We start from the raw sequence: 66,674 nt of genomic DNA, 5'->3' as shown, positions 1-66,674 counted from the left end.
ATTTCTAGTGTTGTTGTGAAATCTAATAATATGGATCGTAGAATTGATTTTGGGACAGAAGTGATTTTTGTTGCCGTTTGATTTATTTGTGTTTTTCAGTTGTTGTTTTATTTGTTATTTTTTGTGTTAGTTTTATTTGTTATTTGTGATTTCATTTCGGATTTTGAAAATTTGCATCATTCAATAATAATATGATTTGGCAGATATTGAGTAATAATTTAAGTTCTATGAGTATTGTAATGTCACACTAAATTTGGCACCAATTCACATAGGCTAAAGGCATAAATAAAAGGTTAGAAAAGTGGAATTATTAAATAATGTGATATTTGTATTTTGATTGCTGCTTTGGTAGATATGCAATATTTGTATTTTGGTTGCTGCTTTGGCAGATATGCAATATTGATTACATGCTTATTGTTTTTGGTTATTGAAGCAACAAATATTTGTATTTTTGTAGGGTATTATTAATTTAATGGAAGCAGAATCTGAAACCCATGTTTCAACTAACCCACCACCACCATTAGCCCTTCCACCATTAGCCCCCTTCACAATCAGCCCCTAGCACTTTAGGAAAAAGAAAGCCTTGTAAGAATGCTTCGGGGGTTTGGGATCATTTCACAAAGATAAAGTATGAGGATGAAACTAGTGAGCCTAGATGCATATGCAAGTACTGTAAAAAGAACTAAGCATATGAGGGTAAAAGGAATGGTACATCCATTTTGTGGCACCATTTGAGAAGTCAATGTAAGAGTTCTCCATTGCGACATGAAAAAAGACAAAAAGTCCTTTCATTTAAGGGCCAAGCGAAAAGGGGTAACCTAGTAGCACATGCATTTAGTAAAGAGAGATGTAGAATTGCAAGTGTCAAAATGATTATTAGGGATGATCTTCCGTTTAGTCATGTGGAAGGTATTAGGTTTCGTGAATTTTTGAAGGAGGCACAACCTAGATTTGATTTGCCATCTCGTACAACAATTGTTAGAGATGTGTGGGATCTCTATCAAGAGGAGAAGGCTAAAATCAAGAGTGTCTTAACACATAATGCACAAAGAGTCTCTCTTACCACCGACACTTGGACGTCCATTCAAAATATCAATTACATGGTTCTCACGGCCCACTTCATTGATGATGATTGGGTCTTGCATAAGAGAATCCTTAATTTTTGTGTCATTCCTAATCATAAGGGGATACAATTGGTAGGCTTGTAGAGGCATGTTTTAATGGATGAGGGATAGACAAAGTCTTCACCATATCATTTGATAATGTTTCCTTCAATGATGGATGTATTAGCTACATGAAGAAGATGTTAGAAAAGTGGAATTCACTCATAGGTTATGGTAGTTTGTTGCATGTGAGGTGTTGTGCACATATTACAAACTTGATTGTAACCGATGGAATGAAAGAAATTCATCAATCTATTGAGATTATTCGCAATTGTGCTAAGTACATTAGGGGGTTATCCTAACGGTTAAAGAAGTTTATGGCTTGTTTGGAGATAGAGAAGGTTGATACTAGAACCATGGTTCCTTTAGATGTGTGCACAAGATGGAATTCAACTTACATGATGTTGGAGAGTGCTTTGAAGCTCCAAAAAGGTTTTGAGATGATGGAGGAGGATGACCCAAACTTTTTGGGGTACTTCGAGGAGTATGAAGCTCACGGTAAGGAAAAAAATAAAAAAGTTAGGCCTCCAACTTTGTTGGATTAGGATAATACAAAAGTATTTGTCAAATTTTTTAAGAAGTTTTATGATGCTACTTTGAGGTGTCGTGCATCAAAAATCGTGTCTTCTAATGCCCCACTCCCTGAGATATGTTCTTTTTTGGAGGAGATAGATACAATGATGAATGTTGATGATGTTATTATGTGCAAAATAGCAACAATGATAAAGAGAAAGTTTGATAAATATTGGGGAAATGTGAATAACATCAACAAGTTATTCTTTGTGGCTGTTATTCTAGATCCTCGATACAAGATGGAATATGTGGAATTTTGCTTGGGTTGGTGTCCGATGAAAATTGGGTTAATGACATGTCATTGGAGATCAAGACACTTTTACACAATTTGTATGATTACTATAGAAAGCAAAATCCAGCTGTTGCCCAAGTATTTCATGGTAATGTAGAGAGTGAAGGATCATTGCATGTGAACAATGATGTTACGTACTAAATCATCAAGGTTACAAAAGTTCTTGAAGTCAATGAGAGATAAGGATGTTGTTGAGATAAGAAATGAGATTGATAAAGACCTATTGGAACCTCCAGTGAATCTTACCAATGATGAGTTCAAATTGCTTGATTGGTGGAAGGAGAATGCGACAAAATTTCCAATACTTTCCAATGTTGCAAAAGATGTATTTGCTGTCCAAGCATCAACTGTGGCTTCGGAATGTTCTTTTAGCATTGGAAAGAGAGTTGTAGATTCCTTTAGGAGTTCATTAACTTCAAAAATCGTGGAGGCATTGACTTGTTGTAGTGATTGGTTAAGGACGGATGAGTTTAGCTAATACAAAGAACCCGCATTGGAGGAGTTAGATTTCTACCAAGCTTTGGAAAAAGTGGAAAAATGTTTTCTTCCTTTTCTACATTAATCATAATTTGTAGTTTCTTTGTGTTATTAATTCATATGTTTACTAACTGTTTTTTCTTTCTTTGTGCAGAGGTGCTAATTTGATTTGAATATGAAACAACTCATGGAATTGTATGTGTATATGTAATGGAAATTTATTTGTTTTTATTTGGATTTTCTTTTGAATTTTGCAAATATGCAAATTGTGATTGATATTACTCTCACAATTTGCTATGGACTGTAATAATAATTTTTGTATTTGGACATGTGTGGTGGATGATGATTTGCTATGGTTTTAAGATTTTTTGAAGTATTTGAATGATGAAAACTTTAGATATGCAGAGTTGGAGAAACTGGAAAAACTATACAGGAATTGTCAAAACTTGAATTGTTGAAATCTGACCAAAAAATAGAATGGGCTTGGAAAACTTTATAAAATAAAAAAAATAAAAAAACTTCAATTGTTGCTTTTGTTGGGCCTCGGCAAATACCCGAATCGAACCAACCCGACCCGCCTCATTCAGGTTTTGACCAAACTCGAAAATGGGCCTAAAAAATAGGTCCACGGTTTAGCATTTGGGCATGCCGACAAGGCCCTGTTCGGCGTGCGGTTTGGGCCCATAAATGAACTCCGACAAGGCCCGGTTCGGCGTCCGGTTTGCAGCCCTACTTGAATCTACAGCTTATGCACAAACTATTGCATGCAGTGGCGGATCCAGGATCGGAAAGCCAATTGGGCGGAACTCACATACTAAACTCGAAGGTACGAGTGAATTTCATTAATAATCAGAAAAAGATACACCTAGTCAGGAGGGACGTAATAAGCCTTACCTTCAAATACATCTATACATATAAAAGCTTAACAACAAAAATAAAAACCACAAGTAAATTTAATACAAAACATCACTAATTAAATCTAAAATTTTACCCTACGAGACTTAAGGCCAGTTTGGCATTGCTGTGCTGTGAAAATAATCGTAGTCAGATTTGCTGTGAGAGAAAGCAATTTGGTATTTGGTAAACTTTTTGTTAAAAGTGTTGTTGGTATTGATTTCCGCATAATCAGAAAATGATTGCCGCATAATTATAAACTCAGCACCTCTTCGAAACTGATTTATGCATAATCAGAAAATGAAAGCACCTCATTAGTTGATTTCTCTTATAGCTTCCTCTCATAGCAGTTTTTAACAATAAGTGATTTTTTCACAGTTTACCAAAAGTTGGGCCTCCCAAATTTTTTAAAAAATCACTTATCACCCCAAATAAACAATGCCAAACAGGTACTTAGAAGTCTTAAATTCCTCAATTATCGATGCATTAGTGATACTATTAGCAAACTCTCTTTCAATGTGAAGGGTCATGCAATCAGCAAGAAACTCATCAGCTATGGTGCTTCGAAGTCGATTCTTAATAATTCTCATACATGAAAAAGCTCATTCTGTTGTTGCTGTAGAAACGGGAAAAGTCAACACCAATCGAATCAACCTGTTGATCAAACTATAGTTATCTACCAAACTTGTTTCCACTAATTGTTGACATAAATGAGGAAGAGTGTTGGTTTCCTTAAAGCAAGGAAGGCGATGTACATCATTTTGAAAATACATCAACTCTATTTCCAAATCTTTCAACTCATTTGGAAGGAAATCAGCAGGATAGAATTTCTCAGCAAGTTTACATATATGCTCAATATTGAATGAACTGAATGAATTATGAGGATCCAATGTTGAGCTAAGAAAAAGAAGTTCAACTGTTTGCTCTAGAAATTTGTCATTTAACTCCCTTAACATGCAATCTATAACATCATTGAATACATCAATGCGATAGTAATGCTCAAATGTAATAAAATCTCTTTGTAGACAAGAACAATGTGTGCCCGTCATATAACGAGCACCCATATCAGGAACATCAATACCATGTAGTTCACAAAATGATACCACACTACAGAATAAATCATCCCATCCATGTACTCTCATATCTTGAAATTGCATTTTTGTGTTTTCAATAAAATTTAAAGCACTTACAATGTCTTGAGTTTTGGGTTTGAAATACTTGACAAAGAAAATTAGTCAATCTCATAAATTTATCCATCAAAACCAATGAGAACACAAATTCAAAAGACATCATAGCAATATAGTTACTCTCAGCATCGCCATGAAATTGTTGGTTAGGTCCATGATTACTGATTTCTTGAAGAAGTACTTTAGTCTCTTTAAATAAACACATCAAACTTGTAATAGAGGCATAATGAGAGCCCCAACGAGTGGCTCCAGCTCGTTTTAAACTACAAGCTTGATTAAGTCATCTACCTGTCTCAAGTTCTCTAGAATCCAACAACCCATTGAGTTCAACTTTTCGAATTAAGTTTAACTCACTACGGCGCTTAGCATAAGCACTAACAAAATTCACAATGTTAGTCAACATTAAAAAAAATCTCCATAAAACTTTCACATCTTTAGCTGCACCATTTAATGCCAATTGCAAACGATGAGCAAAGCAATGCACATAATATGCATATGGACAATCTTGAAGAAACAATGCTTGTAAGCCATTCCATAAACCACGCATATTACTAGCACCATCGCACCCTTGACCACGCATGTTTTCCACTAGAATGTCGTTATTACCAAGCACTTTGCATACCTCTTTTTTAAGAGTCAAGGTATTAGTGTCTACAACACTCACAATATCAAAGAAGCGCTCCCGAATAAATTCATCACAATCAAAAAATCTTAGAATAATAGCCATTTGTTCCTTACCAGATTCATCAAGTGATTCATCAACTAGAATACAAAATTTGTTCTTCCCAAGTTCCTTACAAATTGTCTTCCTCACCTTGTTAGCAAAAATATGTAAGATTTACTTTTGTATGTCATGCGCAATGTATTAAGCATTTTGAGGAGCCTTATCAAGGACAACTTTCTTAACTTCTATATTCATTCTTGCAAAAGACTTTATGATTTCAATGAAATTGCCCTGATTAGATGAGTCAACGGATTCATCGTGACCTCGAAAAGCCAATGCTTGATTTACTAGATACCTAATGCCCTCTATTGTGGTCATAAGTCGCAACCGATTTTCCATCACTTGTTGCTTTGATTGCTTCTTTACCACTTTTTCAATATGAAGAGATGGAGTTTTTAAGCTAATTCATTTTTTCAATGGAAGAGAATTGAGTCAATGAGTTGAATTTTATAATTCAATTGAATGTAATTTTTAAATGATAAATTAAGGTGAAAGATAAGTGTTATAATGTAGGATGGATATAAATTTTTTTAAATAAAAAAATTGGGACAAAATGGGACAAAATGGTCATGAAAAATGTGCATTTAATGTTAACTCATTTTTCCAAAGTTTCCCATGGGAAGGGAAAATGAAAGCCGAGGGGAGAGGAGGGTAACATTTTCCCTCTTATTTTTCTATACGCCAAGCAACTATTTCCCATAATTGAACTTACTAAATATGGGATGAGAAAACAATTGATTTCTATCCCTAAGCATGCCCTGCCATGATCCAAAAGCAAACTTCTTTGTGTTAGGTTTTCCCTCCCTTGCATTTTGCAAGGTTTTTGTCTTCTTCCTAATTGAGCGAAGGCTTTCTTGTCGGTGCTTTTTAGTCGAATCTTTATTCGACACTTGTTAATTTTTGAGCCAACAACTTTCAATTTTAGTGTTAGCATACCTATGACACCTACATTTTCAGATCCATTAATAAAGAGAAATTTGTTGTGAATTTGCATTTCATGTGGAAAATGGAATTGATTATGGTCAATTCCTAACTCTTGTTTTCTCCAAATCTTGCCAAACATTATCTTTCAGAAAATCAATTCTCGAATATTATCTCAATTCTGCCAAACATTACACTTTTTTTTCTTTTTTGTTGTTCAAAGAAATGCCTAAAATGTGCGTTGAAATTGTGTTTTTGCACAAATTTATTGAGGAAAATTCTGATAATTTTCCCCTTTGGCCCTTTCTTTGTTTTGGCTTTGCGTCCTTTTGGGTAAATACCATAGGTTCTGGTTGAAACGAATATTCTGGTTGAAACGAATATCTTACTCCCACCAACATCCCTTTCCCTCCTTAATTAAACCCTCGCAAACCCCCAACCAACCCTCTTTCTCTTCTCCACGCCAGACACACCCCGCATTTCACCACCACCACCATGCTCACCCTCACCTCTCTCCTCCTCCGCCCCACCCGCCACCAACTCCACCACCGCCACGTCATCAAACACCTCTCAACCACCGCCGGCCCCGCCGCCACCAATCCTTCCCCGCCTCTCACCGTCCCTCTCTCTCACCCCATCTACCTCATTTGGTCCTCCAATACGTCCCTCGGAAAAACCCTAGTCTCCGCCGGCCTCGCCGCCTCCTCTCTCCTCTCCCGCCACCGGCGCCGCTCCTTCCTCTACCTCAAGCCCGTCCAAACCGGCTACCCCGCCGACTCCGATTCCCATTTCGTCTTCTCCAAGCTCACCTCTCTTGTCCGCCGCTCCCCCCACCTCTCTCTCCTCGCCTCCAATCACGTCCTCAAGGCCTCGGCCTCGGCTGCCAGCTCCATCTCAGCCCCCCAAGCTCCAAAAAATTTCGACAAGGGCATGCGCGATTTGGACTGGTGTGAGGAGAGGAGGGTTGTTGGGGACAATTCTGAAACCGGTCCGATTTCGGAGCTGCTTTGTAAGACAATGTACGCGTGGGGAGACCCCGTGTCGCCGCACTTGGCGGCTGAGAGGGAAGGCGGGGAGGTGGAGGACTCGGCCTTGCTCAAAATGCTGCAGAGGTGTTTGCAGATTGGGGTTGGGAAGGAGAAAGCGGACTCTTTTTGTGTGGTTGAGACGGCTGGGGGGGTTGCCAGTCCAGGGCCTTCTGGGTCGCTTCAATGTGACTTGTACAGGTACTTCAAATTCGTAGTTTGGTTGTTTATAATACATTCTTCTCGTATCCCTGCTCTTGCTATTACTAGTCAAACAAATTTCTAAACGTGAGAAGTTAGTATATGTGAGCAGGCCTTTCCGTTTACCAGCTATTCTTGTCGGAGATGGACGGTTAGGTGGTATTTCTGGAACCATTTCAGCTTATGAAAGTTTGAAAATTCGAGGTTATGATGTTGTTGCTGTTGTATTTGAGGATCACGGCCTTGTAAATGAGGTGCCTTTAGCATCATATTTTCGAAACAGGTAATTTGGATTGCTCGTATTAATAGTGGTTATATACTATATGTAACTATATCTGGACAAATATGTGTAAACATTGCTCATGTATTTGGATTTCACTGTCTTTGACCTGATATGATAATTATGCTGTTGTTGTATGACGTGTTTAATATTTCCTTCTAGTCCTGCAAAATCTAATTATACTAACTGTTATCATTTGTTGTTTAGTGTTCCAGTGCTTGTACTGCCACCAATTCCACAAGACTTATCAGATGACCTTATGGAATGGTATGATGATGCTCATAATGTATTTGATTCATTGATGGAAATAATGCTGTCAGCTTACACCGAAAGAACCAAGAGATTGCATGACATGCCAAGGAGGGCCGTAGATGTCTTCTGGTGGCCATTTACTCAGCACACATTTGTATCAGAAGGAGATGTTACAGTGATTGATTCACGCTGCGGTGAAAATTTTTCAGTCTTCAAGGTTTGTGCCAGATAGCATATGTGGCTTCACTAATTAAATGACGCCCCCCGGACCTACCTCCAACCTAGAGTAGCTAGGTGGGGAAGTAAAATAAATCCTTGGATTGATCTCTGTTAATAGGTCAGATCGTACCAATCCATTCTATTCTATTTATTCCAAGGCAAGGAAACATTTGTTTCTTTCATATCTTGGACCTAAGGGAATCCTATGATATGTTGGGAATCTTTTATGATAATCAAGCATTCGGAAAATTACATGTAAGACCTGTTGCTCATGCAATTTGGGATGGGATCCTTGGGGTGGGGGGAGGGTACAGGGCGGATGATTTCAAAGCAGACTCCCCATTCATTAAATTGAGAAGATCACTGTTTTTATACCGCATACCCTACTATTTTTTTGATACGTTTTCCCGTTCACTAGTAGTATGGGGAAGAAGTGGACTCTAGAAATACTACATTTCGGTGATTAATTTTTTTTGCTTTCTCTTTTAAACAAATGCTTAATGAAAGAAAGGAATGCGTATTGGTTGCCTATACTGCATTTTTTTTTTGTAGTTCTAGTTGTATAAATAACTTATTTGCACTTCTTCCAAGTGATATGTATTCTGTTATTGACCGTTTCATAGAATGCCTAGTTAACTTTGTTTCATTTAATTTTAGGCTCAGAATGATGATGTCATAACTCAACAATTTGATGCATGTGCCAGTTGGTGGACTCAAGGACCTGATGCTACTTTACAGGTCATCTTTATAAATATCTTTCTGTTAAATGCTTGCTCTGATACTTGATTTCTATTTATTGATTGACGGTCAGATCGTGGCATATTGCAAAGCCATGATGCTGCTTTATAATCTTTATATTTTGCAATCTCCTTGGTCATGTCATTCCTGAATGGATGCCTATGGTCTTATGTATCCTGTATGTTATGTCTTATAATGTTGCCCGTTCGCATTGTTGTTTTATTAATGCACTCACTTTATGCTTAGACTATGCAAAATGTATGAGCATGCTTATAGAATTTTCAGTAGAGAGCATGGAGTTGAATCTTTTGAGCTGATCTGATACCCTCTCATTGAGAGCAAAGTTTGTGCTGTTAATTTTTGGCTTCGGTATGGACAGTCAAGACAAGGACTGTTCCCCTAGTTCACTGTTCAATTTTTCTTGGATTCTTTTAGTTTCTTTTTTAGTTTTGGAAGGTATCTTTTTTGCCTGCACAGGTTGTGCCCCCTTGGTCAATGATTTTATTTATTTGACATATAAAAGAATAATATGGAATGTCTAAAGTTTTTTAATGTGGTTTTTGTTTAGGTGGTTTCAGACTGAACTTGCAAGGGATATGGGTTATGCAACTGCAAGATTTGGGCATGTAATGTTTCCTGAGAATGTTTATGAGCCAGCCTTGGAATGTGCTGAACTTTTGCTTGAAGGTGTTGGAAAAGGTTGGTATTATGTAACTTGTATTCCTTTTATTTACTTTTCTTGTATGCTACTTTCTGTGGTTGAAAACACACTTATATTAGTTACAGTTTTTCAATGCTTTATCACATGGCTAATGAATCTTTTATTTGGGTATTCAACTAACTCTGTGATGCCATAGGCCAAAGGTGTTGCCTATGGTACATGTAGAATCCAAAGGGTAGTAATTTATTTCAAAATATCGTAAATTTGTCACATATATTCATATATTTTTCCTTGGTCTTTACCCATCTGCTTATATGTGGCTGATGTGAATTTACACAGGTTGGGCTTCTCGAACGTATTTTTCGGATAATGGATCTACAGCAATTGAGATTGCATTGAAGATGGCATTCCGTAAATTCTCTTATGATCATGGAATTCTTTTAGATCATCTCAAGGAAAATACAGCTGAGAGATATCCTGAGCTTGTGGTGGGCCTCATTAATTCTTTATCACCATCAGTGTAATGTCATATTGGTTTAATTAACAAGAGAAAAACTCTTTCACCTCCTTCTTTTGTACATAATCATTGTCATTATGAAATTCAACAAGTAATTTTCTCTGCTCCCTGAAACCAATAAAGAAAAAGTTCTGTTGGTTAAAAAATTCCTAAGCCTCCGGCTTTTGTGGATCAACTGAATTGTTATGAGTAAATGAAATTTTGTCGGAAAATATTCCTAAATAGTTGAGATGACAAATGATACTGAAAGCACACACTATTTGGGCATTTGTTCGTTAACTAAGTATCTTCAGCGTTGGAGCATGAGTATCTGGTTTTTTATTTGGCACCATATGGATTCAATTTTTAGAATTATGGTCTGAATTCAATTTTATTATCTCCCTTGTTTCACTTGTACATGTTTAGCCAGTACTGGAGTAGTTTATGTGAGGTGGATGGGGTAAGAATTATGGTCTAAGCTTTAGATAAGCTAACTTTTCTAGCTGCTGCTTTTTCTGTATTTATGATTGTTTAAGCTACTCTTTGCCCAGTTAGGAAAAATCATTGCCTTGTCTATTGTAACGATCCTCTAATGTGATGTAACTTTGGAAGTTATGGTCAGATTTTTCTTCAATTCTTTTGATGTAGGGGTTGTTTATTTCAGGTCCTGGCTCTTAAAGGATCTTATCATGGTGATACTTTGGGTGCTATGGAAGCACAAGCACCATCATCTTATACAGGCTTCCTCCAACAACCATGGTATGAATTTTCTGTCACAAGATACTTGAAATATTCCAAATCTATATACTTATATATCAACTTTTGGAGTTAGTCAGCATCCAATAGAGAATATATTGCTGGCTACTGATGACATAGATAGAAGATGCTAGATTATTTGCTTCAAAGTGGGGGTGTAGTAGTTCACGGGAGCCTTTTTTTTCCCTCCTTGAATATCAAGTATCGACAACTTTTCACTTAAGAAAGCTCCCTCTTATTTCACCTTTTATGTTTATGTTTGTTGTCTATTTTTCTACTACTTGTACTAAGCTGAAAGCATATAAAATTTACGCACACTGAAAATCACTTCTTTCAGTGGTCTTTAATCTCTCAATTGTTTGCTTGCAAGACTTATAAATATCATTTATACATTCGTATGTAAAGAATGAGGACATTAATGCAATTTAGAATTGCATGTAATTTCTTTACCTTGATCATTTGTATCTTGATTCCAGAATATTGTCTTGGAATAGAGCTAACTAGCAGCAATAGAGAACAAGCTATTTTGTCATTGAGCCTTGTCAAGATTTATAACTTTTACGTGCAGGTATAATGGAAGAGGTTTTTTTCTCGATCCTCCGATGGTTTTTTTGTCCAACAATATGTGGAACCTTTCCCTACCTGAAGGGTTGCATTCTCGGAGTTTGAATCTCAAAAATATGAGTAAGTGACCTCTTTTGTCACACCTATTCTATTTCGACCTGTTACTAAGGTACCATATTCTTACATTCATTGGCACTTCTACAGCCTTTGGTTCCCGTGATGATATTTTTGTCAAGAGCAGGGACAAGTCAGATCTTGCTGGTATTTATTCAACATATATATCAGAACAATTATCAAAGTTTCCTGAATCAAAAGGGTACATTGGAGCATTGATTATTGAACCAGGCAAGATTACTTATACCAGTAATTTTATTTTATATCTGGTTGGATCAGATTTTGTTTTTTATCAATCAGGTAATATATTTAATTAAGTTTCTTATATTGGACACTTCTTGAAAATTTACTTGACTCCTAACTTGAAAAATTGTTAATTATGAATTCCCAAGCCTGATCTTCATCTAGTGAATCTGCACCTGCTTGTGTGAGGTGTGATGCATCTATTCTGGGCCACCACTTGTTTTTCATACTTGAGATGTCTTATATTTGAAGTCATTTTGATGGGCTTTCTGCTACTCTATAGACTGTGCATGGGTGTGTTTGGCATTAGTCTTTCTGATTAGGCTGATATTTATAACCTAAGTTTTCTTTTGATAATTAAAGATTATATAACATCTGTTTGCTTTATATCTTTCCCTGTTATACTAAATACTAATGCAGCAATTTTTCCATTCTTCATTTGGAATTGTTCTGCAGTTATACAAGGTGCTGGAGGAATGCATATGGTTGATCCACTTTTCCAGCGGGTTCTGGTGAATGAGTGCCGGAAGAAAAATATTCCCACTATCTTTGATGAGGTTTTCACTGGTTTCTGGCGTCTAGGAACAGAGGTTGGAACCCTTGGTTTCATTTCATTCTCTTGTTCAAAAATTTTATCATACATTTTTATTTAATTGATTGGGAAGTTACTTTTGTTTTGCAGTCAGCCGCAGAACTACTATCTTGTTTTCCAGATATAGCCTGCTTTGGGAAGCTGATGACTGGTGGGACTGTACCCTTGGCTGCCACATTGGCTACCAATGCCGTATTTGACTCATTTATTGGAGACTCAAAGGTAATTTATTATGGTGTGTTGAGTTGTATGAGAAACACTTAAGTTTATTTTACAATTTGATTTGATTGCTTATTTGATTTTACATTTATTAAGATATGTTAAATTATTCACTCTAAGCTCAAATTTGAATACACAGATTGATGTGGTATAGCAATGTTTTTAAAGGGAATTGGGCTGGTATAGCATTTGTTTACATTTCTTGGTGTTGGTATTATGCGTGTATAGACTAAGAAGCACTTTCTGTTAATTTTATAGCTAAAGGCCCTTCTGCATGGACATTCATATTCTGCACATGCCATCGGGTGCACAGCAGCTGCTAAATCTATAAGATGGTTTAAGGATTCTCAGAGAAATCCTAATATCACTTCCAAAGGAAGCTTACTTAGCGAGGTATGTGTGTTATAATTGTCTTGTGTGTGTCTCATTTGTATAATACTACATACAAATCCAATACCTTCAATATATTTTCGGTCAGCATTTTTCTTGTATAATTTGAATAATATATGTGAGGGTGTAATTACCTGGCATAAATTGATTTCTATAATTTCAAGTTGATTAGAGAGAGAGAGAGAGAGAGAGAGAGAGAGAGAGAGAGAGAGAGAGAGAGAGAGAGAGAGCTGTTAAGAATTGCAAAAGGGGTAGCTTAATGTGTTTAGCCTGGGATTTAATTCATTATGAGACCCCAAAAAAAAAAAACAAGGCTTTACATCATTATGATGCTTAATTGGTTCCATATTTCAACATGGTATTGGAGCTTAAAATAGTTAAATTCTGAAACCTGTTCTTTTTAAATTTTGCTAGAACTTGCTGTCCTTTCAGTGTCATTGTGTGTGGTTTTTTGTTTTCCTTTCCTTTCCTTTCCTTTTTTTAATTTTACCACATGGTATCATTCCAAATGCTTGCAGTTATGGGATGACAAACTAGTGTACCAGATCTCTTCACATCCTGCAATTCAAAGAGTAGTTGTGTTGGGAACGCTTTGTGCTCTAGAGCTCCGAGTAGAAGGCTGCAATGCTGGGTATGGTCTTATTACTTTGTATGTTTGTGTGGTGCCCCCACATACACCAAATCATCCCGTACCCTTGGAAAATTATAAGTTGAAATATCATGTGCCTCTTTAGTAATACCATATCGTCCTATACGATATGTGCAGCATAATGATGCTAGCAATTGTTCCAAGGTTATGAGTTATAACAATTTAGACCACAAGTTGACTTTTAAAATCATTGGCCAGAAGTCACATGTTCAATCGGCTGGGCAACCCTTTGTATCATGACATCTTCTTCTGTCTTTTAATATTTAGTCTAAAAATTAATAGAATTTTTTATTTATAGATATATCTTTTTATCTCTATATATATGTGTGTGTGTGTGTGTGTGTGTGTGGGTGTATGTACATATGTATGTATGTGTGCATGAATGTTTCGCTTGTGGACAAGATGTAGAGGTGCTTGTATACTTCATAGATTAAGAATCCATGTATCGTAATGCTATGATTATACAGTGTTATCATCAACCGTAGCTTTTTGACGCAACATTGCAATAGCTGACAATTACCACGCTGCGCTGTGTCCTGTAATCTTTTTAACCCTTGTTTGAAATGTTTTGTTCTGTGAATTTTGAATAGGTATGGGTCACGGTATGCAAGCTCTCTTCTGAAGAAGCTTCGTGAAGACGGAGTTTACATGAGGCCTCTGGGACATGTCATATATCTCATGTGCGGACCCTGCACATCTCCTAAGGTCTGCAACGAAGCCCTCACTAAAGTTTACAGAAGGCTTGAAGAACTTAGCCAATCTCAAAACAATTAAAATATCTGCAACTATGAATTCAAGTAAATCTTTCCACAACTTGCAATTCTTATTTGTTAATTACATTTTGGTCTCATGCGTTGGCCTTGTGCCGATTTTGTCCGCATGCCAATGGCTTTTAGCCCTCATAATGCCTTCCCTCACCCTCTTGAGAATAAAAGATAAGGGAGTGTGTGTGACAGTTCATTTGCTTATACTCTCTATAATTTGATAGGAGGAGATAGGAAAAAATAAGGGGAGGACAGTTGTATTTTATCCATATTTTTTAATATTATTGATTTATTTCTTAAATGCAAGGGCAAATGAGTAAATTTACAATGGGATACTTATTTCTTTCCTATCTTAGGATTGGGTCTCTTTCGCCTTTTCTTGACTGTATGATGTATATCCCTCTTACGACACGAAAAGAAAAAGCCTTGATTGTCCAGTTTCCTTCTCCCCCTTTCTGTGTCCCTACGCCTTGAAATCCCACTAAATGCAGTCCAATGATTGGAGGGTGCTGATGTAATTTACCTATGCTGTTACACTGTTACACATACGAGAATACTAAGGTTCGTTGCTCATGCACCTGTCGGTGATTTCTGATCATTGATCAAATATAGGGGCAACATCGACCAACGGTCAGAATTGCCGGCTTTGCATATCTCTAATACCAACTTCAGCTATAACCTATAGGCTATATAAAGATGGTATCCACCACATTTGAGACTCATACTCTAGTGATGATGCTACCAAAGGATATCTCCTGTCAATTATCCTACAAAGGTTCTTTTTCTCTTTCATAGCTGATTTCTTTTTCTTCCATATCTCAAATTATCTGGTTGATTGCCAAAGAAAGGATTTCATGTTTCTCTTTCATAGTCTTTTAGGTTTGTTTAGGTAATAATCAAGTCCTACATGTGTAAAACTATTAAGAAAATGGACAAAAGGAGCCCGTCCAGTAACGTTTTTAGAGAAAGTTTTCATAGAATATTTTATGAGAATGAAAACAAGAAAACGAATTTGCATTTTCAGGAAATGAAAATGCGTCTAGTAGATTAATTAGAAAACATCTTCAGAAAACAAAAATAATGAAAACGTGTCTGGTGGTACAATTTGAAATAATAATATGTGAGTTATTTTTATGAAAACGTTTCCCATGAGAATGAAAACAACTTTTTTCTGTTTTCTACAAATACACATGAACTTGTTTTCATAAAATGAAAACATTCTCAGTGTTTTATGTTTTTGGGTCACCGAACGTGTTTTTACCTCATTTTTGTTCTCTAAAAATGAAAATAATCCCTTAAAACGTTACCGAACGGGCTCTTATATTTCGCATTGATGGCAAATATTTTAGAGAGACCCTTTCAAGTGTCATCACATGTGGTAGGCCCAAATTGTCACATCCAATTTTATTTTACCAAAGTGAAAAATGAGTCAACCTTTTTAATAAACACTGAAATGGCATATGATAAACATTATTTAAATGATTTTCAACTTGACTCATATTTTGTGTATGTAAATGATAATATTTAAAATAGATGGCACATATCATTACCCGACATTGTGGGTTGGGGGGAGGGCGGCCTAGTGTCACTTTTATGACTCATCACACACAATTGTCCATATCTCCACCAAGCTCGGTGTCAATATGCTGTGGTGGTAAGCAAGCTTCCTCATGACATGGTTGGAGTCACGAGGGTGGGCATGATCTGTGTCTTTGCGGGATAGGTGTCCCGAGAATAGTATATTCTATATTCAATCACAAGAATTAATTGGTTAACTTTTGTAAGTTCTATGAACCAATTAATGTGTAAGTTCTATGAACCAGTTAAAGTGCAAAAACATAAGCAAAGTTCATTTTTATGTAGTACTGCATCTACTATTGCTAAGAGAGGATCCTTTTGTCAACCCTTATAAAAGCATTTCTTTATGTCCATGTTTCATCATGCGTAAGTCCATAAACCATACTAATGGTAGTTGGCAGTTTGGTGCCACATGTAAGTTCTTATGGCTCGAGATTATGGATCTGTCCTGGCGCTAGTGGTGAAAATAATTAATCTCTTCATAAACTTAAAAAATAATAAAAATAGATATTAATAAATTAAACATGTAATTTAAATTTATTTTAATAAAATAATAAATAAAAGATCATTTTCACAATTGTTTCGGCACTTTATTATTCTACAATAATAACCACTACTTTTTTTTCATTTTTATTTCTCCCCTTACTTACATGCATGTAGTTCAAGTGATGAAGAGTAGTTATCCATACACCTGAGGTCACGTTTGAATCCCCTCTTTCCTCAGTATCGATTGTATAAAATAAAATAAAAAGTGCTGCTAAACGAACTCTAAAATTAACTAAGTACACCCTAATATTTTAATCAAAATATAAAATTAACTAAGTAAACCCTATTTAACTACTAAAAATACTCATGGTACACCTTAATACACTCTATCAGACAACACCTTAATACCAATCCTAAATAAGATTACTATTACTTTACAATCATTGGTTGCATCATGAATTCCAGCCACGCCATTATGCACATTATCATTTATATATGTTTTTATTGATTCCACAATTAGCTCTCTTATAAGTTTATATCCTCTCAGTGTGACAATGTTTGTAAGGTCATTCCAATTAACCATTTTGGACAAAATAGATCATTTGAACTTGCTACTTTATTTGTTAATGAATATATGTATTATATATTTACAGTCCTGATCTCTTGGACCACAAGAGTCCAAGAAATTGTGGTCACCCACCGTTGAATATTAATCCAATGGTTCAAAAAAGTTTCTTAAAATGAGTATAAGAGTGAGTGAACCGTTGAATTTACATCCAACGATGAGTGACCATAAATCTCTTGGACCCCTGTAGTCCAAGAGATCAGGACTGTATATATTTATATGAAATATATATAATATTAAAGTTAAACTTCCCGTTGCTGCTAAGGCCAAAATTTCTTGAAGAAAATAAAAAATATGGCAACAAGCAATCATCAATTGATAAGTGAATCTTCGTAGAAAGTTCTCGGAAAAGTAACTATCGAATTTTATAGATAAATCTTAATCAAGCAAATTGAATAAAATTCTAATAAAAATACAACAATAAAAACAAAAAATTATCAGAAAAAGTAATGGAAGAACATTTCGTCCTGCAATTGCGCCTCTGTCAGTGCTCGCTGCATTGTTCATCGTGTGGGCACCTAGTAATAAGAAAACTTCTCTACGTTTGATTAGGGTTGAATATGATGAGTATGATGTACTCATTAAAATCATATATTTTTTTCACAATTCAAATCCTTTTTGATAATTGAAAATTAAGATAAATTAGTAATTTAATAAATAGTTTGGTAGTAGGATGTACTAAATTAATTTTAGGGTTCATTTAGCAGCACTAAAAAAAAATTACTCATTAAATTAAGTGCAAATATTGTAACAAAATTAACGATTTAAAAATTTGATGTGGATCAACCTTCTCATTTCCTTAAACAATATATAATATTAGGTTAGAAAGGATCAATCTTCCTCATTTCGGACAAATCGGACAAACCCAAACTATATATTTCGTACAAAACTAGAAAGGAGTGAATAATGTCACTAAGAAAACCTACAAAATACCAAACTAATAAGAAAGGAAAAGTTAAAAACACAATAAAAAAAAACAGAAAAGAACAGAAAAAGAAAAAGTTTATTGAAAATAAAAGAGACAAAGAAAGGACGTAAGCCAACCTCCATAAAGTGACGTCATTTTAATGAATATCTCTTCGGCCGGTAATTTAACTAATTTTATATTTCATTTTTCGGCCGTCAAACGTACAGTCACGATTTAACACAATATTGCCTCCGGACAATCCTAAAGCATAGACCGAAAAGTGGACCCCAATTACACACATTGCCAGAAATATTATTATTTACCTACGCAACACTTTATATCATCCAATGGACGCATGCCACGTGCCATATCGTCCCAAAACATCTTGCCCTAACATAAAACGACATAACTAGAAAAAGCGAGTACCGTGGTCGAAGAAGCAGTGGATAACTGACACTTCTGCTGAAGAGTCGCCTGGGTAGACTTAATAGAGACTGCTCGCCCTTATTTCAGGTTCCCCATTTTCCCGTTCTCTCTCCAAACAGAAACCACTTTCTCTCACTTTCTCGAACGTTTTCTCGGCAAATTTTAGAAACTGACAGACAAATATAACCTCTCCGCACAGCTCAGTTCTATTATCACTCCAAATTTCAGCAGAAAACGAGGTATTAGGGTTTAAATTTGATGGTCCTATATTTTTGTTTGTTGAATTTCAGTTTAGTTTTGAAAAGTTTGTAGATAGTTATGTGTTTAGCTGTTATGCATTTCTTAATGTGAGTTTTGGTAGTGAAGTAGCTGTTTTTGATTTTCTGGTGTTCTGCAGATCTGGAAATCTAGGGTTCTGAAAATCGGTATAAAATGCAGAGGCAGACTAGACTCATGGAGAGGACCAACTCTATGAGAGGGAAGAGGCAAATGGAAGGGGGAGAGGAGGAGCAGCCGGAGCGAAAGCGGCCGGCTCTCGCTAGGTAACGGATTTCATCTTGTTTAATTTCAATTGATTATGTGAATTCTTTTTGTTGATTATATTATTTGCTTGCTAATTTGAATAATTAGTCGTATAATTTGAGAATTGTAGGAAAACCCCCTTTTAGTTTGAGCTGATATAGTTATATTTGGACCATCTAGTTGCTCCGATGTGCACTCGAGAACTAGAGCAATGTGCTTCTTTGACTAATTTAGTTGTTGATTAGAAGTGGTTTTTGAGTAAATGCTAAGTTACCACAAATTTCTTAATGACCTTCTTAGAAGAAGATAAGAGTGACATCTGATTTTAACTTTAGCGTATTTCATGACCATAGCACAGCACAATTACAGCCATGTTGTTCTCATCAGATTGTGATATTTTTGTATTTGGTACTATAACTCTTCATCGAGACACACCCAATGACTTGTTATTTTTGTGGTTCCTTTATAATTTCTCATTTCAGTTTCAAGATCATATGTTTGGTTCTTTTGTATGCTCCCTCATGTTCCTCTGTTTGTATTGGGCGTAAGTTTCTGTGTGTTGTTAGTATGGCTTTAAGTACTTTGCTATCACCCATTCCTAGAGAATTAGACCCTATGGATTTCTGTATGCATGAATTAGCCACTTAAATGAATTTTTGTCTAAAGGTTCAATATGTTTTCTATCATGTTCTTTATATTCCATTGAATATATATTTGCAGTGTAATTATAGAAGCTCTCAAGGTGGACAGTCTGCAGAAGCTATGCTCATCGTTGGAACCTATTCTTCGTAGAGTTGTAAGTGGGTTTCAAAATTTTATTTTCGGGTACCTTTTGTTTATGCATTCTCTTCATTGTAAGCCTGTGTGCTTATTTTGTCCTCTTTTCTTCTAACTACTATTCTTTATTGTTATCTCTGTGGTTTCCATACTCTATTCCAATCTCTAGTCACGTCTTTTTAGGTTTTTTTTTTCTTTTTTTTTTTTTCCACTCTACGAATGCCCCACATATACATCTATTATAGTGTCCTCATCTTTTTGGTGGTAGTGTTTTGATTTGTATTCAGAATGTCAACATTATTGGCACTGGTGCTATTTCTCTCTCTTTTGAGTGTGTATAGGGATCCATTATCATATTAGGTATGCTAGAAATTTTGCTTTTAATACATTTTGATTCTGTAGCCCAAAGAAGACTGATTGTGAGGAAGTTCCATAGTGGCCTATCCATACCTAAGAGATATTTATATGTACTCTTGCTTTCCATACTTGTGTTTGATACCTTTCATATGTGACGAGTTTATCCCTCCTTTTTTAAAGAATTAATAGTTACTAGTACTGGTTATCCAATGTACGTTTGGGCTGATAAAGCTGAACAATCACTGTTGAGCTTGAAACAGTGGTTAACATACTCAATGGAGACCTTTTTTTATTTTTTATTTTTTTTATAGTAAGAACATTGTTTTAAAACTCTTTACTTCTCAACCAAATTTTAAAGCTATAATTTTAAAGGTGACCAAGAATTTTGCGTAGTGTATGTAACTTAGTTTTGTTTATATTGAAACAGAGTGATGGAAGCTAAATTTATTTAGTGGTGGGTTAAAAGCTAAGTCCAAGCGTTCTTGACTCTTGGAATAGTGATTAAATCTTATGAACTGAAATTTTTTTTAGGCTGGGGTACATCATTAGTTATTTTAGTCAAAAATGATTTGTTCAAATGAAGAAACCTAAATCAAGGCACTAACTTTTTTTGTTCATTAACATAGTTTTAGTACTTCCAATTTGTCTTAGTTTGATGTTGGTATCATGTATAAAGAGAAGACAAACTGGAAGTATTTAAACAATTAAAGGTTCAGATGATTCTTTTGCATTTTTATGCAGGATAGTTGCTTTCTTATAAATGAACTGTTTGTTGGTTATGTAACACGATCTGTCTTAGTTATGGTCAAAACATAAGAGACCTATTGGGATTCTCTGTCTATGCTCTTGATCTGTAGCGCTTATTCTTTTACTGGTTTACAGGTAAGTGAAGAAGTGGAACGTGCGTTGGCTAAGTTAGGCCCTCCGAGAGTTAATGGAAGGTCAAAAAATTATTTATGAGAATTTTATTTATTTATTTTTATAATGAATGAAACAAATTTTAATCATTTTTATAATAGAGCAAAATATTTAACCCCTTTCAGAATTATAGATGAGCAATCCTGTTAAGTTATCAGGATAAGCAAGGATTGCCTATCCAGATTTCTAATCATTTATATGATATCTGAAAGGAAATGTTTGCAAAAAGGGAGAGTAATGCTAGATGCTTTTTAATGTAAGATATTTTGTTTCAATGCTCCTTGATGTCAGAGTCATCACAACCATGAATTATTTTAGCAAAATAAAAAAGTTATAAAAAAATGTCGCCATGAACTATATGTTCAATCATGTTGTGGTGAAACAGTTTCTGACATTTGACATTTCAGGTCTTCCCCAAAACGGATTGAAGGTCCCAATGGGCAAAACTTGCAGCTAGAGTTTAGGTCCAATTTGTCTCTTCCGATCTTCACGGGAGGGAAGGTTGAAGGCGAGCAGGGTGCTGCAATTCATGTTGTTTTGGTTGATAGAAACACACAGCGAGTTGTGACTTCGGGACCTGAATCCTCTGTAAAACTGGATGTTGTTGTGCTGGAAGGTGATTTCAACAATGAAGATGATGAAGGCTGGACTCAAGAAGAATTTGATAGCCATGTGGTTAAAGAGCGTGAAGGGAAGAGACCTCTGTTGACTGGGGAACTGCAAGTGACCCTCAAAGAAGGGGTAGGAACACTAGGGGATCTGACCTTTACAGATAACTCAAGTTGGATACGAAGCAGGAAGTTCAGGCTTGGAATGAAAGTTGCTTCGGGATTTTGTGAGGGCATGCGCATACGTGAAGCTAAGACAGAAGCTTTTACTGTTAAAGATCACAGAGGAGAATGTAGGTTCATGCTCTGGCGTATATTTTCTTTTTCTATCTGTTCTAGCACACTGTTTTTGATTTATTATTATTATTATTTTTCCATTGATCTTGACAGTGTACAAGAAACACTACCCACCAGCATTAAATGATGAAGTATGGAGATTGGAGAAGATTGGCAAGGATGGGGCATTCCATAAGAGGTTAAACAGTGCAGGAATATTCATGGTTGAAGAGTTTCTTCAGCTTGTGGTCCGAGATTCTCAGAAATTACGGAATGTAAGTGTAGGACTTGGTTTGAGTTGTAAAAGTGCATGCTAACACTTACACAATTTTGTACATTGTAGATGTTTTATATTTTGTTTGGACACTGTATATAGATTCTTGGAAGCGGTATGTCGAACAAGATGTGGGATGCTCTTATAGAACATGCAAAGACTTGTGTCTTGAGTGGGAAGCTTTATGTTTATTATCCTGAAGATACAAGAAATGTTGGTGTTGTTTTTAACAACATCTACGAGCTGAGTGGTCTCATTGCTGGGGAGCAGTTTCACTCTGCTGATGCTCTATCTGACAGCCAGAAGGTGAATATTAACCTCTTTCTTTTGGTTTATTTATTTATTTTTGGAATATGGTCTCCCATTTTTATTTTTTGGTCGGTCAATCTTTGTGTTCTTTTAGATTACATATTTCAAAATAAATTTTCCTTTTGCTGCAAGGGTTTATATTTGACACATAATGGAAGAGTTGAAACAGAAACCATCACCAAGGAGAATTAATGTAGGGAGATGAAATTTTTTTATTTTCTGATAATTTCATGTTAGGAGGATGTGCTCTTTTTGTGTTAAATCTTTGTTCCTGCTGTAGTCTTCTCTTGTTCCTAGTAAATGTATGGAAGTTACGTTATTAGGTTGAAAACACCCGGTAACTACAAGGCTTATAAACTAATTATGTACTTTGTGTTTCTAACTGAACAGTTTGGTGTTATGATACTATATTATTCTTTATCTTCTATGCTAAATAATTGACAGGGGGAAGGTCAAATACATGAAATTTGTATAATGCTTTTGTTTTTGCAGGTCTATGTAGATACGCTGGTGAAGAAAGCATATGAAAATTGGGATCAAGTTATTCAGTACGATGGCAAGTCACTTCTAAACTTTAAGCAGAATAAGAGGTCAACCCGAACTGAATTTCAGACTGGCCCAATCAGTTACTCCGATGCTTCAGATCATCAACTGCAAGTACCTCGCCTGACAAATTCAGTTCCCTCAGAGCAACCTCCATTGGATCCAGCCCTACCAATCGGAGGTAAACATTGCTGCCTGCATGAGTATTCACTGTTTCATATTTGGCCTCATAAACTTTATTTTTAACTAATCAATGAAGATAAGCTGAAAGAGTGAAAGGGTTCTTTGCTTGTGTGGAATATAACTTGAAGCGAAATATAGAGTGTAGGATTTCTAAGTAGTGCTACATTTACTTGGGTCTACAGAACACAACCCGGAAAATCCTGAAGCTATGAGATGTAAAATCCTCCAAAAATGAACATAAAATTCATTGTGACTTGCTTGACTGCTCATCAGCATAGTTATACCGGCAAAGTTTTAGTATTTATCTTTACAGAACCAAGCCTAAGGTTGTAATCAATAATGCCATTGGATTGTAAGTGAACTTTTTTGGTCACACACTACACAATCTGTTCTATACACTCATGAAATTTTTATGCCTTGCATGCTATATTTAGATTCTTAAGAGTTTAACACTCTCTGTCTCTCTCTGTCTCTCTCACACACACACAACACACAATCATGTATGCACACACATGAATGCATGTGATGATGTTTCCTGTCATCCAGTGAGGATGTTAGCTAGACAGGTTGCTAATTATGATTCTTGATTGTTTTTATTTATTTATTTCTGTAGGGTATAATGATAATCTATCAACAAGATACTTGACCCAGCCACTTGTGAATTCCAACTCTCGCACCCAGTTTGATGGCACTGGATTTGCACTAGATGACCAATTGATCAGCAATTCACATGAGGCACAAAGCACAAGAAGTGATGCCAATGCTGTTGGGCTGGTCCTTGCTCCTCCACAATCATCTACATCAGGATTTCAGACCATCAATTCTTCTTCTCAGCCATCCACTCTTAATCCTTTAGATGACTGGACAACCAACCGAGATTTCTTTTCAGAGGAAGATATTCGCATTAGAAGTCATGAGATGCTCGAAAATGAGGATATGCAGCACTTGCTCAGAATCTTCAGTATGGGAGGCCATGGCTCCATTGATGTGCCTGATGATGGGTATTCATTCCCCCCATTCATGCCATCACCAATGCCCAGCTATGACGAAGATCGCAACCGTCCTGGCAAAGCTGTTGTGGGGTGGCTGAAAATTAAAGCAGCAATGAGGTGGGGTTTCTTTGTTAGGAAGAAAGCTGCTGAGAGACGGGCACAGCTTGTGGAGATAGAGGATGAATAGAAGCCCCTCTGAAGGTGATACAAGGTTCTTGCTATGCCGTCTTTTGTGGTGATTATTGTTCCATGGATTTTGGGTGTTATCAAGTCTTTTTTGCTGTGCAATATTCTAACTTTTAATCAGTGCCAGCCACAACTTGAGGTATTAGGGCTGATTGAAGACGTTGGTTTCAAAAGTCTTGAATGACTGACATTTGTGGAGATCCGTGATAGATGGCAAGGAATCTATTCTTGTACAGCTGCCTGTACAGTAAGTTATTTCTGTTTATTTTTCTCAGTTGTGAAGATTTCTCTCTCATCACTCTTCGAATGACATATGGTCTTGGCATCCAAAGGGGTAAATTTCTTATTGCCTCGTTTGCTGTTGACATATAGGGGACTACTTCCAGTATTTTTAGGATGACTATAATCTGTTGTTCGGCTAAATATTGCACAAGGACCGCTGGCTAGTATTTTTATATTTATTGTGCTAGTTGCTTTTGTACTTTGAATTGACTGTAATGCCACGAATATATTTTACTTCAGACCTTCATTATCTTGTATTCAGATGGCCTTGAAAATTTAGAGTTTTCTTGTTTTAAGTAACTGAAACCAGCCTCTAACTGAGTGAGGTCTGGTAAACCGATGTTGAGTTTTCAATTTTTTGTAAATGGGACGTGAACACACATACGGAACATGGAATTCGTAAGGTCGATTTGAACAATTGGGTCCCGTAATTTCTTGGATACATACAACCCATGTAAATGAGTAGGATCCTAACACAATGTTACACATTATGTTTTCTTCTTTAAAGGAACCACACCATGATCTGTTACTCTTAGATCTATGTATGGTCCATGTAATTGCATCTACAATGTTTACCACTCCAAGCCTTCATAAAATGTGTGCACAAGCTTACGAAGGTTTACTTTGGAAATTAATTTGGCCAGTTTCCCTATAAATAGAAAGATGAGTATGTCACCAGACACCAGCAGCCTGAAATTGAGGGGCCGAAACCGAAAAAGTTGAGCCTCACGCAAATTGCGCAACTGTGAGCCGTACACATACGGTAAAGCCAAACATACACATTACGCATACCCAATAAAGGAAAATAAAGAGAAGGCTGTTTGAATGTAGCAAGAGCCAAGAGGCAAGGCTACATCTTTCAAACCGGATTCCCTTTAATGGGAACACATTTTTATATCCTAATAACCTAATAGAAAGGCGTGAGCTAATTGATCTAAACGGCTACAAATGTGTTTCCACGAAATGTAAATCACTATTGCCAAAAGTCTGACCCCAAGATGCATTTTTGTCTAGACTCACTATATATATATATATAATTTAAGTGCATCGGGATAAGATCAAATCCATTACGTATTTTAATTCAATGGTGCATCGGATTAGAACAAATTCATCATAAATTCAGCAAGCTGAATGTCTTGTCTAACTCTAATTGCGTCGGTTTTAGTTGTGTCGTAACTCTAATAATTTTTCTCTGCATTCAGATTTGATCTTATCTTATCATAAATTCAGCTTTTAAGCCACTTGAGTCCGGACTTCTCGTTGCACCATTTTGTTATCAATCGTACATCTTGTTTACGGGGTAAATTTAGAAACAAAAATGACCGTTAAGGAATTCATAATTTAAGTCAATTACTGGTAAATGAAGTCATGACATGATTTAAATTTTACTTCGCATTCACAGTAGCAGTGGATATGCAAGGATTAAGTCCATAACGGATAAACTAAGATCAACCAATCCCGTCCGAGTAGAATGGTCAAAACTTTCAACGTTCTTACCATCATGGCCGGGGTAAAATGGGAATAAATTTTACAGTTAAAGTAGCAAAAAGGGCGAAAAAATAAAAACTAAAATAGCCAATGGTCAAGTAAATCAATTACACAAGGCACAGCTGCCAAGTACGTGGCCATCATGATGCTCTGCCCCTGCGGGTTTCTTCACAAACCCCTAATCCCCTACCTATATAAACAGAGTGGATGCGGAGACTAGAACTTGGGGTCTTGGGGCATTTTCATCTTCCATTTCCATTTCCGAAATGATGGAATTTTGGAATTGAAAATCCCCAGGCCCTCCAAGGAGCTCCCACAAACCAGTCCAAAATATCCAAACTTTTTTTCTTTTCTTTTCTTTTATGATCTTCTCTCTCTCTCTCTCTCTCTCTCACAAATAACATGCGATGTGATTGTTCATGTGAAATGAAAGGGATGGGTCGATATAATATTGGAGCCATATGAAATCTGCCCATGATGTGAAAATGGTGGTTGGTTCATCTTTCTGGGATTTCTTAGCCATTTTTGTAGTGATTTTACTTTCTTCAATATATAGTGTTGTGGTTTATGATGTTTACCCAAACTTTTTCTTGGTGTTTTGATCAATAGCAGAACATTTTGATTTCCAGTGATTTACATGTTTATCTCTGATGACCTCTGTGATCTCTCCCTCTCTCTCTCTCCCGCTCTCTGATCATGCATGGTTTGGTGAGTAAATGACAAGGGAGGCTCCCTCTGGGTTGGGTTTGTGACAGATCTAATATATGCCAGCGCAAGCTGTTTGGAATAGAAGAGTCCATTGAATTTTCCTCCCTAATTAGGAAGCTCATAATTATAACGGCCTGGGTTAATTTGGCATGAATGGGCGATTGTCTTTGATGGTGACCATATATCAAAGCGTCTTTTGATATTAATTTTACTTTCTATTTAGTTGAAAATGGTCAGCTCAGAAACAAACAGATTACGAAATAAGGGCCGCAGAAAAAAACCAGACTATGAGCACAGCTAATTGGCATTTTCTCATGTTTGATGAGGGGCTCCAATATATAATGAAAGATATGCCGTTTCATTAATAGCTTAAAGTGCTACTTATTTATTTATTTGAAAATTAGCGATAATTGTATTTAATAATTGGGCACATTGACCAAATACTCATAAAAGGGTTAATACAAAGACGGATGCACATTAATTGCAAAGGGTTAATACAGGATATAAGAGAGGATCCACTGGCGATATCATACTATCTCTATTAATAACCCTAAAAGACCAAATACACACGCTCGAGCAAATCATACATGGAATACAATGCCCAAAATTTCAAATACACAAGAATCTCAAATCTACAAAAAGAAACAAACAAAACAACCAAGTGCAGACAACAAACCAACCGAAATAACAAAACATCAACAACGGGCCAAAGGGGAAAATGAGGAGGTAGAGAGGGGAAGGCTAAGAAAGGAGGGGGATAAGGGGATGAAGAAGTACAACCCTAAATAAAATAGGAAATAAATCCAAAGTACAATAGAAAATATAAATTATACTAGGAAATAAATCTCAATTAAAATAGGACTATAAAAATAGGTAAGTAACCAAAATCCTAAGTAAGTAAGGGCTCGCCAACACTCCCCCTCAAGTTGGGGTAAAGATATTTTGCATGCCCAACTTGACAAGCAAGTCATAGAACACCATACTCAACATTGACCAATTGAACAATTGTCGAGAAGACCTTGTCATAAACCACGAGTGAAACAACTGACAAACCCTAACAAATAGGGCACATAGAAGAACACATAAAATCAGAACACAGAAATCCTGTGAGCACGGCAGTAGGTAAGACAGAACACAGAAACTCTGTGAGCATGACAGTATGTAAGGCAGAACACAGAAACCCTGTGAGCACGACAGTAAAGAAGGCAGAACATAGAAACCTTGTGAGAACGATAGTAGGAAAGGCAAAGAACAGATTCAACAAACTAGATTCCATAGTGCGCATCATCCAACTTTTCACGGTAGCATCATCAATTTTTCACTTTCCAAATTATGGACATTTGGAATTTGGGGCATCAGAGTCACAAGTTAGGTAACCCAATTTTCCTTGTGAAGTAGCATAGAGTTCGATCATCGAAGCCCAAATTGCATAGTTGGATCCATTCAATTTGAATCCCAATGGTAGTTTGGTGGACAATTTAGTCTGAACTGTCACAATAGGGGTAGGAGAAGTAGTAGGTGAAGTAGATTCAGTCGTCACAATAGGAGTAGGAGAAGCAGTAGGTGAAGTAGAACTAGAAGAAGTGAAGAAATAAAGGTATTAACATTCGACATGGTGATGAATGGCGGGGTGGAGGTAGCGGCTGCAATAGCAAGGTAGGCAGCGGAGGTGGGCTAGGATTATAGGCTAGGTGTATAGTGCAGTAGAAATAGGTAATGTTTAGGGTTTTTAATATTGTAGAGACGGATCAAAACACGGCAACATCATCGACAATAACCACATAAATGGAAATTGAAAACGATGAAAAATTCTTCCATATCAACTTTAGCTGATTCACACAGACACAACTTCTCTTCACTCTCCCTCTCCCCTTGAAAGAAAAAGGGGTCATCGGAGTCAAGAAATAGGCAACATCTTCATAGGAATACGTCAAGGTAATGAGGATACATCAATAAACATATCCTTTTCACTCCCCTTCCCTCCCTTGAAGAGGAGGGGAGGAGAGCACTTAAATTACAAGGAGAATGCAAGCACAGGTCGTGAAAACTTGGCTCTTATACTATGTCAAACAAAGTAGGGAAAATATTCATATATGCTCATATTATTATTCTTCTCCAATATGGAGGTATTTATACCCTAAATAAAATAGGAAATAAATCCAAATTTCAATAGAAAATAAATATAAATTATAAAAGAAAATAAATCTCAATTATAATAGGACTAGAAAAATAAGCAAGTAACTAAAAAAATCCTAACTAAGTAAAGACTCGCCAACATATTGTTATGGAGAGTGTAGGCATTGTTGGGGGTTTATGTTTGATGTGGACGAAGGAGGTTAATGTTGGGCCAAAATCCTTCAGTCTCAACCATATTGATATGGTGGTTAAGGCCTTGAGAGTGCCAGGACGCTGATGCCTTATGGGGTTTTATGGTCACCCAGTTACTACTGATTGTCACCGCTTATGAGACCTCCTAGAGAGTCTGGGTACTTCTTTTTCTATGCCATGTGTGTGTTGTGGGGAGATTTTACGTGCTGATGAGAGGATTGGGGGAAAACTCAGTAGTGAGCAACATATGAAAGGTTTTCAACAGGCTCTTGATTCTTGCCAACTAAGGGACCTAGGTTTTACGGGTCCACAATGAAATTGGTGGCAGGATAACCCAGAGGAGATTCACATATGACATGATCGTGCTTTGGCTAATGAAGAGTGGTGTTCACGTTTTCTTGGGTCTTATGTTGTGCGTCTGAATCCAACAAAGTCCGAGCGTTTGCCTTTTAAAAGAAACAATATAGCTGCGCGGCTATACTCGGTTTTTATTTAAAAGGAATCGTATAGCTGCCCGGCTATACTTGGGTTTTTGAATTTGTTTTAAACAAATAATATAGCCAGGCGGCTATACTCATACTGAACATGTATATATGTATTTTTTATGTTTAATACACGTATTGTCTATAAAATTTTGATTAATACACCAAAAATTCCTGAATTATACACAAAATTCTTACATATTATTGAATACAAATAATATATATGAAAATTTTTAAATATATTATAATTAAAATATTATATAGTGGCCGAACATTTAAGTTGTTATTTACCGAATAAAATACGTACGTATTTTATTCTTATAGTTGTGCGGTTATACCAAATTAATATCTATAAAGTATGAACTAATGCAACTAGGAGGGCCCTATTTCTTAATTTTGTTATATTAAATAGTATAGCCGACCAGCTATACACATTTTTTCAATTGTTTTTTAAAGAAATAGTATAGCCACACGGCTATACGCTCATTTTCAATTTTTTTTTTAAAGAAATAGTATAGCCGCGACTATACTCCATACTTTTATTTTTTTTATAAACGAAATAGTATAGCCGCTCGTATTGAACATGTACGTGCATTTTTTTTAATGTTTAATACACGTATTTTTTATAAAATTTTCAATAATACACAAAAAATTCACAAATTATACACAAAATTCGCACATATTTTTGCATACAAATAATATATATGAAATTATTAAAATATATTATATTAAAATATTATATAGTGGCTTGACTCTTAAGTTGTAATTTACTGAATTTTATTACCAAATTGATATCTATAAAGTATAAACTAATGCATCTAGGAGGCCCGGCTATACTCATTTTCAATTGTTTTGAAAAGAAATATTATTGCCGCACGGCTATACTCGCCTTTTCAATTTTTTTTAAGAAATAGTATAGCCGACCGGCTATACTCATTTTTCCAGTTTTTTAAGACATAATATAGCTGCCCGGCTACACTAGTTTAGTTCAATTTTTTTTTTTTAAAGAAATAGTAAAGCCGCCCGGCTATACCCTTTTTTAAATTTTCTTTAGAGATATCGTATAGCCGCACGGCTATACTCCATTCTTCTATTTTTTTTTAAAATATAAAATAAATAGTATGAACTAATGCAACTAGGAGGGTCATATTTCTTAAATTTTATTTTATTAAATAGTATAGCCGGGCTATACGCATTGTTTCAATTGTTTTGAAATAAATAGTATAGCCGATCGGCTATACTCGCTTTTTAATTTTTTTTAAAACAAATAGTATAGCCGCCCGGCTATACTCCATTCTTCTAATTTTTTAATAAAAGTTTCAAAATAAACAGTATAGCCACAAAGCAACATGCGCTGCTTTTTTATTTATTTATTTTATGATTCCCAGTCTTGTTTCCCTAGCTGAGGCTAATCGAGACCTTGGATATTTTTATTAAAAGCAAGAGAAATATCTTTAGACATTGACATACAAGATATAATTTAAAAACCTAAAGGGAACATGAAAGCGGAAAAAAGGATCGATCAATGTCTCTCTTCTCAGTTTCTCAAGACAGTAGTGCGCATTCTTGAGGAAAGCCTTGGGGAAATCTCTTGGTGTCTTTGCAGTAATTGTAAATCATGTAGTTTCTTTGCACCGATTTCAGTTTCTCCTGACTTGCCAAATCAAACTCTTGCGAAAGCCATGTATTGCCAGCTGAGCTAGTTGAAGATGGAGACTTTGAAGTGCAAGAAGATGCCCCAGAGGACCATACGCAGGCATTAATGGCATTGAAGTTCCTGTAGGAGGCGGTGAAAGGAGCTTTGGTCCAGTCTGTCTTAACCAGACCACCCCTAGTAGCCCAATCATCTGCATTCCAAAGGCTGGAGTATAATCTCATTGGCTGGTTCTTGGGAAATGGAACACCAATTGACTCCAAGTTCTTGAACTCCCTTATTGGGGTACCATCCACTGAGAAGCTGACATAGAGAAGAAAAACACAACCATTTTAATACCCCTGGAAATTAAAAAAACATCATAATATTATAGTAGAGATATTACTGTTTATTTGTTTACAAAATATTGTGTCACTTTACATGTATATGGTAATAAATTTCGTAGGAATAGAGACATGTCCGAGCTTGTTGGGTGGCTTGACCTGGACTGAATTGGAATCGGATTCAAAATTAGTTATGAGTCTCACCCATTTAGATGAGATAAAAACACAATATAGACTATTGTTTAATAAAATACATTCCGCCCATCATTTATAACTTCACCAAACAACAGCCAGTACATTAGTCCAATATCATTCAAGCCACTAAATTATGGTGACAACTCTGGAGGACTATGAAAATACTCTTGAAGTAAATGATTTGAGTGCAGAATCATGTTGGCGGCTACTTACACAATGCGTTGAGGGTTCCAAAGGATTGAATATGTGTGGAAATCAGCAGTTGGGTCAAACCAGAGGTAGAACTGTTGCTCTCTGTTGCCCTTGCCTTGGCTATACACATTGGTGTGAAGGATGTAAGGATCACCACTTAGGTTCCCCAAGAACTCAAAATCAATCTCATCCCATGTTAATCCTTCTGAGGCCAACTGCAAATTCACAAACAAAAAGTAACTTTAATTTATTTTGATACAAGGAGTTAAATTTATTATTATTTTATTTTAACAAAGCAATATTTGAGGAGGGGAATTCGACCTTAACACCTCGAATACAGGATAAATACTCTTAACGACTTGAACTACAAGCCAATGCGAGACAAGCAGTAATATTAATTAGAGCTAGCACAAATTAAAACTTACATAGTAGGCAGTGACAGTGCCAGCAGAGTTTCCAGGGACAAGCTTAAGCTGCATATCAATCTTGCCAAACAGATACTCATTTGTGGATTGAAATCCTGAACCTGAGCCTTTATCAAGAGACAGCATTAGAAGCTCGTTGTTGTTTAAAATCTTACCTCTGCCATCACCCCATGTAATCTCAAAATCTTGATTGAAATTACTAGCAGAGGCAACAGCCACCAAAGAGCCAACAATAAAACAAAGCACCAAAACCACAAGGGAGAAGTATTTTGATGGTGGAGAAGAAGAAGCCATGACGGTTGTTTTGCAATCAAAGTTTGGATGTGACACAAGTGAGTTATCAAAATTAAGGGATTGAGGGTGGTGGTATTTATATAATACACTTGGTCAGGGCAATAAATACAATAGATAAATAAATTAGATAAAAACAGAGGTTTTGGCGGTTGTTGGAATGGGTTGTCAAAACGCACAACAAAGCTGTATGGCATAGTAGGAGACGACATTGCACAGCATTTTGTCATCCTTTTTTAAACGCTGTGCCATTATTTTATTTGAACCTCCATTCACCGCCAAAAGGCATTTTGATGATAAAAAAATAATACTAAAAATCGGTTATTTCATTTTACTCTAAAGTAATCTTCAAATATTTTGAGAGAATTAAATAATATTTTTCTGTTATGTGTTAACCTGAAGTTAAACACCTAAAAAACACCACAACAGTTGAGTTGTTTAAATATATATATTTCTTTCCAAATTAAAAAAACTGATTAATGTGTCACCCAAAACAAATAAAACATAATACACTATGAATTAAAATTAACAAGAAATAAGATAGTTGTATCCTAAATTTCAAAAAATTTGTCACTTAATAATAATAGAAATTTAGTAATATACCCAATTTTAGACATAGTTTTATAAAGAAATTCTACACAATTTAAAAACTATAAACACACCCAAAAAAAATTCAAAAATTGACAGCTGTCAATTTTTTTTAATTTAATAGTTATTTTTTAGTTTATTTGTGTGTATTAAATACCTATATTGTCCTTGTACTATGGATTTAAGAGAGGAAAATCAGATCTGCCACAAAACCAAATATTTCCAGATCTGCCAAAAAATTAAATTTGCCAAAAAAACCAAATCTGCCAAAAAACCAAATCAGATTTATTTTCTCCTTTCTCGCTGGTGTTTTCCTCTAGTGTTGGAGCAAGAGGAGCTTCCATTGAAGCTCAGTCTCAGGTCCAACTATATTCTTCATCTTTAATATACAATTTTCAATATTTACCATCGATTCTCTTATTCTAAAATCGTGCTTCTATTGATTTTTTGTTTTTTCGGATTGTTCAAAACCTTGAACAAACCTCAATCAGATGCTCTTAGCTGTACTCCTCATCTTCGAGCTCTACTCCTCTTTCGCCACATCGTCGTTGTTGTTATCGTCGTCATCGTCGTCGTCGTCGTTTGATTTGGACTTGAGATTTTTGATCTTTTGCTTCAATTATGTGTTTATCTTCGAATTTTAGTTGATTTTCGAAATGTATTTTAAGCTTTGATGATCGATTCAACTTTTGTTACTATTTCAGTTATGAATCTCATTTTTGTTTAACAATGTACTTCTGTGACAGGGTATTAACAATGTACTTCTATGACAGAGTATTAACAATATACTTCTATGACATAATAGTATTAACAATCTGGGCCTAGCTTGTTTTGAGTTGGTCTGGTTTGTTCTTTCTTCATCTTTTCTTTTGGTGGAATGTATTAGAAATAGCAACATGATAAACATTAATCAACATGACAGTAAACAAGCAGTATTATTACCCTAGACTGGAACATTACAAGGGTAAACATGCATTAGAAATAGGTTGTCATAGGAAATAGCAGTGTTATTACCCTAGACTAGAACATTACAGGGATAGATATGCATTAGAAATAGAATATCATAGAAAACTAGCAGTGTTATTACCATAGACTGGAACATTACAAGAGTAAACATACATTATAAATAGGATGTCATATGAAACTAGTATTGTTATTACTCTAAAATGGAACATTACAACCATTAATCAACATGACAATAAACTAGCAGTGTTATTACCCTAGATTGGAACATTACAGCCATTAATCAACATGACAGTAAACTAGCAATGTTATTACCTTAGACTGGAACATTACATGGGTAGACATGCATTAGAAATAGGATATCATAGGAAACTAGCAGTGTTATTACCATACACTGGAACATTACAGGGGTAAACATGCATTAGAAATAGGATGTTATAGGAAACTAGCAGTGTTATTATCCTAAACTGGAACATTACAACAATTAATCAACATGACAATAAAGGTGTAGAACATTACAATCATTAATTAACATGACACGTTAATGAAACTACGGTTTTCAAGACTTTTTGTTTGTAATGAATTGTTTGGGTTTTTTTATTATAAAATTGGGTTGGGCTTGTTTTGGGTACTATTTAAGTTTTTTGTGTTGGTCTTCTTTTTTAAATTGATCAATGACAGTCATGTAATTTATAAGAACTTAAACACTAATTTCTTATGTAGTAAATGAGTTTTGGGTGTGTTTCTAAAGTGCATTCCATGTGAGTTTTTTTTTATAATTTCAGCCCCTATTTTGGGTATATTAGTGAAGCTCCTTAATAATGATTCTAATTATATTAGAATCTGAAGGCTACTAGAGGAGGTTAATTTGAAAAAGGCTTATTTATGTACATGCCCTTCGTACTTTCAAAGTTGTCTTATATTACTGCTTGTGCTTTGAAACGTCTCAAAATACCCCTACACTTTTAAAAATTGTCTCATGTTACTTTTTCCGTCAGTATTAAAAGACGTTCCGTTACATGGTGTGGGCCCCACTTCTTTTAAATTGCTTAACAATGGAGAATAAGTATTCAGTTTCAGAAAAAGGGAAATTGGGTGAGAAGGGGAAATTGGGAGAAGAGGGTAGGGTTTATGAAAATCTGTCCAGCAGCCTTATGAAAATCTGTCTAGGATTTTTGGTGCACTATTCTACTCCACTGAGGTGCTGCCCTCCTACTCATCACCCCTATTTGAGCTTTTGCACAGTGGGGTTCAAAACCCTAGGGATTCCATTATGCCAGTGCTCCATCAATGGCGGGTTGAAGGGGGAGACGTGAAGTAGCCTGAGCTCCAAGGTTTCATCAAGTGGCTCCGAGGGCATTGTCACTACCCCCATGCTCTGCAGATTTCAGAATGGATGAGCGATGAACTAAATAAACCTAGCCCTCTTCTTAATCCTAGCCTTCTTCTCCCAATCTTCTCTTTTCTGAAACTGAATAACCCTTACTTTCCATTGTTAAGCGATTTAAAAGAAGTGGGGCCCACACCACATAACGGAACGTCTCTTAATACTGACGAAACGAGTAATGTGAGACAGTTTTTAAAAGTGTAGGGGGTATTTTGAGACGTTTCAAAGCACATGTGGTAATTTGAGACAACTTTGAAAGCACATGGGGCATGTACATAAAATAATACTTTGAGAAAACCCTAGTCCTTCTCTCCCAAAAAAAATTCCTATAGCCATTTTCACTTTGAGGGTTATCTATGTAGTTTTCACCTCCACTTTTGTGAGAGTTTTTCATATTTCCTTTGTGAGAGCTTTTCATCTCTCATTTTTGAGAGTATTATTTATATTGTTATGATTTGGTTTTTTTTAAGCTTTATCTCTTTTTGATTATTCTGAATTTGCAATTTTAGTTGGGATACCTATGCCAGAATTTCTTCAATCATGCATGATCGTTAGTGGAGGTGCACCAAATTGTCTTAATTTTAATGTTAGACCTCTTCATTATTGTAATGGCCCTTTATAGCTAGTGGTTTTTTTTCACTGAATTATAAATGCAATCCTAAAATTTTTAAATTTTTTAGGACTATTATTATTTTTTAATCCTGTAATATAAAATGTTAGTGCTTGAGAAAAATAAAATAAGAAACTTTCATTGGAGTTTTTGGGGAAATGGGAAGGTGAGGAATGTAATGTTTGCCTCAAAATCCCAGTGGGAAATGAACATATATATATTTATTTATTTTAGCAGAGTGGAAAATGAATTTGTGTGCTAAGATATGGACAAGTTTTTATTGATTTTTTACTTTTTAGTATTTGTCTAATCCGAAATGGACAAGTTATGGATATGGATATTGTTTTTTGGAACAGTTGGCATTGCTCAGACTGCCTTTGTGCGCATCTCCTACAGCTGTGGTTGCTGGTTTTGTTTTCAATTTATTTAAGTTCTTATATTGTTTTATAAATTAACGCGTGGCATCAATAGAGCATGACACAACCTCATTGTGTTTTATAGAGCTCGCACCTCCTGCGTTGCATTATAGCCAAATGTATCACGCATCCATGAGGCCATTTTACACATAAGAATTTTCCAATGTAACTACTGGCAAGCTAATCACGTTTCTTTAAAAGCGGTAAAGTTCATATCGAATGTAACAACTCCTAAAAATAGCACGTCTACCTATATTTTCACAACTATGATCTAAAAGTTCTCTTATTGCAATGTGAATACACTTCTTATAATCTGCATCAGAAAAGTCTCGAGTGCATTCAAATAATCTTGAATCTGAATATTTGAAGAAGCAACCTGCCATCCAGATTAGAGCTCCTCTACTGCGCGGGCAACTGTGGAATAATAGGAACCGTACCCACCCATGGGGAACCTAGTTTATGAATGGGCAGTCTAATGAGGAGAAATATTTTGTCAAACATTTCTCTCTTGCTTACTTTATTTTACAAATTTTACCAATACACTCATCTTGTATGTGAGCTCTTGATGCTCTCCTTTAAGAAAAAAAAAATGGGGAATAAATTTCTTATACCACAAAAGTAAATGAAGCTTATACTGTCACGAACCAAAAGTTCATTACCGTCTTGGCCATCATGGATCAACGATGTGTAGTATTATTACAAATTTGCATAGACCTCCTTTAAGAACTCAACATGCGCACACAAGAGCTGAACAGTTTAACTTAAAAGATCCCCTACGGGGAACTCGTGTGACAATGTGTTCTAGAATGTTTGAACCATAAATATGCAAAGAAATATAAAAAATAATTTCGCTTAATATGTGAAATCTTCTTCACAAAAATGGACCAACATTTCCCTTCACAACTTGGAGGGGAAAAAACACCTCAGCGAACTGTGACCCAACCGCGTGCCCAATAAAAACCTAAGATCCAAGCTAACCTACGTTGTAGCCTAGGTGAGTTTATTTTTTGTAGACTAAAATAATATCACAGTCCAGCCCAACGCAGCCCAGCCCACGTGACATCCCCAACCCAGCCAATTAAAATCTCATTAACAAACATATCTTACATGTCTGACCAATAAGTTAATAACAATACAAAAATTAAAACTAACGCAACACACAAATAAAATCCCATTAACAAACCTACACTACACCACGTCTGACAAATAAAAAATACAAAGTAACCCCACACGAGACCACTTATGCAAAAAACATTCATTCTCTCTTTGCTGAGTTACCTAAGCACTATTCTTCGGGGAAAAAAAAAAATTCATCCCTCCTGCGTGTAGTGCAAGCCAAAGCCATCACCCATGTCATTCTTCAAGACTTAATTAAAGGAGGTCATCTTCAATTCTTCATCTTCTTTAATTTTCTTCTTTAAATTTGTTGATGTTGAAATTTTGGAAATTTAGGGTTTATTAAGCATCAATTAGGGATTTACAGTTGAGACTTATAAATTATCAATCATACCGTCGAGTAGGTTTGTACATAAGGTAAATTTAGGCCACGCCATTTTGAAATCATGGGTTCGTCCCTGTATGGAGAGGGTAAGGGGAGGAGAAGAGGAAGGGAAGAGAGAGACCAACAAAAGCTCTAGGAAAGTGGAAAGAGCGGGAGAGAGGATGAGAGAAAGGGAAAAATATGGGAAAAGAAGAAGGGGAGAGGATGAGAGGAAGGGAGAAGAGGGGTGAAGGGGAGGAGGGGTAGTGGCCACCTCGCCCCTAACTGAGGAAGGGTTGGTTGTCAGCAAGGAGAAAAATGATCAAGTTTAGGGTTAGGAATTCTGACATGTCTAAGAAAGCACATTAGTTGTGGACTGTATACGTAGTTATTTTTCAGTTATAATACATGATTTTTAAAATAGAATATTGTAATAATGCACATTATTCGTGTATGTTATCCTTATTGTTTACATACTATTGAAAAAATAGAGATAAGTTGTTTACATATTATTGAAAAAATAGAGATAAGAAAATAAAATAAAATAAAATATTATTTTTATTTAATGGTTGAAGTTTTCACCCTATATTTGAAAGAAAATTTTCGAATAATACACGTACGTACGTATAATATATTAAGTAAATTTAAATTTTAATAACTATGCAGGGCCTCGATGGGCCCAATGGCAAGCCCATCAACCCTATAGAAAGTGCTTTAGATTGGCATCCTGTATAATCAGAGCCAGGCCTAAAGGAAGCCCTGTGACGGCCCAAAAGAAAACAATTTGAAAATAAAGTTAATTGAACCCTTGTATATATTATTAGAACGTGAAGTTATATTACAACAGAAAATACACTGAATAAGGTACGCATGGAAAAAGAACAAAAGAATTTTAGATTAAAGAATTAAAACATGGATTTAATTTAAGCCATTTATGACTTGCATTCTGTAGGGAGGCCCTGGGGAAATCGCTTAGCGTCAGTGCAGTAATTATAGATCATGTAGTTTTTCTGCACCCATCTCAGCCTCTCCTGCCTTGTTAAATCAAGCTCTTCTGAGAGCCATGCGTTGCTAGTTGATGCAGAAGAGGAAGAATTTTGAGATGACGATGAGCTGCATGAAGAAGCTCCATTTGATGAAACACAAGCATTGTTGGCATTGAAGTTCCTGTAGGAAGCAGTGAAAGGAGCTCTGCTCCAATCTGTTTTGATAAGCCCACCCCTTGTGGCCCAATCATCTGCATTCCATAGGCTTGAATAGATCCTCATTGGTTGGTTCTTTGGAAACGGAACACCGTTGGATTCTTGGTTCTTGAACTCTCTGATGGGAGTGCCATCTACAGAGAAGCTGAAACAGAGCAAACACAGAGTAAAGTTAGTGGAGAATGGACTATAGAAGGAAAAAATACATGTATTTAGACCGCAGACCACACGGTGGCATGAGGGATCGCAGAGTTGCGAACAGTTCTACCACTAAATCTAAGACCGCATTGGCATGTTGAAAGTTGAAAGTTGAAACTTGATTTGAACAAGATTTGGGTTATTGGGTTACTTACACAATGCGCTGTGGGTTCCAAAGAATTGAATAGGTGTGGAAATCAGCAGTTGGGTCAAACCAGAGATAGAATTGTTGCTCTCTGTTTCCTTTGCCTTGGCTGAAGACATTGGTGTGAAGAATGTAAGGATCACCACTCAAGTTCCCCAAGAACTCAAAATCTATCTCATCCCAGGTTGAACCCTTTGAGGATAACTGCAAAAATCAACAAAAAATTCAAATAAATCAGCCAGATACAAGAAAGCTTCAAGAAAATGGAAGTGTAATAAATATTCCAAAGATGAACTTACATAGTAGGCTGTGACAGTGCCAGCAGAATTTCCAGGGACAAGCTTGAGCTGCATATCAATCTTGCCAAACAAATACTCATTTTTGGATTGAAAGCCAGAGCCAGAGGCTTTGTCAAGTGAGAGAGTAAGAAGCTCGCCATTGTTGAGAATCTTAGCTCGACCGTCTCCCCATGTTATCTGAAAGTCCTGGTTGAAGTTACCAGCAGAGGCAACCACCAAAGAGCTAGCAGCAAGAAGAGCAATCAGTAGTATGAATGAAAAAGATGATTTGAGGGAAGCCATGGGTTTTCTTTGGAAATGAGTAAAAAGAAAGGAGAAATATTCAGATGGAGAGAATGACACAGAGATAGAGAGAGAGAGAGAGAGAGAGAGGGAGAGAGCTATATTGCTGTGATTATGAGAGTCTGGTGTGCATAGAAATATAGCATGGCTTGCGCTTTATATAGTAGTGGATGATGTGGTTCTGACTGAAGGGAAGGAGATTGGAAGGTTGAATTTGCTAGCTGTGCCCAGTTAGATTTCTCATAAATGCAAAGGGGAATTATTTACAGGACGCGGTTTTGAACAGATTTTTTAAGTGAGGAAAGTGTTTGCATGGGGAGGTGAGGCCCAGTTCACCTTTAGCCTTCCCTTTACCAAAACTTAGACCATTTGCTTGGTTCTATCCAAAACCAAACCACCCCACCACCGACAATAATATTATATATGTATATCTTTATATGTTGTGGACCAAAAGCCATATCCACACGTTTGAACAGGTGAGAGGAGAAAACAAAATCATCATAAGCATTAGGCAATACCTATTTGGGCCTAAAAATCGCATTGCATGACATGTTTGATGTTGCAAACTGTTACGATCACCAAACTCCTCCTTTTTATTTATAGTCAAATTTGTTCATTATAGTCTTTTATTTATTTTTCTCTCTTTTATCTGTTTGTGCTTTATATGTTTCATGTGTATATGCATGCCTTTGATAACACCTTAGTAGTACTAATGCGTGAGAAACTTTCATTGTCTCGTAATTTAGACTATTGTTTGTATTAAAACAAATATATACTTATTTATTAGTAGTTTTAATAAAAGAAACTTACATCTTTTTATAAATCGTTGTATGAAAATAAAAGATTTTAAATTTTAAACAACAATTAGTTTCCTCTCATTATCTCCTTTTTAAATCACTCTTTAATGTATTTTATCTTCAACATTATATATGTTTTCAAAACCCTACACATGGATTTGGGCGACTTATATTTCAAAGGTTGTCACCACCACGGTCAGAACGGGGTAGAAATAGCATTAATGTTCAAGGAATTAGTTCTTTAACTAGAAATGAATTGTTCAGAACACGCAAGTTATTCAAATGTGTTGTCATATAACCATTGGTCATGATAACAGTCCAAGACTCGCCTCCTACTGCATCGCATCTCAAAAATTGAAACCTACTTTCTGACTTTATTTGGGGAATTGATCCTCAAGAAAAGCTTCTTGCAAACTCAGAAAAGAACAAAATTCTTCTTGGTTCTACTCTAGTCATAAAGGACAATGGTAAATCAGTATTGTAACCGAAATCAGTAATACATATAATTGAAAACTAATGACAACTGCTATTAATAAGAATACACAATTCTAGATTAAGGTTGGTTTTTGAAATTACACTAATATCTTTGCAATTTCAAATTATTTTCACAAAACTCATTTCTTTCATTTTTCATCGAAAAAATTAACAGTAATTAGAGCTCATTTCTTTCATTTTCCATCGAAAAAATTGACATTAATTAGAGCTTACAGTGCACGTGCAATCTAATCTTCAAGATCAACATTGTCATTTGAAAAACAAAATTATGACATCAACAATTTTTAGGTGGAAAATTAATGGTATGGGTTTTTGTGAAAGTAATGTGAAATCACAGAGGTGTTAACGTAAATAATTCTTATTTTATTACATCCATCTAGAGTTTTATTCTACATTCAGGAGGGAGGCCTTGTGGGAAGCGCTTTATATCTATACAATAGTTATAGATCATGTAATTCTTTTGGACCCACTTGAGCCTCTCTTGCTTTGAGGTATCAAGAACTTCTTTGAGCCACGATTTACTGGTAGGTCTTGACGTCGAAGATGATGATGAGCTACAAGAAGATGCACCAGAAGACCATACGCAAGCATTGGCGTTGAAGTTTTGATAGGAGGCTGTGAATGGAGCTTGTGACCAATCTGTCTTGACCAGCCCTCCTCTTGTTGCCCAGTCATCAGCATTCCAGAGGCTAGAGAAAATCCTCATTGGTTGGCTCTTTGGGAAAGGAACTCCAATGGATGCCTCTAGGTTCTTGAACTCTCTAATGGGTGTGCCATCAACAGATAATCTAACAACGGAAAATTATAATTTAATTTAATTTAAATTCATCAAATAAATTTTCGTTTAATATGTGGGCAATTTTATATTACCATATTTTCAAATAAGAATAACGTGGTAAATAGAATTAGGGTTCGTAAGAGAAAGGTCCATGTAACTCCTATATTATAGACATTTTTCATTTCCCATGAAAAACCCAAATTTAGGGTTTATTTGACCCAAAAAAACCCCTTTACTCATAAAATTAAGAATATAACAACATAACTTGTGAAAGTGTTGATAAAATAACATTTGTTTTACACCCACGTACATAAATAAAATTCAACATTATAACATGTTAGACTGTTCGAAAAATAACACTTTGCTTACATGATGCGTTGGGGATTCCAGAGGATAGAGTAGGTATGAAAATTAGAGGTGGGGTCGAACCAGAGGTAGAATTGTTGCTCTCTATCGCCTTTGCCTTGGGTATATATATTGGTGTGAAGAATGTAAGGATCACCGCTCAGATTCCCCAAGAACTCCAAATCAATCTCATCCCATGTTGACCTTTTTGATGATAGCTGCAACAAAAAAGCATATATAATTAATTAATTTAAGACTCACCAGTCTCCAAAAATTAAAAAGTTTTATGCAAATATTAATATAAAATTAGAGGCACGTGACTCACATAGTAGGTAGTGACAGTGCCAGCAGAGTTTCCAGGGACAAGCTTGATCTGCATGTCAATTTTTCCAAAGAGATACTCGTGCTTGGATTGGAAGCCTGAGCCAGAGGCTCTGTCGAGTGACAAGGTTAGGAGCTGACCGTTGTTGAGTATTTTTCCACGGCCATCTCCCCATGTAATGTCGAAATCTCCGTTCAAGTTTCCAGCATAGCAAACCAAAATGGAACTAACCAATAGCAACATTAACAACATTGGAAAACAAAACGAAGCCACTGACTAATTTAGGGTTTAGTTATATTTCTAATTTGATTGGATATTGGTTTGGTTGGGAGGGAGCAGAAATCCTATAAATGCTTTGAATAATGGGTAAGAGAGCAAGAGAAGTAAGTATAGTGGCGGGGCAAGAAAGACTTACGAAGGTGTAAAATTTTGGTGAGTTGGTGAGATTTGGGAGGCATGGTTTTGCAGAGAGAGAGAGAGAGAGAGAGAGAGAGAGAGAGAGAGAGAGAGAGAGAGGTGGAGGAAGGAAGGAGATAATAATCCCAGGGTGCCAAGTAGTGAGGTAGAGAGGAATAGGTGGACACAGGTGGCAAGGAATGAGACTAGTCCTTGTTTTGATGTGTGAAAATGTGCATGTCACACAAGTGCACAAACCATGCAACCTTCACTAGATAACACGCTTTGAGAGCTTTTTGACCAGTTTTTATTTTTTATTTTTGTCTTTGGGGTTCAGATTTTTATTTGGCAAGCTGCCCAGCCTACTGATTTTGGTCGAATTACTCACCACACTACTAGCAGGTTCTTCCTCCCCTAGCACAAACCTAAATTAGTTCCTTGCAGATAAGTAAATGAATATATTATGCAAGTAGTTTTCAAATTAAAGAATATTAGAGAGGTTTAGCCTACAGGCACGCCGTCAGAGCCCAGGGCCCCTCCCACTGCTTGAGAGTTTACGGTTTAACGTTCTATTTCACTCTTTGATGGGGTTCTTTTCACCATTTTCTTACGGTACGTAGTATTTCACTATCGGTCACCCATAAGTATTTAGCCTTGCAAGGTGGTCCTTGTTAATTCATACGGAATTCCACGTGCCCCATTGGGAAACAATGGCCACCATTTAAATATAGTGGCTGGGAAAAAATGGCTTCTACTCAATTTTCTAGTAGTGCCCTATAGCATCTTGGTTGTGTATGAGAAACCCCTCTTTTCTGTAATTTAGACTATTATTTGTACTTAAAAAAAAAAAGAATATACTAAAGGGGTTAGAGACAATATGCATTGAAACCTGATCTAGTCTAATTAGAGTTGAACATAGAAAAAGGATAGTGAGGTAACTGATTTTGACATGAATTCTATTGAACTAAACTATAATTTCACTTGCAATGATGCAATTCAATAGCTTATAAATTACAAACTAGATTTTTTAAATGATTAAATAAAATAAAACGAATAAAGTTAATTACGATAAGAATTATACAATCAAAATGGTTTTAAATAGATTTAAAAATAGACCAATTTTGAATACATATATATATAAATTAACAATAAAATTTTCTTCAGTTGGTGATAATATTATATTAACATTTTTTTCTGAAGAACTGGAAGTTGAGATTAAATGAGACACATTAGAACAACCTCTTTTTCAGGGTATTGCATAACAAAATTGAATCTGATTAAGCATGCATAAATTCAAAGCATGGAAGCCAATACAAAAACTTGACCACATAGAAATCAAAACAAAGATTTGACCACATAGAAACCAAAACAAAAAAGGACTTTACCACATTGAAACCAAGCAAAATTCTTATACAAATAAGTAATGGTTAGTATATATATTAACTAGACGTTTTTTTTAAAGGTTTAAATGTTAAAATGGTCCCTGTGTTTTACCTCATCGGCTAATTTAATTCCTGTGTTATCAATTTGGCCAATTTAATCCCTGTGTTTGTATATGTTAGCAAATGTGATCCTTTTTGCCAAAATTTTGTTAAAACTGGAAAAAAAAATATTTCAAATTAATTTTAAAAACTGTAATTAATTATTACATATCCAAATTCAATCTAAAAATGGAATTAAAAAAAGTTTTGCCTCCCCCAATTTCACGCTTAGAACTCAACCATCTCCCAAACCCATAGCCACTCTCACTACACCCACTTCAACCCCAAAAAATACACATTGTGTGCTGGTAGTGGAGAAGGAAGATGATTGCGACAAGAAAATACAATTGACTATCACTTTCTTTGCTAGAGGACGCGAGAACATCGCTTTTAATAATTAAGTTAATTTGAATATTTGTAATTAATTAAAAAAAATTTCTTTAGTTTCAATTGAATTTTGACAAGAAGGACCACATTTGCTAAAATATATAAACACATAGATTAAATTGGCCAAATTGATAACACATGGACTAAATTGGCCGATGAGGTAAAACACAGGGACCATTTTAACATTTAAGCCTTTTTTAAAACAGTAAAATAAATCGGCTAGTAGCTTTGGGAAAAAAAAAATAACGGTTAGTTTACACTAATTAAATGTAATAAAAAAAATTAAAAAGTAATAAGTAATGTTGTCTATGTTTCAATGAGGGAGAGACTATAGAGTTATTATGGTGGGCCAGCTTATTGAAATGAATTTCATTTCAGATTTATTGACCTCTAAAATGAACTATTGATCCCTGAAATGAAATATTTATCTCTGAAATAAATTGAACTTTACCACTGCAAGTCAAAAATTCAATTTATTGAAATAAATTTGAAATGACCCTCACCATTGTAGATGCTCTAACAAAAAATAAATAAAAAATTATATCAGTTTTAAATATTTTTTAAAAAAAATTGTAATTAATCAATTAAATATATTTTTATTATTTAGTCCACGTGGCGAGATATGGGTGGGTTCACATGGCAATATTAATTTCCACGTCATTATTTAACGAAGAATATGACAGTCAAACTAACAGAGGTATAAAAGTGATATGAAAATAAACGTTATGTATGTGACTAAAACAAAAAAACTGGATGTATCAAAAGCTGAAACTCGATAAACGTCAATGTAGTAAAATGAAAATTACCCTTAAATTTTCTTATATTGGATATCACCATTTAATAATATGTTTCATTGCGTTCATTAATATCAACCATTTACTACCAACAACTAAAATTCCTAAACCATTCGAATTTCATATCATCACTATCTCAAAATTTCTCGTTGTAAATATTACGAAATTTTCGCAACTATTGTACACGTATTCGACTGGCTTAATGTAGCGGATATAATATCTTTTAAAAGTTGAATAAATCATGGCTTGCTGCTTAGTGGACAAGAATGAGTTATTCAACTTTTAAAACAGCAAGCCATGATTTCCTATCAATAACTGGAAATGAGGATTTGAAAACTGAAAAGGGGCTAAAAAAATCCTTAGCAGATCTTAATTTTGTTTAATTTTGTTAATACTCAGTGTACTAGCTTCATCAAGAATATTAAACAAAACAATATTCCTTCGTGCAAATTATAGCTTGCGACATTCTTCCTTCTTGCCTCCTATTTATAAGAAAAAAGATGCAAGTATTTTCCTTAAACAAAGGAGATGTCAATGAGATGAAGGGGAGGGGGGTTTCTCACATATACACAACCGAAATGTCATGGGCGTTCAAATATCTCTTGTCTGTAGGTTAAAGTCTTTTTCACTATACTAGAACCTGTTTAGATAGACCAAAAGCAAACAACCTAATGCTCTTAAGCTTGCTGCAACATACAAGGATGTGCATTATTTGCCTGCCGTGTTGATCTAAAGGCCTAAAACCGAAAACGATCAACCCAAAACACTAGTGATTTCAAGGCCCATTGGGAAAGTAGGGACGCTTCTCATTTGTTTGTCACTCAAATTCAACACATCTAAATATTATTCTTGAAATAAATTAAATTCTTTTGATACGATGGAGTATTATGGGCTTAATGTAGAAGGAGTCAGACTAGAAACCAATACATCATTGCTAATGTTTTCACCTTCATCCATCTACTTTTCTGAAAAACCATTTCCAAACCAGCTCTTCAATTGTGAGTTCCTGCCATTCTTATGTCCCCTTGGAATTTGAGGGTAAGTTCAATACTTGAAATAAATTATAAATGGCACTGCATGGGTTAGTCAACTAGCGAATAGAGTGGCAGATCATGCAGCCCTTGCATTTGCAAAATGGATGGGATTCCTATAATGTTGGTCCCATGAGTAAACTTCGGCTTTACTTTATCCCCAAGTCCAACGAAAAATAATATTATATATAGTTACCTCATAATAATAATAAAAGAAAAATAATGCATAGAGATATTCATTGCTTATCCAAAAGATAATGGCGATAAGGACTCAAAACTAATTCTAATCACCGTTCCAAAAAAAGGTGAACATCTCGCACTCAAATTCTCGTACTGACAATAAGCATATAAGTCCAACTACTCCTCTCATTAGTCCCATAGCATCAAAAAGCGGGACATGCTCTAACAAACCATGGAGAAGCAAAGTATAAGTAGCAAAGCTTCCATTGTCACCAAGAATGGCAGTGATCTCCATGGAGGACATACTGGCAGTTATGATTCTTATTATGATGATGCTTCTTACTTCGATTCAATTCCACCGGGGTATAGATTCAAACCCTTGGATGGAGAACTTGTTGCTATCTACTTGAGGAAGAAAATCGCCAACGAACCATTGCCTCCGAATAAGATTCATGATGTTGAACTGTACAGATTCAACCCAGACACACTGTCAGGTCAGTTATTTAATTCTTATGCTATATCCTAGTTCATGATCTTTACATGTTAGTCTAGGTAAGCCTTCAAGTCTGTAATTGGTTTATATATATTTGCAGAAATTTACGAGTCATATGGAGAAGATGAGATGTACTTCTTCACATCAAGGGACAAAAAGTACCCTAATGGTGCACGTCCGAACCGAGCAGCAGGGGATGGATACTGGAAAGCTACTGGGGTTAAAAAAATAGTGAAGTTTGAGGATGTTGAAGTTGGTAGCAAGACATCACTGGTTTTCTACAGAGGAAAACCTCCCCATGGTGACAAGACAGACTGGAAGATGCATGAATTCCAAGTCAATGCTCCTCCCAAGAGAAAAGACAGAAATGACATGAGGGTTTGAATATTCAGTGATTTTTACTACTATTTTCTCCAAATTATTATTTTGTAACTTTTGTTTTTCTTTAAGATTTTGTTGTGCCTCCCAATTAACACTTAATTTGACCTAATTAAGTGTTTTCTTTTTCTCGTTGCAGCTTGATGACTGTGTTTTGTGTAGGATATATAACAAACACAACCACTCGAAAGATTCGAACCAATCGAATAATAATGGTGTCGAAATTCAGGAACAACACAATGTTGGAAGTAATTCACAAGACAATGCACATGTTTCTGGTGAAGTAGTCGATCATCCTCCAGCAAACTCACATGAGCTAACTTCTTTGTTGTCTAACCAGAAGTGTTATTACAATACTGATCAATCAGAAAATCTCAACAGTGCAAATTGTATAGGTAAGTACAACACATATCCAAAATCTATTGAGTATTGTATAGGTGAGTATTCATGATTTAGGTCACAAATCAATCAATTTATTGTTTGTACAGGTTTTGATGGTCCTTTTGGAGTGGTATCAATTTCATCAGCGCTTCCATTCCAGAATCCTCAGCAATTCAATGGGTATCAAAAACGTCAACGTTTTTGCGATTTACCATCAGAATTTTATACTAACTATGACCAATGGCTCAATGACACAGCCAAAGACTTAACCCACTGACTTGCCACAGGCATTAACTGTGGGAATTTAAAAAACTGCGGATTGTTTGGACCTGTTTGCTAGGAACTTTTTATTTTTGGTTATCTTGTTTTTTTTCTTTTTTTTATAAGTTCATTTTTATATGTTCTAAGAAACAAGAATTTTCTTTTTCTTTTTGCTGTGTTCTATACGTATTTAATTTGGTTACTACTATTGAGAAAGATAATTTTTAAATATTATATTCAATAAATTACTGTTCACAATGTCATCTGATTTTATATTTACCATATTTAAATCATGAATACTTCACCAATTTTTTGAACTATGAGATAATTAGTCACATATAATTAGTCATAGAATTTTGTAACAATGAATTTTATTTAAATAATTTTCAATTCAAAGATTGGTAAACCATCTGTCATAAATCACTTGAAGTTATTGTCAATTTTTTCTGAAGTTATGATTTGTGTGACCTACCTAAGCTTGGGATAGCCTAGGCCTCAGCAGCACAAGAAGTTAGGTCTCAAATAGGTAAACGGTAGGCTCAACCATTTTTGTCAAACCATGTGAGTAATGAACTGGGCCTATCGATATCAGATTACTACGTAGGCCCCTACGTAGTCCTGGACTTGGGGAAAAAACGAAAATGTTACTGAGCTTTTTCTCTCGCTCAAGATCTTTTATTCAAATACAACTTTTTTTTTTGATTTACAAAGTAAATTACAAAGAAGATCAGATAATGCAACCAAAAAGTCAAAATTTAAAAGATAAACAACAGAAAAAAAAATTGTTAAAAGCAAAAAGAAATCAGTTATTCGTTATTTTCAAAAAGTTTAAAACAAGATGACACTTTAATTTTGAGGATGTTGTGGCAATTTAAAACGAGAAATCAGTTATTCGTTATCTTCAAAAAGTTTAAAATTGTTATATCAAATTGGTTAGCTTGATCCAACGGTTAAGAGATAGGACCTCACTTAAGAGTCATTTATAAGGCCCTTATTATAGAATGACTCGTATAGTATAGTATGACTGGAAAAATGGTTCAAGTTCAATGACCTCGCCCGAATTCAAAAAGTACTACTTAAAGCCATCCACTATTTTCAATAAAAATAAATACACGTAAATAAAATACAACTGTTTATATTTTGTATCTGATGCTTAGTATGATCACAGTTACATTGTTTTATGGTTCTATTTAGATTAGTTGTTTTATAATAAATACATAAACAAACAGCATCCTAGGCTTGGCAAACGTCTAGAAGAATTTGGTTCAAACTCTAGAAAACTCAAATGTTTGACATGGTCAATTACTGGAGCAAGCTGGAACTCGAGAAAAAGAGTGGTTAGATCCTATAGGTTGATGTAGAAATGAAAATAGAACTAAAATTTAATTGGTCAAAATGGCTCAAGAATGACCATAAAAAATAGTTTAATTGAAAATAATTTGGTGAGCTAGCCACTTTATCATGCCGCCATACTTTCTTAGATGCAATTAGTATGTGTGAAAAATAGAGAAATAGCATTGTGGTTTCCTCCAACCAAACCACTTTGGTATGAAAATGATTGAGCAAAATGCATATTTTGGCATCCAGCTGGTTACATCTAGCTTCTCTCCTTTTCCCCACACGCTGATCACCAACTTGCATATTCATCATAACATTGAATGAATATAGAAAATTAAGAACCTTTCAACACACGCATTTCCAATGCTATATAAATGTCACAACTGAGATCACCTTTTACCATATTCAAATTAAGCAAACCTTTGTCTTCCCTACACAAGTCCTTAGGTCAAGCAGTACTTCAAGAAATGGCTACAATTTTATGTCCTCCAAATTATGTTCTACTAATTTCCCTCATGGTTGGCTGTTTCGTGGCTGCCTCTGCTAGCAACTTCTACCAGGATTTTCAGGTTACGTGGGGCGATGGGCGCGGAAAGATTCTCAACAACGGGGAACTTCTTACTCTCTCGCTTGACAAGGCCTCTGGCTCTGGCTTCCAGTCCAAAAATGAATATCTCTATGGAAAGATTGATATGCAAATCAAGCTTGTCCCTGGTAACTCTGCTGGCACTGTCACGGCCTATTATGTAAGTCATTATTTTTCACATTAATCTTGGTTAAAGAGTTTAGAGTTCTATGCTAATTAATTTCTAATGCACAAACATGAATTTGTATATGTGGTGCAGCTGCGCTCAGAAGGGTCTTCATGGGATGAGATAGACTTTGAGTTCTTGGGGAATCTTAGCGGTGATCCTTATATTGTTCACACAAATGTTTTCAGCCAGGGCAAAGGCAACAAAGAGCAGCAGTTCTACCTCTGGTTTGACCCCACTGCTGATTTCCACACATATTCGATTCTTTGGAATGCCCAACATATTGTGTAAGTGCTCAATGATATACTAATATTCTCGAAAATCTTTTAAATTTCGCAGAGTCTAGCACTTTATGTTAGCACAGAATCTAGCATGTTACGTTGTTAAACGGTTATTTCGGACCATTTACATAAAACACGTGTCCAACGTGTGATGCCAAATTGATAATCGGACAACAAAACATGCTAGATATCCCGCAAAAGAACACATTAGTTGCTGAGAATAACATTATTTTCTTTGCAGTCCTTACTGAAATATATTCTCTCTGTTGCAGCCTCTATGTTGATGGCACACCCATTAGAGAGTTCAAGAACTCGGAGTCGATTGGTGTTCCATACCCAAAGAACTTTCCCATGAGGATATATTCAAGCCTCTGGAACGCTGATGACTGGGCTACAAGAGGAGGTCTGGTCAAGACAGATTGGACCCAAGCTCCTTTCACTGCTTCATACAGGAATTTCAATGCGGACAATGCCTGTGTATGGTGGTCCTCTGGTTCCACTTCTTGCACTTCTTCAAATTCTAACTCAACCAGGTCTGTTTTGCTCTCAGAAGAATTAGACTCCACCGGCCAAGAGAGGCTTCAGTGGGTGCAAAAGAATTACATGGTTTACAATTATTGCACAGACACAAAGCGATTTCCACAGGGCCTCCCTCCAGAATGCACAGCCAACAAATCTTAGACTCTAATCTTGCAACCAAATTTTGCAAAAGCTACTTATTTATGTATTAAATTTATTGAGATGTTTAAAATAGGGTATTTGATTCGTCCAAAAAAAAAAAAGGGTATTTGATATTTCTTACAATTAGTGTAATATGTGAGATAGAAAATGCCGTTGTTTACTGTAAAAATGTTATTTATAGTACATTATGATGTTTATGGTATGGAATTGTAAGGTGTTGGCTTTGAAAAGAAAGTTTGAGTGAAAAAACACTCCTAGAGTCATTTCACTTTGAATTGAAGGGAGAAGGGGGGAGGTGGGACTGTTTTTCATCCCCTCTTTCCCTCTTCTCTTCCTCCCTTCTCCCCTTCTCCCATTCTCCCATTCTCCCATTTTCATAGACAAAGTTTTCCCTATTTGTTTTTGTTTTGTTATGATTTTCCTTCAACCATCACATGTGTGGCTGCATCTAGGTGTTGGATCTCCACCCGCGTTTCAGCATTGGATCCCCACCAACATCCTTTTTGCGGTTTCTTTATGTTTGGAATAAATCGTAGAGACTCTTTGGGTTCTCTGTGCAGTTTTCATCTCTCCTTTTGTGAGAGCCTTTCACCTCTTCTTTGCAATAACTTTTCATCTCTCCTTTGTGAGAGTTTTATTTGTATTGTTTTTTTAAGTTTTATCTTTTTTTTTCTTTTTTTGAGTTTGCAATCTTAGTTGAGATGCCTATGCTAAAGTTTCTTCGATCTTGCGTAATCGTTAGTGGAGGCGCACCATATTATCTTAATTTCGATGTTTGATCCCTTCGTTATTGTAATAGCCCTTTGTGACTAGTGAATTTTTTGACTGAATTATGAATGCAATCTTAAAATTTTTATATAAAAAAATAATAACACATTTCTAGTCTTTATAACCCTTGGTCATTTTAATATTGGGCCACTTGGCGGCTCTTGTTTGGACTTGGATTGGCTTCGAGCGCCAATTATATATATGTAATTAATCAAAAGATCGGACTCAGAAATAAACACAATCGAAGTTCTAGTGCTATGTGCCGCCAACATAAGGATCATTTTTACACCAAATCAGAATTCAATTACAATTCCTAGCCGCAAAACTCTTCCTGTCTAGAGAAATGGTTGCGATCCATCCGTAGATGATGGTGACCCCTGTAAATCTGTGAGCTCGGTTTAGTAGTGAGTCATGGTTGAAGAGTACACCTCCCCGATGAGGCTATGCTCTCAACTGATGTCAACTCGGCCCTATTGGGCTTATATGAGGCAGTGGCCTGTTTAATGGGCTTGACCATGGCCCAAACCTTGGGCTGTTGTGTCTGGCCCAGTTAGGTCTGTTATAGCTGATGGCTTCTTGGGAGAGAGGATGAGATCATCTACAAAAATGGGAGATTTCAGGACCAGCTCTTCTAATTTAATTGATTTCTACTGCTGCTTAGCATCCACAACCTTCTATATATGAGACAAATTTTTCATACATAATATAAACTCTCAGTAACTTCTCTATTAAGAATGGCTAGCTTGGTAGTGCCAGTGGAGTATAGCTCAGTTGGTTGAGTTCTTCCACCTGCACCGATGTGGATAGTGTTCGTAGCCCTCAACCACCAAAAAATATCTGTGTAAAAACTTCCCCTCCCCCAATTGCTTATACTCATAAAGAATGACTTGATACTTAATTGAGGTGATACATTGAAAAATCAACTCCAGAACTCCACCTCTAATGCCCACATCTTTCATAAAAGGCTTTGAATAAGTATTGTCCCCAAAATGGTGTTGTTTGAAATTTATAAACTCGCAAACGCATGATCGAATGTAATATAGATGTGTAAGAATGAAGTCGTATCCAAAAGAATTACGTGAAAAAGATAGAAAACTAATCAAAACTCTAATTAATTCAATTACTAACCTAGTTGATTCGGTTGGTTAGTTGGTTGAAACAGAGAAATAAATTGAGTATAAAAAAATATGAAAATGACAATAAACTAAAATAAATATTAAATTAATGAGAAGAATAACTAAGGTAATAGAATCCACACCACTATTCCATAAAACTCTAATTATTTATCTAACAAATTCAATGGAGTAGCAATCTAGAAATCAATCTACTGCTTTTTTAAGATTTATCGTTTAAGCATACAAATTAATGAATCTTATGTAAATTTTCTTTCCCTCCATAAATACAAATTGGAGTTCTTAGAATTAGTTCCACAACGATTAGATGTGATTGTTATTAAAGAAACACACCGGGTCTGTGGGTAAATATTACCACAATATACATGCATAATAAATCAAGAGGCAGATAAATAAATAAACAAATATTAAACTCTCAAAAAGTCAAGACAAGTAAACCACTGGCTAGTTCAATGCATGTGTCAACGAATGGTTTGTTACACAGGTGGGAAACAACTGGTACTTGTGATAGTAGCTAGCTGGCTAGCTGCTTTCTATAAGCTGGGTGCCCATCACGTTCGAGCCTATATTAGTCTTGGCTCATAGTTTCCCAGTGACATGAACTTTCTGAAAGCAAGTCAAATACTTATTTATTTTCTGGTTTTCTCCTATTGACATGGTTTGTGAATATAAAAATCATAAACCATCAACGAAAGGGCAACTTCGATAATCTATGATTGATTAAAATGTAAGCCACGAAATCAATTTGTTGTTGCCACACACTATGGTTTGCACATCGTCACGATTATAAATAAGCAGCCTTCCTCTCTCAAAAAAAGAGAAAAAAAAAGAAAAAAGAAAAAAGAAATCAGTCTGCCAAAACCACTCAAATTAAATTTCTGTTTTTCCAAATTCTACATCAAGCAATGGTTTCTGCTTCTGCTTCGAATGTTTCCGCCATTTTACTGCTTTTCCTTTCCATAATCAGCACTTCTAGGGTTGCATTTTGTGGCAAGTTTTATCAAGATTTTTACATAACATGGGGAGGGGATGATCATTCTAAAATGCTCAACAATGGAGAGCTCCTAACTGTCTCTCTTGACAATGTTAGTGGCTCAGCTTTTGAGTCATATAATCAATATCTATATGCAAAGATAGATATGCAAATTAAGCTTGTTGCTGGAAACTCTGCTGGCACTGTCACTACCTTCTATGTAAGTCTCCTGAGAATTAAATGCATTTTTACACATGTATTGCAGAGTTTATGTGTTTTCTGATACTTGTGGTATTCTGTTTCAGTTATCCTCAACAGGTTCATATCATGATGAGATAGACTTTGAATTCTTGGGGAACCTTAGTGGTGACCCTTACATACTTCATACTAATGTGTTCTGCCAAGGCAAGGGCAACAGAGAGCAGCAATTCTACCTTTGGTTTGACCCCACTGCAGATTTTCACACGTACTCTATACTTTGGAATCCCCAAAACATCATGTAAGTAAACATAAAATGTTAAATAAACTGCATTTAATTTTGAATTTATGTATTAGCTGATCACATGATGTAAAAATTAATATGTCCTCCAATGATTAATATTGATCACATTCTTGCCACGCCGCGTACCCAGGGTAGAGTAAAATCTCAAACCTAGTGTGACATAATGTTATAGAGCTTCATATGGTATTGATTATTAACATATCACAATTGTCACATCATGTGATGAATTACTATGAATTCACAAACATACAAATCTTTGCATTTTGGTTAATAATACTCTTGCATGTATATGTAGCTTCTTGGTTGATGGCCTCCCCATTAGGCAGTTCAAGAACCTTGAGTCTTATGGTATTCCATTCCCCAACTACCAGCCTATGAGGTTATACTCCAGTCTCTGGAATGCTGATAACTGGGCCACAAGAGGTGGACTGGTGAAGATAGATTGGACCCAATCACCCTTCACTGCATCCTACATGAATTTCAATGCTGATGGTTGCATTTGGTCTTATGGAACTTCTTCTTGTGATTCAAATTCTCCAAATTCCAATGCCAACAAAGGAGCATGGTACTGGGAGAAGCTTGATTATTCAGATCAAGGGAAGATGGCATGGGTGCAAAATAATTATATGATCTACAATTACTGCACAGACACAAAGAGATTCCCTCAAGGCTTTGCTCCAGAATGCTATCTCACCAATTTGCCCTAGCCAGAGGGCTCACACCCCTATATTACTGTTTTATTATTCATTTGGTTTCCATGCAATTTTTCCAAATTCTTGCTTTTCTTTTCTCCTTATATTTCTGGTACCGTGGTGCTGGTCCAAATAAAACATAGATGATTGCTCTTAAAATGTTAAACGAAGTGTGTTTAGGTTTCTTTTTTCTTCAATTTCCATGCATCATGCAGGACTTGAAAATGTGTTCCCTTTAACCTTTTCATCAGCAATGAATGATATAGACATATTACCAGATGAAGATACAATTCTATAATAAAACATAATGTACATATTTCACCCCGATGCTCAAGTACGACCCTATGTATTTTTTCTGGGGTACAAAATTAATCTTTTTCTGGGGTTTGTCTTCTGAAATTTCATATAGGTGGAAAAACAAGTCAAAATTGTTTAATTTCATGTGAGTGTCTTTAATATCGATGAGCCACGGGTATATGACCTAAGATGAATAGATAAATACTTTTAATCACTTGAGCTACAAGCTTTTTGCTTAGTTTAATCGTGTTTGGGTTTCTAAATAAACTCTATCTGCTAATTCCTTCTATCTTCCAATATAGATCCAAATTGATTAGTCTAGTCTTGTACAGCTAAGCTAGTAAGGTTGGTCAATTCCTCGCCAATTTCAAATTCTAAGTATTTGCGACAACTCTGACCTTTCTAGTTACTTGGAAAGTCAGTTAATTAACTTGATGATGTTTTAGCCAGAATCAATTGAAAGAATCAGTGAGAATTTGATTTGCATTCTCTTAATCAAGTTTAATTAAAGATAAACAGTAGGATGCACATCATCAACTTGAAAAGATTGAAAGGAAATTAAGTAATTTCATAAAGAAAGAATCTGAATCCGGATCCGGATCCGGCCCAGTATATACACAAAACTCAGAACCTTACAAACAAAACTCATAACCCTACAAACGGTAACTCGTGTACAAATCCAGCAACCCATCAGGAAACGGATATACTCGGATCTTTAGAGATGAACGGGTGGGTCAAAAGCTGAGCGGCGGTCCATCGCTTTTCGGACTCCTTCTGCAAGCAACACTCCATGAAACTCCGAAACTCCTCCGACACCCCCTCTGGCAGGCTCGGCGGCTCTCCGAAACATATGGCGCACATAAGCGTGGCCCAGTCGGGTCTCTGACCGGGAGGCAACAACGGAAAGTGACCCATGTAAAGCTCCATCAGGGTCAGCCCTAGGCTCCATATGTCACCGGCGTAGCCACTGTAATTGCCGCCGTAAGTATCCGGGTCGAATCTTTCCGGGCTCATGTAAGCACAAGTACCCACGTAGGAATTGCAGGCGTCCAAGGTCCGGCACAGGATCTTGCTCACGCCAAAGTCGGCGATTTTCACTTCCATGTTGCTGTTCACCAAAACATTGGCGGGTTTGATGTCGCGGTGGATGATCTTGTTGGTGTGGAGGTAGTTGAGGCCGTTAAGAACTTGGCGGGCGACGGGGGCAAGATTGGGCTCGGAGAAGGTGCCTTGGGCTTTAAGCAAGGTCTCGAGGGTGCCGGAGTCCATGTACTCCATGAGGATCCCGATATCTCCCGACGGCTTCTCAAAGATAGCGTGGCAGCGGACAATGTGGGGAGAGTCGGTGAGGCGGAGGATCTCCATCTCGCGGAAGAGCTGACGGCGTACTGTGGGGTCGTTGGAGTCGCCATGGACGAGTTTGAGAGCGTAGGTCGTGGATGTCCGCTTGTGATTTACCTTGTAGACGGTGCCGCTGTTACCGTGGCCGAGGACTTGGAGTTTCTCGAGATCGGCGGCGGAGATAGTGCCGAAGGAAGAGTTGTTTGTGATGGCGGTGATGGGAGGGAGGGGAACGGAGAAACATGGGCGGCACTCAGAGGGTTCGGGCAAGGGGAGGCGGAGATTAAGCTGGCGGCGTTGTCGAATGAGAGCCATTTGTTTCTATTTTGGATGTGTTGGTGGAGTGGATTATTTATATAGGGTTTCCTTTTTCCTAATACAAGTAGGAGTGAGAAAAGAACTTGTGGGCCAAGCAGCCGGCATCACCCAAATGGATTTCAAAACATTTAAACATAATTATCTACATTTGGATTTCAAAACATTTACTAGTAGCTATGATATATTCATAATCTTGTTAAATCCATATCCCTCAACGCTTAATAGTTATCTTCCAACATCTTCTATCTTTTGCAATAAAATTGATCACCTTTGGGAGTAATCTGCCTTTTATAATCAAATATTTTATCATTTTAAAAAACTCCCCAAAAAAAAAAAGGGAAAAAAAAAGTGCACGATAAAGATTTCAACCTAAAACTTAATTAATCTTTTGGATTTCTTCTGATCTTGGTTAAGTTGTGGTAATGCCAAATTTTTATTTGTTTTTCCCAATTCAACGAGGAATACTAGGTTACTGTCAGTGTTTATAGCTCTATATAAATGAGAGCCTTGTAACCTATGGACAATTAACTTTCATTAATAGTTCTTGCTCCATTCCCATTTCTTGATTCACATTTTTCAATAGGCCAAACATGTACCTGTTTACCAAATCTCTTTTGCTGGTTGCTCTCTTCATTGCTTTGTTGGAACTTGGAGGTACCATTAGCACAACAGTCATATTTCCAAATGAACTAATTCTTTGGCTGTTAATGAAAGTGGAAAATTTCCTTCCAACACTGAAGCAAATCCTATGTAACACCCTGACTCCAAATTAAATGTTTATTTTAATCGATATATATAAGATTACGAATTTACCCTTGAGATAGGGGTAAATCGGTCACTTTCTTCTTCGGAAGGATTTTGGTACCGCGAGTAGTATTTCCGGGTAGATGGTACTGAGACGAATTCGTAGACTTGCGGTAGGCTTGAATCGGAGTTGTAACGAAAAAGTTACGGGCAAAATAGTGTCAGTGGCAAACTTGTAAATATTTCAAAAAAATTTGGTAAAAATCAGATTTTTTCTCAGTTCTCTCTCTCTCTTCTCGCGCGACCCTCTCTCTCTCCTCAGTCTCTCTCTCCCCCCGACGTTCACTCTCTCTCTCCTCGGTTCGCTCAGTTCCGGCCACGGCAGGACCCGAGACCGGTCCCGATCGACTCGTCCCGTCGTCCCGATCAAGGCTTGGCCGTTTTCCCCGTCGGAAACTACAGATTCTGGCCGCGAGCTCGACGGTTTTGAACCGGAGCTTTCCAGTCGTCGCGCCGCCGCCTCCGCCGCCCAAACCAGGTGATTGAGGTATGGTTTCTCATCCATTTTTCGAGTTCTAGCTGTTGATTGTATAGGTTTTGATCGATTTTGAGTCTGGAAAACCGATTAGAAAACCTAGGTTTTGGGCCGAATTTCAAAATGAAATTCCGGCCAGTTGCTGGCCGAATTGGAGCTTCTCGTAGTTGAGTGAAGTGATCCTGACCTCGAGTAGAAGCTAGGGTAGGAAGGGTGAGCTCGGGTGTGGAGTTTTTCTGTCACCGGAATTACTCTGCACACCCACGCGCTGCCGGCGCGTGTGGCGGCGCGTGGGCGAGTCTGATGAGAATGTAAATTAACCCGATGAGATCCTTAGGTTGTTACGAGCGCATAGGAATTCGCGGATCTCGATTCGGATATCGTTTGGCTATCGAACGGATTTTCGCATATTGTGCGTTATCCGGGTTCGATAGGTTCCGACCGTTAGATCTTTTCCGAATTAAAATATGTTGTTCTAGGAATTTCTAGGACCGTATGGGACTTCACGAATTCTGAATCGGAGCCCCGGATGTTCCGATTCAAAAATGCAAAGTTTGCGGGTTAGCGATAATCGTGAAAATTGTGAACGCTTCCTAAACCTGTAATCGAACCTTAGGATGCCTTCCTCAACGTGCACGTATGGGAAATTTGGGGAGTTAAGCATTTAATTTGTAATTTCCGCTTAGACGTGGTTTTTATATTAATTAACGGTTCGTATCTCGAAATAGGTATTTCGACTGCACGCACGCAGCAAGCAGGACCTTCACGTGGTCAGGCAGCGAGGGAATACTTGTGAGTGGACTTTGTTTTAATCATGTGCCTAGTTTTAATTGATGAAAGATTTTGCATAATGTTTTAATGGCTCATGGATTTTATATATTATATGCATGAGTTAATTTTGATGGCTGTATAGCAATTGGCAATATATTGTGAGCTTGGCATTTTGGGTTTTGAGAGTGTAATTTATATATGGATTGTGGGGGAGTATATTTTTATATATATACTCTTTTTAGATGAGATATTTGGGTTGTTGGAGGGTAATATGGAAGAATGTGATTTTGGAGAGAAGTTGTGGGATTACACTACGTAAGTACCTTCCCCAGTTACTGGTCTCACTCGCGGCGTTGGATGTTCCGGCGTGTGAGACACTTTCCGTAAGCGGCGTTGGATGTTCCGGCTTACGGAAAGACTGTGTATAGAGTTTAGGGTCATCACCATGGCGTTGGATGTTCCGGTGTGTGATGATCCAGTCTGCGCGCGTAGGACATAGTTTGGGAGCTACACATGGCGTTGGATGTTCCGGTGTGTGAGCTTTGGAGTTTCGTCCCCCGGTTGGACCGCTCATCCCTAGACACAGGATAGCACCTGGAAATCCTGCGGACTAGTCAAACGATCTCCTAGTTGGATTGTTTCCCCCGGTACCTAGGTGGTGTGATGAGTATATCGTATAGCTATTTATAGTTATATATATATATTTATATGTATATTTATTGAATATGTATAGTTGAGTGTGAAAGGAATTGGAGTCTGTTTAATAGTTTGACAGGAGTGGTAAGTTTGAGAGAATGGGGTTCTTTTTGAAAGAGATAACTGATGTTTTTAGATGAGTTTTACTAAAGCATGTTTTGAGTAATTTCTTATTGAATTGTGAACCTGCATGACTTGAGCATTATTTTTACATGGTGGGGTTACTATGTTGTTTTTAACTACAAATCTGGTTTTTGTCCACTCACATGTTTTCTGTTTTGCGCCCCCCAGCCAGTAGTCGCCCCAAGAAGTGTACGAGTGGTGTACGAAGCTCAATCGGTGCATCTTTCTAGTTAGGAACTGTGTAAATTCTTCTACTCAACTGTTCTTGTAATCTAAATTCAGTAGATGCTCTGTATTGCCATGATAGATTTTACTTGTGAGGCCGGAGGCCACTCTAGTATGACTTGTAGTTGTATGAAAGCATGCTGCTGGTTGGGATTATTATTTTGTGGGTATGTTGCAGGTTGAGTAAATTTTGTTGGGATTGTTTTAATTGTAGGGGAGACTCTGCCAAAATTTTGGTAGAAAGTCTCGATTTCTTAGTAGGTGGGCCCGGCATCGGGATGATGTCGGGATCAAGACGGGGTCCGCTTCGGTCTTCGGGAAATTCCGGGGCGGGTCCGGTCAGCTTGGTATCAGAGCATTAGGTTCATTTTCCTTCAACTATTGCACTTTTGCTGCATTGTTGATCTAATGATTTCATGATTTCTTTGTGTAGAATCATGTCAGCTCGCAGAGCTAGAACAAGAGGCCGTGGGCAGAGATGGGGGCCGAACCCTTCACCTCCATCTCCATCACCCCCTCCTTCACCACCACTACCTTCACCTTCACCATCTCCACCTGCTGGAGATAATGCTTTGGATATGAGGCATGTGCTCAGCCAGTTTACTCGCACGATGGCTACAGCCTTACGGGGAAGGCGTGGTACGGAAAGTTCGGAAATTAAGAGAGTAAAGGAACTTGGAGCTAAAGAATTCCTGGGTAGTACAGATCCGGCGGAAGCAGAATTATGGATTACTGATGTGGAGAGAATCTTTGAGGTCCTGGAATGTCCAGCTGAGGATAGAGTCCGTTTGGCCACCTTTCTACTCAAGGGAAATGCGTATCATTGGTGGAAAGCAGTAAAAAGGGGTTATGAAAATCCGGCTGCCATAAATTGGGAAGAATTTCAGCGAGTATTTTCAGATCAGTTTTACCCACCTTCTTATAAACAGGCAAAGAAGTAAGAGTTTCTCTACTTGAAACAGGGGTCTATGTCAGTAGTGGAATATGAACACAAATTTAATGAGTTGTCCAGATTTGCTCCAGAGTTGGTGGCTACAGAGGAAGACAGATGTAGACGCTTTGAGGAAGGTTTATGGTGGGAAATCCAGGCAGTGGTTACCGCTAACACATATCCAAACATGAGAGCTTTGGCTCAGGCAGCGGCAAGGGTGTCAAGAAAACTTGGTGGAAATGTGGGTAGGCGCAGTAGGGATACACCAGGAATTGGTGGGCCCAGTCAGGGTCCATCAAAGAGGGGAGGATCTAGTTCCAGTTCGGCTAGTGGAGGATAGTCAGGAGGACGGGGATCTAGTTCTAGCAGTGGGAGATCTGGTTCTCGTTCGGCTTGGACTCAGTATTCGGGACCACAGTCTGTAGCTAGCACAGCCAAGGCTCCTTCTAGGTACACTGGGTTGACATGTTTTCATTGTGGGCAAGTTGGGCATATTGCGAAGGATTGTCCCAGTTACACTCAGGGAGGTGGACCGAGCCAGAGTAGTAGCCTGACATGCTACTTTTGTGGGCAAGTGGGGCATACTAAGAGAAGCTGCCCAATTATACTCCAGAATGATGCAGTGAATCAGGGAACTGGGGCCCAGCTGGGGCAAGGTATCTTGGGTCAGAATCAGAATCAAGGTGGTGTTTCTTCCTCTGCAACAGGGTCATCCAGTAGTAGGGCATCGTCATCTTCTAGAGGCAGAGGTGGTAGGCAATCAAGGGGTCAACCTGGGCGCTCCACTACTCAGGCCCGTGTGTTCTCTATGTCTCAGCAGGAAGCATATGCTACCCTGGATGTGATTACTGGTATGATTCTGATTTTTGGTTATCTTGCACGTGTTTTAATTGACCCGGGGGCCACACACTCCTTTGTAGCACACAATTTCATACCGTATGTCAGTATTAGACCCACACCTATGATAGGGAGCTTTAGTATTTCCCTACCTACGGGAGAAGTCTTGTATGCAGATCGGGTATTCAGAAATTGTTTTGTCCAAGTGGATGAGGCATGGTTGGAAGCGAATTTAATTCCTTTAGACTTGGTGGATTTGGATATTATCTTGGGGATGGATTGGCTGGAGAAACATCATGCATCAGTGGATTGTTACAAGAAAGAAGTAACGCTTCGGAGTCCAGGGCAACCTAAAGTTACCTTCCGTGGGGAGCGTAGAGTTCTCTCTACTTGTCTAATTTCTGCTATTACAGCCAAGAAGTTACTCAAGAAGGGATGTGAAGGGTATTTGGCGCATATTATTGATACTCGAGAGATCGCCCTAAATCTGGAAGATATTCCTGTTGTTTGTGATTTTCCTGATGTCTTTCCAGATGATCTCCCTGGTTTACCCCCTGAAAGGGAAATTGAGTTCACTATTGAACTTCTTCCGGGCACCAACCCTATTTATCTAACCCCCTATAGGATGGCACCAGCTGAACTTCGGGAGTTGAAGATTCAATTACAGGAGTTAGTGGATCTTGGGTTCATCAGACCCAGTGTTTCACCGTGGGGTGCACCTGTGTTGTTTGTGAGGAAGAAAGATGAAACCATGAGGTTATGTATTGATTACCGGCAGCTGAATAAGGTGACGATACGTAACCGGTATCCGTTGCCTCGGATTGATGATTTGTTTGATTAGTTGAAGGGTGCTAAGTATTTTTCTAAGATCGATCTGAGATCAGGATACCACCAGTTGAGGATCAGGGAAGAGGATATTCCTAAGACCGCGTTCCGAACACGGTATGGACATTATGAATTTCTGGTGATACCGTTTGGACTGACGAATGCTCCAGCAGCGTTTATGGATCTCATGAATAGAGTGTTCCGACCATACTTGGATCACTTCGTGATTGTGTTCATAGACGATATCTTGGTTTACTCCCAGACTTTGGAAGGGCATAAGAAGCATCTGAGGTTGGTATTGAGAACCTTGAGAAGGAAGCAGCTTTATGCTAAATTTAGTAAGTGTCAGTTCTGGCTGGACAGAGTGGTATTTCTAGGGCATGTAATTTCAACTGAAGGGATTTATGTGGATCCACAGAAAGTTGAAGCTATTGTGAATTGGGTACAACCCACCAGTGTGACAGAAATACGGAGTTTTCTGGGATTGGCAGGCTACTATCGTCGATTTGTGGAAGGGTTTTCTTCGATAGCAGCACCTCTCACACGGTTGACAAGGAAAGATGTTGCATTTGAGTGGACGGAAGAATGTGAACAAAGTTTTCAGGAATTAAAGAAGCGATTAACCACCGCACCTGTTTTGGCTCTCCCGGATAATGCAGGAAATTTTGTGATCTACAGTGATGCATCTTTGCAAGGCTTGGGATGTGTTCTGATGCAACATGATCGGGTGATTGCTTATGCCTCAAGGCAACTCAAGAAGCATGAGCAGAATTATCCGGTACATGATCTAGAACTTGCCACTGTAGTGTTCGCCCTCAAGATTTGGCGGCATTATTTGTATGGTGAGACATGTCAGATTTTCATTGACCATAAAAGCCTTAAGTACTTCTTCACTCAAAAGGAGCTTAGTATGAGACAACGGCGTTGGTTGGAATTGATAAAGGACTATGATTGCACTATTGAGTATCATCCAGGCCGAGCTAATGTGGTAGCAGACGCACTGAGTAGGAAGACTACGAGAAGTTTGGCTCATCTCAGAACGGCATATCTTCCATTGTTAGTGGAACTACGGAAGGATGGTGTGGAGCTGGAAATGACGCAACAGGGTGGAATACTTGCTAGTTTGCATGTGAGACCTATTTTGGTGGAGCGGATAATTGAAGCCCAGTTAGAAGACCCAACACTTTTTAGAATAAGGGGAGAAGTAGAAAGTGGTTCACGGAAAGATTATGCAGTAAGGGGAGATGGGGCGTTGGTAACAGGAACTCGCCTCTGTGTACCTAAGAATGATTATCTGAAAAGAGAAATCCTGGAGGAAGCTCACTGTTCCACTTACACTATGCATCCAGGAAGCACCAAGATGTATCGAACCCTACGGGAATATTACTCATGGCCGCATATGAAGGGAGACATTGCCAAGTATGTAAGTAGATGCTTGATTTGCCAACAAGTGAAAGCGGAGCGACAAAAACCTTCAGGGCTTATGCAACCGCTTCCAATTCCTGAATGGAAGTGGGAACACATTACCATGGATTTTGTTTTCAAGCTTCCACGCACTCCCAAGGGACATGATGGAATTTGGGTGATAGTGGATAGACTCACCAAGTCCGCCCATTTTCCACCTATTAAGGAAACTTATTCTCTGACGAAGTTGGCAAAACTTTTTGTGGACGAGATTGTGAGGTTACATGGAGCACCTGTGTCCATTGTATCGGACAGAGATGCCCGATTCACTTCTCGATTCTGGAAGTGTTTGCAGGAAGCTATGGGTACTAGGTTGCGGTTCAGCACAGCTTTTCACCCACAGACTGATGGACAATCAGAAAGAACTATTCAGACTTTGGAGGATATGTTGAGGTCGTGCATACTGCAGATGAAAGATTCATGGGATACTCACCTTGCCTTGGTGGAATTTGCATACAATAACAGTTATCATGCGAGTATAGAGATGGCTCCTTATGAGGCGTTATACAGGAGACAGTGTAGGACTCCTATTTGTTGGAACGAAGTGGGAGATAAGAAATTAGAAAAGGTGGAAAGTATCCGAGCAACAACCGAAAAAGTGAAGATGATTAAAGAGAAGCTGAAGATCACACAAGACCGACAGAAGAGTTATGCAGATAATAGGTCCAAAGATCTCGAATTTGCAGTTGGGGATTGGGTGTTCCTGAAGTTATCTCCTTGGAAGGGTGTGATGAGATTCGGGAAACGTGGGAAGTTAAGCCCTCGTTATATTGGACCCTATGAGATTACTGAACGCATCGGACCGGTTGCTTATAGACTTGCATTACCTGCAGAACTGTCTCGAGTGCATGATGTGTTCCATGTATCTATGCATCGGAAGTATATGCCAAACCCTCACTACAAGGAAAAACTTCTTTTGCGACCAAATTTTTAGCGACCAACCCAATTTTGGTCGCCAAACGAGGTTATATGCGACAAAAGTTTTTAATTCGTCGCCAAAAATTTCGTCGGGTGTATAAATTGATTTACGAAAAAATATTTTGTTACGGCGACGAAAATATTTGGTCGCTAGGTGATGAATTAGCAACCAAACGCATTTTTGGTTGCCCTTAAGCTTCAAATTATTGGCGACGAAAATGTTTCATGTCTAAGTTTTCTTGCATCGTCTCCAAATGTGAGATGCCGCGAAAAAAATTCGTGAGACCCGCCCAAATATTTGCTGTAACTTAGCGACTAACTGTTTTGGTCGCGGTTTGTGAAGAAAAAATATCTGAAATATTAAAACTGTGTCCTTTCATTTCCCACTTAGGGTGTATTCAATTAGGATTTCTCTAAAACAGTATTAATCTGGTACCAGACTCGATAGTCTTGTTCTGGCTAGTTCTCTCAGAAACCCAAAACCTAACTCTCTCTGTGTCTCTCTCATTTTCCTCTCTATCTTATCTCTTGCTATGTCTCCGGGTTGGTTATGCTTCTCTCTCATCATACCGAAACCGCCAGATCCCCCCAAACCATAGGCCGCTAAATCCCTTTCCAAAACTGAAATCCACTAGAAAAGGTAAATTTTTTCTTTCAATTTCATCAATTTTCTGTCATGTACGGTTGCAACTTATGGTTCATTGAAGGTTT

General features: G+C 37.0%; 9 protein-coding genes across 16 annotated transcripts; 5 read left to right on the top strand and 4 right to left on the bottom strand.

The window, feature by feature from the left end:
• On the top strand, positions 6,452–14,720 carry LOC18789985 (bifunctional dethiobiotin synthetase/7,8-diamino-pelargonic acid aminotransferase, mitochondrial). The gene is made up of 14 exons (XM_007225234.2): positions 6,452–7,457; positions 7,570–7,740; positions 7,945–8,206; positions 8,866–8,946; positions 9,525–9,645; positions 9,947–10,095; positions 10,768–10,862; positions 11,428–11,543; positions 11,628–11,768; positions 12,237–12,370; positions 12,463–12,594; positions 12,850–12,984; positions 13,500–13,612; positions 14,221–14,720. The coding sequence occupies exons 1-14, from the start codon at positions 6,727–6,729 to the stop codon at positions 14,402–14,404; spliced, it is 2,565 nt and encodes an 854-aa protein (XP_007225296.1). The 5' UTR covers positions 6,452–6,726; the 3' UTR covers positions 14,405–14,720.
• Positions 18,428–24,940, top strand: LOC18788253 (calmodulin-binding protein 60 B). 8 transcript variants are annotated; one of them, XR_002271952.1, is made up of 10 exons: positions 18,428–18,655; positions 18,814–18,958; positions 19,659–19,734; positions 20,955–21,013; positions 21,398–21,891; positions 21,989–22,149; positions 22,251–22,454; positions 22,950–23,181; positions 23,797–24,608; positions 24,734–24,940. XR_002271952.1 is itself a non-coding variant. In XM_020565213.1 (10 exons), the coding sequence occupies exons 2-9, from the start codon at positions 18,849–18,851 to the stop codon at positions 24,360–24,362; spliced, it is 1,902 nt and encodes a 633-aa protein (XP_020420802.1). In that variant the 5' UTR covers positions 18,428–18,655; positions 18,814–18,848; the 3' UTR covers positions 24,363–24,376; positions 24,489–24,940. The 8 variants fall into 8 exon arrangements, 7 of the variants coding, with proteins under 7 accessions (XP_020420802.1, XP_020420814.1, XP_020420806.1 ...); XM_020565213.1 differs by having other exon boundaries at positions 23,797–24,376; positions 24,489–24,940; XM_020565225.1 differs by having other exon boundaries at positions 23,797–24,376; positions 24,483–24,940.
• Positions 31,039–32,816, bottom strand: LOC18789655 (xyloglucan endotransglucosylase/hydrolase protein 22). Its single transcript, XM_007224324.2, has 3 exons — positions 32,439–32,816; positions 32,035–32,228; positions 31,039–31,606 (listed from the first exon to the last, which is right to left on the bottom strand). Exons 1-3 carry the CDS (start codon positions 32,730–32,732, stop codon positions 31,195–31,197), a joined length of 900 nt encoding a protein of 299 aa, XP_007224386.1. The 5' UTR covers positions 32,733–32,816; the 3' UTR covers positions 31,039–31,194.
• On the bottom strand, positions 38,960–40,444 carry LOC18793282 (probable xyloglucan endotransglucosylase/hydrolase protein 23). The gene is made up of 3 exons (XM_007223149.2): positions 40,018–40,444; positions 39,729–39,922; positions 38,960–39,520 (listed from the first exon to the last, which is right to left on the bottom strand). The coding sequence occupies exons 1-3, from the start codon at positions 40,297–40,299 to the stop codon at positions 39,106–39,108; spliced, it is 891 nt and encodes a 296-aa protein (XP_007223211.1). The 5' UTR covers positions 40,300–40,444; the 3' UTR covers positions 38,960–39,105.
• LOC18793637 (xyloglucan endotransglucosylase/hydrolase protein 22) lies at positions 41,882–44,033 on the bottom strand. Its single transcript, XM_007226873.2, has 3 exons — positions 43,040–44,033; positions 42,739–42,932; positions 41,882–42,379 (listed from the first exon to the last, which is right to left on the bottom strand). Exons 1-3 carry the CDS (start codon positions 43,286–43,288, stop codon positions 41,968–41,970), a joined length of 855 nt encoding a protein of 284 aa, XP_007226935.1. The 5' UTR covers positions 43,289–44,033; the 3' UTR covers positions 41,882–41,967.
• On the top strand, positions 47,538–48,834 carry LOC18789609 (NAC transcription factor 29). Its single transcript, XM_020565346.1, has 4 exons — positions 47,538–47,799; positions 47,899–48,176; positions 48,316–48,571; positions 48,665–48,834. The coding sequence occupies exons 1-4, from the start codon at positions 47,538–47,540 to the stop codon at positions 48,832–48,834; spliced, it is 966 nt and encodes a 321-aa protein (XP_020420935.1).
• Positions 50,553–52,145, top strand: LOC18791059 (probable xyloglucan endotransglucosylase/hydrolase protein 23). Its single transcript, XM_007223098.2, has 3 exons — positions 50,553–50,902; positions 51,002–51,195; positions 51,462–52,145. The coding sequence occupies exons 1-3, from the start codon at positions 50,624–50,626 to the stop codon at positions 51,868–51,870; spliced, it is 882 nt and encodes a 293-aa protein (XP_007223160.1). The 5' UTR covers positions 50,553–50,623; the 3' UTR covers positions 51,871–52,145.
• Positions 54,608–56,217, top strand: LOC18789215 (probable xyloglucan endotransglucosylase/hydrolase protein 23). Its single transcript, XM_007224592.2, has 3 exons — positions 54,608–54,964; positions 55,050–55,243; positions 55,542–56,217. The coding sequence occupies exons 1-3, from the start codon at positions 54,677–54,679 to the stop codon at positions 55,951–55,953; spliced, it is 894 nt and encodes a 297-aa protein (XP_007224654.1). The 5' UTR covers positions 54,608–54,676; the 3' UTR covers positions 55,954–56,217.
• On the bottom strand, positions 56,908–58,334 carry LOC18793948 (mitogen-activated protein kinase kinase 9). Its single transcript, XM_007222673.2, has one exon. The coding sequence runs from the start codon at positions 57,889–57,891 to the stop codon at positions 56,926–56,928; it is 966 nt and encodes a 321-aa protein (XP_007222735.1). The 5' UTR covers positions 57,892–58,334; the 3' UTR covers positions 56,908–56,925.

The sequence above is a fragment of the Prunus persica genome, chromosome G1, assembly GCF_000346465.2.
Source record: "Prunus persica cultivar Lovell chromosome G1, Prunus_persica_NCBIv2, whole genome shotgun sequence".
NCBI lineage: Eukaryota > Viridiplantae > Streptophyta > Magnoliopsida > Rosales > Rosaceae > Prunus > Prunus persica.
Note: the sequence above shows the minus strand (reverse complement) of the source record. Positions and strands in the feature narration are given on the sequence as shown.

What these genes read in the sequence shown, in the direction of transcription:
- LOC18793637 (XM_007226873.2), bottom strand. Translation starts at nt 43,288, where the DNA reads ATGTTGTTAATGTTGCTATTGGTTAGTTCCATTTTGGTTTGCTATGCT. An exon ending in GCACTGTCACTACCTACTAT is followed by an intron (nt 42,933 to 43,039) that starts GTGAGTCACGTG and finishes TTTTTGTTGCAG; the next exon opens with CTATCATCAAAAAGGTCAAC. An exon ending in TGGAATCCCCAACGCATCAT is followed by an intron (nt 42,380 to 42,738) that starts GTAAGCAAAGTG and finishes TTCCGTTGTTAG; the next exon opens with ATTATCTGTTGATGGCACAC.
- LOC18789655 (XM_007224324.2), bottom strand. Translation starts at nt 32,732, where the DNA reads ATGGCTTCTTCTTCTCCACCATCAAAATACTTCTCCCTTGTGGTTTTG. An exon ending in GCACTGTCACTGCCTACTAT is followed by an intron (nt 32,229 to 32,438) that starts GTAAGTTTTAAT and finishes GTGAATTTGCAG; the next exon opens with TTGGCCTCAGAAGGATTAAC. An exon ending in TGGAACCCTCAACGCATTGT is followed by an intron (nt 31,607 to 32,034) that starts GTAAGTAGCCGC and finishes TCTCTATGTCAG; the next exon opens with CTTCTCAGTGGATGGTACCC.
- LOC18793948 (XM_007222673.2), bottom strand. Translation starts at nt 57,891, where the DNA reads ATGGCTCTCATTCGACAACGCCGCCAGCTTAATCTCCGCCTCCCCTTG.
- LOC18789985 (XM_007225234.2), top strand. Translation starts at nt 6,727, where the DNA reads ATGCTCACCCTCACCTCTCTCCTCCTCCGCCCCACCCGCCACCAACTC. An exon ending in TTTGAATCTCAAAAATATGA is followed by an intron (nt 11,544 to 11,627) that starts GTAAGTGACCTC and finishes GCACTTCTACAG; the next exon opens with CCTTTGGTTCCCGTGATGAT. An exon ending in GTAGAAGGCTGCAATGCTGG is followed by an intron (nt 13,613 to 14,220) that starts GTATGGTCTTAT and finishes AATTTTGAATAG; the next exon opens with GTATGGGTCACGGTATGCAA.
- LOC18789609 (XM_020565346.1), top strand. Translation starts at nt 47,538, where the DNA reads ATGGAGAAGCAAAGTATAAGTAGCAAAGCTTCCATTGTCACCAAGAAT. An exon ending in CAACCCAGACACACTGTCAG is followed by an intron (nt 47,800 to 47,898) that starts GTCAGTTATTTA and finishes ATATATTTGCAG; the next exon opens with AAATTTACGAGTCATATGGA. An exon ending in CAACAGTGCAAATTGTATAG is followed by an intron (nt 48,572 to 48,664) that starts GTAAGTACAACA and finishes TTGTTTGTACAG; the next exon opens with GTTTTGATGGTCCTTTTGGA.
- LOC18788253 (XM_020565213.1), top strand. Translation starts at nt 18,849, where the DNA reads ATGCAGAGGCAGACTAGACTCATGGAGAGGACCAACTCTATGAGAGGG. An exon ending in AACCTATTCTTCGTAGAGTT is followed by an intron (nt 19,735 to 20,954) that starts GTAAGTGGGTTT and finishes ACTGGTTTACAG; the next exon opens with GTAAGTGAAGAAGTGGAACG. An exon ending in TCCAGCCCTACCAATCGGAG is followed by an intron (nt 23,182 to 23,796) that starts GTAAACATTGCT and finishes TTATTTCTGTAG; the next exon opens with GGTATAATGATAATCTATCA.
- LOC18793282 (XM_007223149.2), bottom strand. Translation starts at nt 40,299, where the DNA reads ATGGCTTCCCTCAAATCATCTTTTTCATTCATACTACTGATTGCTCTT. An exon ending in GCACTGTCACAGCCTACTAT is followed by an intron (nt 39,923 to 40,017) that starts GTAAGTTCATCT and finishes TGATTTTTGCAG; the next exon opens with TTATCCTCAAAGGGTTCAAC. An exon ending in TGGAACCCACAGCGCATTGT is followed by an intron (nt 39,521 to 39,728) that starts GTAAGTAACCCA and finishes GCTCTGTTTCAG; the next exon opens with CTTCTCTGTAGATGGCACTC.
- LOC18791059 (XM_007223098.2), top strand. Translation starts at nt 50,624, where the DNA reads ATGGCTACAATTTTATGTCCTCCAAATTATGTTCTACTAATTTCCCTC. An exon ending in GCACTGTCACGGCCTATTAT is followed by an intron (nt 50,903 to 51,001) that starts GTAAGTCATTAT and finishes TATGTGGTGCAG; the next exon opens with CTGCGCTCAGAAGGGTCTTC. An exon ending in TGGAATGCCCAACATATTGT is followed by an intron (nt 51,196 to 51,461) that starts GTAAGTGCTCAA and finishes TCTCTGTTGCAG; the next exon opens with CCTCTATGTTGATGGCACAC.
- LOC18789215 (XM_007224592.2), top strand. Translation starts at nt 54,677, where the DNA reads ATGGTTTCTGCTTCTGCTTCGAATGTTTCCGCCATTTTACTGCTTTTC. An exon ending in GCACTGTCACTACCTTCTAT is followed by an intron (nt 54,965 to 55,049) that starts GTAAGTCTCCTG and finishes ATTCTGTTTCAG; the next exon opens with TTATCCTCAACAGGTTCATA. An exon ending in TGGAATCCCCAAAACATCAT is followed by an intron (nt 55,244 to 55,541) that starts GTAAGTAAACAT and finishes ATGTATATGTAG; the next exon opens with CTTCTTGGTTGATGGCCTCC.